Source organism: Schistocerca cancellata, chromosome 2 (genome assembly GCF_023864275.1).
Source record: "Schistocerca cancellata isolate TAMUIC-IGC-003103 chromosome 2, iqSchCanc2.1, whole genome shotgun sequence".
NCBI classification, from domain to species: domain Eukaryota; kingdom Metazoa; phylum Arthropoda; class Insecta; order Orthoptera; family Acrididae; genus Schistocerca; species Schistocerca cancellata.
Window position 1 is genome coordinate 542,134,284 of NC_064627.1, and position 72,089 is coordinate 542,206,372.

Genomic DNA, 72,089 nt, shown 5'->3' on the forward strand with positions numbered 1-72,089 from the left:
ATCTGCAGACCTTCATTCCTGTTTTGTTTCCATTTGGGAAGTTATTCATGGTCGTCTGTATGGCTCACGACGAATCGCAAAATAGTAAACAAATGAAACTGAACGTCTGGTTTAAGGTTACGACCCAAGAGGAAAACAAAACAGCTGTCTGTATAACAAGTAAGAACACGTTGGCCAAATAAAAAAACTAACTGTTAGTACTAACTATGCAGAGCGCAGTTTACGGACGTGCCTGTTCTCACCCCCCCCCCCCCCCCCCGCGAGAGCTGCGCCCCCTTCCTTTCTCTCCTGTACATTTCTATTAACACAGCCAATATTTTTGTGACATCTCTTTGATCAATAAAGTCAATAAAGCATTTGAAGACTGTAATACAAGGAGCATAATGTATACAATCGGACAAAAAATGAATGACAAAAATGCACTATCCTTTTTCCCTACGTGGTCTTCATACATAATACAGGTTATCGAAAATGGTAAGTTTAATAGATGCGTAACGGCACAAATTTCAGTGCCAGATATAAGGAAACGCTGAGCAGCACTGCACTAGTAGAACTACTGATGTCTTAAAAAAAGAAATTTTAAAAAGGGCAATTCACAAAAGGAAATGGAAACTTCTGAAGATGACTTTAAATATCAGAATATGCATTTCAGTGGAAATCCCTCGATGATAGGCGACTTACCTTCGAAGTAATGTTGAAGAAACCCAAACTATGTTTATAGCAAGTGCGGATTTGGAGAAAGATATCTGGTGATGTTGACACACACTTTGAAGTTCTGGAATAAACTATAGGCAGCAAAACTTTATTTACAACATTTACAGAAATCAGACAGCAATTCTAACAGTGGAGGAGTAGGAGGAGATCAGTGTGTAACGTCCCGTCGACATCGAGGTCATGAGAGACGGAGCACAAGCTCGGATTGGGGAAGGAAGTCGGCCGTGCCCTTTCAGAGGAACCATCCGGGCATTTTGGCTGGAGCGATTTAAGGAAATCACGGAAAAACTGAATCACGATGGCATGACGCGCGTTTGAACCGTCGTCCTCCCTAATGCGAGTCCAGCAATTCTAGCAGTGGATAATATATAAGGGAAGCTGTATTTGAGAAGGGAGTGAGACCGGGTTACTGCCCATCCGCAGTCAGTCTGTATACTGAGCAAGCTGCCAAGGAAACCAGAGAGAAATTTGGAAAGGGAAACAAAAATTCAAATGGCTCTGAGCACTATGGGACTCCAACGTCTGAGGTCATCAGTCCCCTAGAACTTAGAACTACTTAAACCTAACTAACCTAAGGACATCACACACATCCATGCCCGAGGCAGAATACGACCCTGCGACCGTAACGGTCGCGCGGTTCCATACTGGAGCGCCTAGAACCGCTCGGCCACAACTGCCGGCGAAAAGTAAACACTGAGTTTTGCCGATAACACCGTAATTCTGCCACAGAGAGCAAAGGGCTTGGAAGAGCAGTTGAGCGAGACGAGTACAGTCGTTGAAATATGTTATAAAGATCAGCAAAAGTACAACAAAGGTAATACAATGTAGTCGAATTAAATCAGGCGATACTGGCGGAATTGGACTGACAAGTGAGACACTAAAAGTAGCAAATGAGTTTCGCTGTAACTTCAGATGGCCGAAGTAGAAAGTTGTAAATTCGGGACTGGCAATAGCAAGAAAAAAATTTCTGAAGAAAATAAATTTGTTGACATGGCATGAAAATGTAGGTGTTAGGTAGCCTTCTCTGAAGGTGTTTGTCCGGAGTGTGGTCTTGTATGGAAATGAAACATGGACGGTAAGCTGCTGAGACAAGAAGAGAAAGAAAGCTTTTGAAATGTGGTGCTACAGAACAATGCTGGAAATTATATGGGTGGATCGCGCAACTAATGAAGAGGTACTGAACAGAATTCAGGAGAAAAAAAGTGTGAGCGCAATTTGACGAAAAGAAGGCGTGGGTTGATAGAACACTTTCTGGGACATCAAGACATCACCAAATGGAGCTGGAGGGTGTAGTACCGCAGATTATCGACACTGCCGGAGCCGGTGCCTCGAAGATTCTTGCGGAGGCCGCGAGCGGGCACCAGTTCTCAAGTCGAGGTTACTTTTAGTTGCTAGTTGGTGATGAAAGTTACACCGAGTTGTTGATAGACAGACGTACCAGCAAACATTGAGTGTACATAGATGCACGTCCGTGTCGGGCCTCTGCTGGTAGCTAGCCACTGCTGCCCCGAGTTGTCAACAGTGTAAGATTTCTTCAGCCACTAGCTGAGTACAATATAGGCTGATCCCAGCGGACGTTCGAGTCCTCCCTCGGGCATGGATGTGTGTGTTTGTCCTTAGGATAATTTAGGTTAAGTAGTGTGTAAGCTTAGTGACTGATGACCTTAGCAGTTAAGTCCCATTACATTTCACACACATTTGAACATTTTTAGCACAATATATTTATTTAATGTGCACTTGCATCAAATGGTTCAAATGGCTCTAGGCACTATGGGACTTAACTGCTGAGGTCATCGGTCTCCTAGAACTTAGAACTACTTAAACCTAACTAACCTAAGAACGTCACACACATCCATGCCCGAGGCAGGATTCGAACCTGCGACCGTAGCAGTCGCGCGGTTCCGAACTGTGGCGCCCATAACCGCTCGGCCACCGCGGCCGGTTGCACTTGTATCAATTAATCTTTTGCTTACCTGACCAAATTCGTACGGCAACAGATCCCTTTGGTATTCTTCCGTCTATTTGGTTCAAATGGCTCTGAGCACTATGGGACTTGACATCTGAGGTCATCAGTCCCCTAGACTTAGAACTACTTAAACCTAACTAACGTAAGGACATCACACACATCCATGCCCGAGCCAGGATTCGAACCTGCGACCGTAGCGGTCGCGCGGCTCCAGACTGAAGCGCCTAGAACCGCTCGGTCACTCCGGCCGGCTCCTGTCCATTTATCATTATCAGGGAGGATGTAACTTTTGGCTCCTCGCAACATAACGCTTACCGACATGCATTATAAGAGGGGGAAAGGAGGGGTAAAAAATCCACAGGAAGACCAAGACATGAGTACATAAGCAGGTTCAAATGGATGTAGATTGCAGAAGTTATTCGAAGATGAAGAGGCTTGCACAGGTTAGATAAGCGTAGTGAGGTGCATTAAAGTGCTCTTCGGACTAAAGACCACAACAATAGCGTAGTGAGTAGTGCTTGGCTAGGTCAGTAGATAAAACATTTGCCTGCGAAAAGTAAAGGTCCCAGGTTCGAGTCCCCGGTCAGGCACAGTTTTAATCTGCCTAGAAGTTTCAAAGCATACCAAAATTTGTCGATATACTTCGACTTTACCCTAGCATGTGACGATAAAGGCAAAGTGAGCCCGCCAAGTGTCGAGTACGGTGCGGGAGTGTGACGGCGACCCCAAACAGTGACGGCGTTTACGCGAAGTTCGCTGCTCCTGACAATCGGCCAATTGTGGCGAGTAGCTATGAGGGGTCTTTGGGTGGCGTTTAGCAGATTTCTGCCAAAAAGCGCTGGAAAAGCACGCCGCGCCTCTGGCGGCCGCGGTGAGTAAGCGACGCCCCCCCTAGCGGGGACGCGCCGGCGGCGGCAAGGACGCGCCGAGCGGCTCTTTTATGGCCGCCGACGCACGCCCCTGCCGCAGTTCGGCTCTGGGCTCTGTGGCGACGGCACCGCGGCGACCATGTCTCTCAACACCGCCTTCCGCGTACTCCATCAAGGTGATGCAGCTGGTGAGTACGCGACTAGTTCGTTCTCCCCGAATCCAACGCCGCCTGCTGAGAAGGGCGTTGCGCATCCGCGTAGCGCACTGGATCTCTTAACCACTGTGCAAAGAGCGAGCCGTCACCAAGGAAGTGTCACACGTCCTCATTCCCATGTCCTGACAGCCTCTTGCTAGTATAGGATGTGTATTTATTTATTCGTTTCGCACTAACCGACAAGAATCATAACCTAATTTCATTTCCCCATCTTCCTGTTTTCTGCTTTCCCAATATTATTTTACCCTCTTCTAGCTTTACCGTTTTCTTTCTGTTGTCATCTAATACTTGATTCTTGAAACATTATTTCTCAATTTCGATTTTAGAATGTCTTTTCTATTCGGTTACTTCTTTCTTTCTGCTCTTAACCAAGATACTATTTCATTTTTTTATAAATACAATCAACTATTTGTTTCGTTGCTGTCTCCTCACACAGTCTACAACGATAGCGAAAAATTGACCATCTTCATTTTGTCATTTAGTCCTATTTTTCTGTATACTTAACTAAATTTTCTGATTATTTATACTTTCCCCGCCGTCTTCCGTCTCTATTGCACCCATTACGTCTCTTGCAGCGCTTCTTTCTGATGTATCAATTTCTGGATACACTACGACTATAAACTGTACAGTGTAAAGTACTCACTGGCATATGAACATTCGGGTTTGACCGCTGTAGTGCAATGACTCAGTCTTGTGTTTCGAAATACGTATTTTAGTTACAATACATATACAAAATTACAGCGAATGTTCCAAATATTACCGATATTTCTATAACCCCTTTTTACTGCTGAAATCAGCAGCATTTATAAGAATTTTCTCCATCAGTTGTCACTGAGTGTCAAATCAACAATCTTGCGGGCTTCCATTATGTCTAGGAACGGTATTTTGGGTATTTGCACTGTACGTCACTGGGAGAAAATGATGGAATTTATTTTCTTCGTTATTGTCAAATTCGTTTCTAACCGCGTGTTGTAAGTTCAACACAGAAAAATTTATAGCTTACGGCAAGAGTGGAAGTGGCTACAACACCAAGAGGGGTTTTATTTGCCACGAATTTGAATCCCTCAATCCGCCTCGGAAAAATATTTTGGGCATTTGGTAGATGATTAAGTAATTCGTTGCGTCTCAGGATGTGGTATCTACTTGTCTCTCTACGCTTATTCTCTTTTCGTTGCCTTCTCCTGGAAGAAAAGTATCAACTCTCAAATTTTCGCGCTTAAAGGTTAATATTGAAACATATTTTTCGTTAAATTTAATTTTGTCGTTGGACTAGGTTATTGTGCCTTTATTACTTTTAGCCGGCCAAAATTCACTATGTCTCTTAGTGAATATATGCCCCTTTATAAAATTCAAGGCGGTTGAACGCGAGTCGTCTCTATAGTTACGTTTAATTTCTAATGACGACAAGCTTGCCGCGACAACCAATGTAAGTTTTTTAACAATCCGTGTAAAGTTACAGTGCATTTAAGTTTCTTTGATCTCCGCCTTCAAAAAATTTGGCCTGTCTCATAAAATGAATCATCTTGGAATTCATTCGATTGATGGCCAGCCACTAGTAGATTTGAACCTTGGTCCTCCTGAACGCAATACTTGTCCCTTGACTCGCACTTACCCGTCAGCCATACTGCTTTCCCAATAGTTAAAAAGCGGTGATGTTAACTTTGTGACACATCTTCGCGCACTTCTCAGGTATCTTTTGAAGCAGTTTTCTATTTCGCAACTGCTCACATGTACGGGTACCCCTATGTTGGTAAGAGCCTAACCTAGGCTAACAACTTAGGCTTCAGAGTCCAGCACAACACTGCCCTTAGGAGTGAACGTGTACATCTCCTCTACTGGCTTGGCGGGGGGACATGAGCTCGGGAGCAAGAGCGTTTGTTTTCACAGTTTTACGAGTATGAGTCACACTGCCGCTGGAGCGACAGCTGCTGTGTGTTCTGGAATTTCTTGATCACCGCGGCTCCAGCTCACTCCACACAGTTCGTGATGCACGGCAGGCTACAGACGACGTAGCTCCTACCACAACCGTTGTATTCAGCTTCTAAGTTGAACGGCTCTGACTTCTGGCCTAGAATCTAACCCATCTAGTTATACACACCTAACTGGAACTTGCTCCGGACCACATAGAAACTGCAGCTTATTCTGCTGCTGTTCCTTTTTAGTTAAGCAAGTTCGGAAAATTACTGATGTAACTTGGTTCAGAAACAACGATGGAATTATCCATTTCTTGGTGCAAATTTCTGTATCTGTGAAGCTAGCTTAGAAGCACGAGGACTCGAAAAGTATAAAGATTTCGCTACTTGCTTCTATTTTCTGTAATAGCGACAAATACGGAGTTTTCTTTTACTTAGCCACTACAGTTTAGAATGTCATCTAGCGATTAGAGTGCAGCCTTTCTCTACCATAGGACTAGGAGGGCGAGGCTGGCGGTCCCGTCCCCGCAGCCGCTTTTTACATCGGGGAAACAACACCAGTGTCATTTGATACACTGAGTGAGCCTACGTAAGTCCGTCTGGAACGGTTCAAAAGAGGAAAAATCCACGCTCGTATTCGGAACTTAATTTGCAGTTCCAGAGCCGGATTCTACTGCTCCACCCACTATACCATCACGACCACACTTCCCTCGGTGTAGTGAGCTAAACATGTACCTATCTCGTTTGCACCACATGGTGGCTTCTCGGGCATAACAGTCCTTGCTGTGTTTTCGTTGTTATGAAAGGGAAGAAGGAAATCAAGGTTGAAATGGCTCTACGTACTATGGGACTTAACATTTGAGGTCATCAGTCCACTACACTTAGAACTACTTAAGCCTAACTAACCTAAGGACATCACACACATCCATGCCCAAGTCAGGATTCGATACTGCGACCGTAACAGAAGGAAGTCTAGGTTTTACGGTCCCGTCGATGATTATGTAACTGGAGGACAAGCACTGAAGGGGCAAGGCTGCGAAAGGAAGTCAGTAGTGGCCTATTAAAAATAACAAACTTAATAATTTCTTTAAGTAAATAAATCACGAAAAGCCTAAATCTGGGTGACTGAACTGGGATTTTTAACCCAGTCAAACGTATTAAGCACCTCACTCGATTTTCTTGTTATGTATAATAGTGGAAAGACAAGAGAGTGGAGCCCAGTCACAGCCTAATTTCTAGGAAGGGACACCTGAGTTAAACCTACATTTCGAATTAACGGAAAGCAGAAAGATTGGCGCCGAAAGTTCCGTCGGCGACTAAGACAGTCGAAGCGAAAATACGCATTGCGTAAGGATCGAGCACGAAATCAGTTGCAGCCTGAAAATATACAGTGATTTGGCTTCAGTCAGTTGGTAAAGTCCGAAATGTGGACGGCTGAACGAGGATTAGAACGCCCACACTGCCGAATGCGAACTCAGTATCTTTACTGTCCTGTCGCGTTGCTCAGTCTCGGTAAATGGATAACCGACAGCAGTGCCAAGTTCTCTCACTCGACATTACTTTGCGGAAAAGTTTGGGTTTTAATTTGCACGATTCAGCACAATCTGAAAATCAGGAACAGTACAATAGCAGCGCTTCAGCTCTTGAAGACCAAAATGCTGGTAGAGAAAATTTCTTCTATCATCCGGATTCGAAATGACTCCCTCCAGGTCTGGTGCCGGCGTTTCATAGGCAGTCAGGCTGCGTAGAAGTTTAGTCGGCAACCGAGGGATTCAGAAGCTGTTTGTATTCAACGGCACCCCTTAAGAAAGGGAAAACAGTCAGCTCAAATAGTGTTCGTGCTCAATGAACGTGCAGGGTTAAGGAGTCCTCTTTTTTTAACGTCCCGGCGCCTAGTTTCTTAAATGTTCGGTTCATCATCTGTGTCCGCGTCTTAATTTTTGAAAGACAAACAATTGAAACGTCCCCTTAGAAAAATTAATGAATTACTGTGCTGATAAACCCCTACGTTATTTGATTTTCAAACAGCTGAGCAAAACTGAACGTACTCAGACATTTCGCTCTTTACTTATTCTGATCAACACTAAACTGACACACAATATTTTTACAGCAACGCAATCTGACTTTTAATAATCCCTACAAAAGAATGGCACTGACTAACAATAACCTATACCTTTCATGAATCACTTACCTCACAAAAATCTTCGTCACTCAACTACTGCAATACAGCGAGCGCCACTACTGCCAGCTAAATAAAAGATTCAAACTACTGAAGACACTAATCACTGATAGACATAGTTAGCAAATGAAAGATTTTGATAAAGAACAAACAATGTATTTACCTTAATAGTGTTCAAAAGTCATCATATATATATATCAGTTCATGACATCCAGTCTTACAAATTTACTGTCTCTGATGGACACACGTCCAGATCATCCGCTCTCAAAACTCCGCCATTTCTCTCCCCACATCCACCACTGCTGATGGCTCACTTCCAACCGCGCAACGCTACGCGCTGTTTAACAGCCATCTGCCCAACACTACAATAGCGATTATTGCAACAATGCCGAGCGGCCTCAGGTTGCACACAGCACGGTCAGTGATTTTCATATAGAGCGCCACGTGGCGTTACCAATAAAAAAAAACCTAAACAGCCCACTTACACAATGTACGCGTCTGACCCGGGCTTGTGGGCCATGGTGGTGGCGTACAGGAAGTGGGTGTATTTTGCAGCTGCGGCCTAACACGCCGTAAAACGCTGCTCACGCTAGCGACTGAATGGACCACCCGAGAAACTGGGTCGGGTCTGACCGTGACAGAACACTCTAGCCACACGCCCACAGACGCCTGGACATGTAGGTGAAGCGAACAAAAACACTTACGTGCCGCGGCTCCGCAGATTACTGTGAATTATTTTGAAACACTTAACGCAGTTCTTCTAAAGATTGTTGTAGGCCACAATTCACGGAGATCTTTATTTACCTAAGACTCACTGAACAACAGAATTATTGCTACAATAATAATAATAATGTAAGGTTATTCTCAAATACCTCTGCGGTTTCAGAAGACGGCTGCACTAAAACAGCACGACGTAAAACAAATAGACACACATACCAGTGGTCAGAGCATGTCTCCGGGTTTCGATTCGTACTATGCGCCGATGCACAGTACACTACTTTCAGATCATGGTGTATAATGGAGAGATGCTTGCATTTTGTGTCATTGAATTGCTGAAAGTGAGTCAGTTCTGACGGCATGTCGTTCCAAATATCAGGTGAAAGCAGCAACAGATAAAGTTATCCATGGGTGGTACAACAAATTTCGTAAGACTCGCTGGTTATGTGGTGCGAAGAAAGCAGACTATCCAGAACCGTTCGCAGAGGAGGAGGACGGTGTGCGGGAATATTTCTCCAGGAACCCGAAGAAATCGACGAAACTTGGCAGCGGGGCGAGGTCGGTCTGTCGTCCTTTCCTCTCCTTACTCTGTCTCTCACTCACTTTCATCGAACAGTTTACCTAGCTCTATATTTCTTCCTTCCGACGTCCCTTCACTCTGCAGTATTAGATACACGCTAGGCAGAGTAATGCAGCGTTGATAAAATCATTACCTAATACCTACCATACGGAGCCCGCGTAACTCAAGTTGCAAATCATTTCCTGTAAGTTCATTTTCACAAATTTCGGGCGATAGGAGAATGCAGTTTAATTGCAGTAAGCATTTGAAAATTCTATTAACGTCTTTTTATTTATAAGGAAGCGCATGAAATGGCTATCAAGTCCGTGTTTAATGATGCAAATGCTCTATCATTCCAAGTTCACTGTTTATCCCACATATTTCACATGTAAAAGCAGCGAGAATTCCTGCAAGTCCGACCTGATTAATTACGCGATCTTCAGTCACTGACCCATCATTATTAGCGAGTTGAACATTCGGTCGTTTCAGTTGTTTTCTATGTCAGAAGTGCTCGCCAAAGTATTCCATAAAGAACACGGAATATGCCACGCGGAATTGTCTCTACGACCAAAAGATCACACGCTTATAAAACTTCAACTAATTTTTTCAGAAACATCAAACTTTCCTCAAAATGTTCGTAAATTAAGCCGCCTTAGTCAAGACACGTTTTAAACGCAATTAACTCACTAGTTCATTTTACATATTACTTTCACGGAGATATCTAGCATGGTGTTACCCCGAAGCAGGTTAGCGAGCAACTCTCTCGATGTTCCTCTCCTCTCTGCCTATCCACTTCTCTGCGTGTGGGAACCGCTTAGTTCTGATTGGCTATTGATCTGAATGACCCATCATAATGATTCTCCAAGATCATTCTTGCGACAAAACTTGCCTTAGCCAATCACTAATCAAATAGTCATTTACGTCATTACAATTTCAATTTCTAATATATTGTTTAATAAAATAGAACGAAATGCAAAATATTCTTTAAATTAATATATAAACTTTTTCCGCTTTAGACTTTTATTCTGGCTACTCACTTACAAAAGCAAGCACACATCTACATACGTCATCAGCATCGTGGCTGCAACACAATTTCAGTTTTATAAGGTTTTCCATAAAATGACATTAAGTTTTAACGTATCTCCCACATACATTCTCTGATTCTTTCCCACGTACTCACACAACAAAAAATAATAAACAAATAATGATTTCGAATGATTTTTATACTACGTAACGTAGAGTGATTAAAGTTTTGAAAAGAAAATTCCAGTTAAGTGATTTTAGATACTGTGAGATTTGTTATGACTTCAGATGATGATAAAAGACATTTGGTTATTGTTCCTAACTGAGTTTTGAAACATACGAGTCGGTTTTAGGATATTTAAGTGATTTTCCCGATCTCTATAACTATGATAGATAAAATCTGAGATTCTGACAGGATCCTTTCCTTAATAACAAAAGATTGTGTACCAAGTTTGAACAAGATCGGATGATATTTACTATGGTTTATTTAGATTCGTAGGGGGTATGAATTTGCATACCGCCAATGTTAGTTGAGACCGTTCTCACGGCTGGTAGCGTCAGCCGCGCTGTGAGTCAGAGAGAAGAGAAAACGTAGCCATCCTGAAGCCATCCTGCTACACGGCTACGCGCCTTACTGCATCGAATGTTATTTCGTAATAACTTGCTACGTTACACACTTGCGAACAGAAACTGTAGATACCGCAGTCAAGCGTCTGGTGCATTGTACACAGACGGCTGCATGTAAACCATATTGGCTGGCGTTGTTAGATGCGCTGACTAAAAAAATGGTTCAAATGACTCTGAGCACTATGGGACTTAACTTCTGAGGTCATCAGTCCCCTAGAACTTAGAACTACTTAAACCTAACTAACCTAAGGACATCACACACACCCATGCCCAAGGCAGGATTCGAACCTGCGACCGTAGCGGTCGCGCGGTTCCAGACTGTAGCGCCTAGAACCGCTCTTCCTCTCCGGCCGTCGATGCGCTGACTGCTTGGGACACTAGCATGAGTTTTTGCAATGACCTGCGGCAGTTACTGCAAGGAGACGGTTCTTCACAAAAGCTGGTTTTTAGTTGTGAAGCCATGTATCGCGTGTCTGGAAAGGTTAATTGTCATAATCTGCGTATTTGGGTCATAGGACATCCACACCAGATTGTGAAACGCATTCGTGGTTCACCTAAAGTTAACATCTTTCACGCCAATGCTCTTCAAAAGTACGGACCAATTTTCTTTACGCATAAATCTGCGGTTGATTTCGTGTAGCTGGACATATTTTAGCAATCCTTTATGCTATAATTACAGCAAGACAGTAGAAATTTCATTTTGCAACAAGACGGCGATCGACCACATTTACTTTTAGACATTCGTGATTGCCTCAGTGCCAAACTGCCTCAGCGTTGGTTCCCATCACGACTCAGCTATTCGGCCGGCCGCTGTTATCGAGCGGTTCTAGGTGTTTCAATTCGAAACCACGCGGCTGCTACGGTCGCAGGTTCGAATCCTGCCTCGGGCAAGGATGTGTGTGACGTTTTTAGGTTAGCTAGGTTTCAGTAGTCCTAAGTTCAGGGGACTGATGACCTCAGATGTAAGTCCCATAGTGCTCAGAGCCATTTTAACCATTTGATTTTGTAAACGTCTCTACGGCAGCGCCTCATCAAAGCTCTATAGAGGGCTATTGTTCCAGCCTACATCCGTTTACGCTTCGCAGTTGAAAGCTGTCAAAAAGCCCTGCAAGGCATCAGGGATTTCCTGAAGTTGACTCTAATGTAGGAGTGTGTTAGTTGCAAAGAACAAATGTATTAGAATTTCATGCATGATGCATTTTCTCACGTATCTCATTTTTTTATAACGTTATATCTCCTGAACTACGATAGGTAGGTGGTTTTTACCCTTACAGCGATTGTTATCTGACGGTAGGAGATGTGAGTGCCAAGTCTGGCACATACGTACACCCATTTTTCTAATATGTGTGGATTCGCAGCCACATCAATCTGACATGAGAGCTAAACTTCGAATCAGCACAGGACTCGACATAAAGATGACATTTACAAATCTGCAGAGCATCAAAAGTCGAATAAAAGCCAGCACGACAAATGGAAAAATCAGTAAATAACGATGTAAGGTGATAATATTGTATAACTGCTCTTCAACAACGATCGTCAGTATTTAGAGAAGAAGATCAATTGAAAATACATAGCCGGCCGCGGTGGTCTAGCGGTTCTAGGCACTCAGTCCGGAACCGCGTGACTATTACGGTCGCAGGTTCGAATCCTGCCTCGGGCATGGATATGTGTGATGTCCTTAGGTTAGTTAGGTTCAAGTAGTTCTAAGTTTTAAGGAACTGATGACCACAGATGTTAAGCCCCATAGTGCTCAGACCCATTTGAACCATTTTTGAAAATACATAGCAGTCATATTAAGTACGTTTCTTTTGCTTAGCAGGTAAATATAGCCGGATAATATGGTTACAGTACTCGACTTACTCAGTTAGCATTAATATACAGGTAATCGCATGAAGAATGGTCAATACTCAGGGACATGACAGGAACGAAGATTCAAAGCAAAATAGTCTGGTCAATATGGATTCTACATTGCATACCTTAAGAGCTGTCAGCAATCTTTTCGTCTTCGATACTGTAGATTAGAGCTCTTCTGCTGGAAGCGCTTTGCTTTCCACATTTTGAGAGGTAGCGGTATGGAAACAGGAAAAAAGTCCAGTAAACATGAGTTCTAAAAGGCATACCGTCAGCACTATGAGCACTTGCTCATCTTCGCTACTGTGAAACACATGTTCTCCATTGAACAATGAGCTCATATCTCTTAAGGAATGCATTTTGTAGCCCATACTTACTAGACTTTTTTGCTTAGAAGCAGCATTCCTGTGAGACCCCTGAAAACTGACCATTCCTCTTGGCACACCATGCATGCGAGGTTGCAAGATGAAGCTTGTAACGCGTATTAACATTCGTCTCCCGTGCAGCATCTTTCCGCAAAATAAAATTTCACCGGCATGACTACAATTGCCGATGACGTTTGAACCGTACCGATTCATTATTAGTTTGCCGCGTCAGAGGTTGCAGGAGAGAGTCACCTGAAAACGTCAAGAAAGCGGAGCACGTGAGGCTGTTGTGGAACAATGAGCTAAGTGAGCAGGGCCTTGTTTTCAGTTAGAGCAATTAGCGAAGGGACAAAACAGGTTGCACAAAGCGTCGGCGGTGGAGCACTGCCCGCCCCAGCACGGGTTCCCGCCAAGTTGAATCACCTGTATTACACCGCGCCAGCCAACGCCACTCCACCGATGACGCACTCATATTTCTATTCCTCGCGTGCTCGCATCTAATGGCACATGTTCCGGTCGACTCAGCAGCTATTTGCAGTGCTTATCCAGCAACGACGAAGCTTTCTGACGGTCCCTGATATCTCACGAATCGACTTCAAATTCCAATTCGCTTCCGAATCTCTCTCCCCCCCCCCCTTTTCCTTCTTCCTAGCGCTGATGTATGCCTACACTTCCCACCGATAATGCGATAATGTGATTATTTCATTTGCTGTCGTAGAAGACGTAATTTCCAGCATTCCGCTAGGTGTCATATTCGCGCCAAAGAAACTGGTATAGGCATGCGTATTCAAATACCGAGATATGTAAACAGGCAGAATACGGCGCTGTGGTCGGCAAAGCGTATGTAAGACAACAAGTGTCTCGCGCAGTTGTTAGATCGGTTACTGCTGCTACAATTGCAGGTTACCGAGATTTAAGTGAGTTTGAACGTGGTGCAGTTGGTGCGCGAGCGATGGGACACCACCTCTGAGGTAGCGATGAAGTGGGTATTTTCCCGTACGACCATTTCACGAGTGTACCGTGAATATCAGGAATCCGGTGAAACCTCATACCTCCGACATCGCTGCGGCCAGAAAAAGATCCTGCGGGAACGGGACCAACGACGACTGAAGAGAATCGTTCAACGTGACGGAAGTGCAACCCTTCCGCAAATTGATGTACATTTCAATGCTGGGCCATCAACAAGTAGCAACGTGCGAACCATTGAACGAAACATCATCGATGTGGGCTTTCGAGCCGAAGATCCACTCGTGTACCCTTGATGACTGCACGACACAAAGCTTTACGCCTCGCCTGGGCCCGTCGACACCGACATTGGACTGTTGATGACTCGCAACATGCTGCCTGGTCGGACGAGCCTCGTTTCAAATTGTATCGAGCGGAGAGGCGTTTACGGGCATGGAGACAATCTCATAAAACCACGGAGCCTGCATGTCAGCAGGGGACTGTTCAATGTGGTGGATGCTCTGTAATGGTGTGGGGCGTGTGTAGTTGGAGTGGTGTGGGACCCCCGATATGTCTAGATATGGCTCTGACCAGTGACACGCACGTAAGCATTCTGCCTGATCACCTGCACCTATTCATGACCATTGTGCATTCCGACAGACTTGGGCATTTCCAGTAGGAAAATTGGACACCCCAAACGTGCAGAATTTCTGCAGAGTGGCTCCAGGAACAATCTTATGAGTTTAAACTGCCGGCCGGAGTGGCCGAGCGGTTCTAGGCGCTACAGTCCGGAACCGCGCGACCGCTGCGGTCGCAGGTTTGAATCCTGCCTCGGGCATGGATGTGTGCGATGTCCTTAGGTTAGTTAGGTTTAAGTAGTTCTAAGTTCTAGGGGACTGACGACCTCAGCAGTTAAGTCTCATAGTGCTCAGAGCCATTTGAACCATTTTTGAGTTTAAACACTTCCGCTGGCCAACAAACACCCAGACGTGATCATCATCGAGCATATCTAGGATGCCTTGCAACACACTGTTCACAAGAGATCTCCACCCCGTCGTACTCTTACGGATTTATGGACAGCCCTGAGGATTTACAGAGTCAGTTCTCTTCATCACTACTTCAGACATTTGTCGAGTCCATGCCACGTCGTGTTGCGGAACTTCTGCGTGCTCGCGGGAGCCCTACACGATATTAGGCAGGTGTACCAGTCTGTTTGGCACTCAGTGTATACGTCCCATGTAATTCCATTGATTCCGAAACTCCAACGCATTTTAAATATGTAAACAAGTCGCATTTTCAAAACCAACGGATCACTTGCGAATGCAGCTACTCAAGCCAAATACTAGATATTTTGTTCCTTGTATTTATCAGTCCCCCAAATTTTCCCTTCCTATACTATCTGAGTTCTTCTTCAAGATCAGAACATCATGATCTATGGTAAATAAGCGCCATACGACACTCGCATCTCATGCTCAGACAGATGGCAACATTTCGTATTGCCTCATTCGGAAGGAACACCTACAGGGACACGAAATTTGCAGATAAATATCGTACAGCGTATAAAGGAAACTAATGACGGAATATATTTAAAATCTCATCTTCTAAATATCGTATCTGCGTAGCCGTGATGGTTGGTTGGCAGTGGTGTCCAGTAGGTGGTGTACAGTTCCAGAGCATCAGACTATTCCATAATGTTGCTGCATAAATCCAAATCCCGAACATCACCCCAGTAAGCCTGTATATGAAATACTTGGTGAGGATCCGTCAGTGGGATGGAGTGGCACACCTTGGCAAGGGGATAGCTTAGGATGTCGGGCAGCGTCAACATGCGCACTTGTAAGTACAAAACCGCATTCTGTCGTACAGAAATGTCGCTCTACGCGATACTATATTGTGAGCAGGCATTTATAAACAATATTACTCATTCCTAGGTAAATGATCGCAAGCTGGTGAGATGCTTCCCTTATTCTTGTGTTTCACTCAGCGTTATTTGAATTTAGTTCTTTCTTCTATAATAATTTTGCTGCTGAAGAAGAGAATCAGTCAGGTTCATCCTCTGTCACGTTTACCGTTATTCACTAACTTTTAACTTCCATTTCTCTCGCTTAAGACTGTGCGTGTAGGAGACAATGGTGTCAAGCTTTGTGGGCGTGAACTACGTCAGGTTCCAATGTTAACAACATTTCAAGTAAAATCGTGCAGCTTGTAAGAGCCCGAGTCAGCTGGTCTCTGATCGGACGCGGACAGGACCACAGCGTATCCAACAGGAGTATACCCAGCAAAGAACGCTCGTGTTCATCCGCCCTGTGAGTTCGTGCTACTGTTTCCTCTCTTACCAAACAGACCTTCGTGGCGCAGTGGTTGAACCCTTAACCTACGATTTAAGTTCCAACGGCCTTGGTAAAAAATGTGCACTCGACTGCCCGGCCTCCGAATCATCCCACGGTACGGTAAACCAGTCTGATGTTGCGCCAATCGCGCAAGACTCACGAAATAAGTACATGTGTAATATCCAACTGGTTTAATTTTGTGAAATATTTGATAAGTAATTACAGCCTCAAATAATAATTGTGTTAGAGATACAACAAAGGATTTATTATCAATCAGTACAGTACAATATAAACCAAGACCATTTATCTTCATTTCCTGAGTACATTCATAGTTCAAGTAATTACACTTTTGCAAAAAGTAAAACACAAATCAGTGGTCTTCAAGGGAGTGGTATCGTTCGAAACATGCGGGTAAATCTAATGGAACTTTGCATCTCTTGCACTATCACGTTGTTACAATAAGGTTTTCTTTTTTATTTCTCGTGAAAACTTTGCAGAGCTTTCATGGTCTTGATTCTGATGCTGTTGGGTCAATATGCCCAGGAAAATAGAGCCAATGCTCCGCTTGTAGTCTCTCTGATAAATCTCCGCACGATACTCGTCCCCGTCCTTTACATGTAATCTGGTTTTGTTGTATTCATCAGTAATGATTCGACTATTTCAATCCTATAATCAATGTAACTCTGTTTTTCTCGTTTGTTATTTTACTGCAATATGTACAAGTTCGATATCGAACAGATAAATTTTTCGATATCCTTTCATGTATTTTCTCAAGTTTGGGAAGCATACTAGTACTTGGTCTTGTCGATCAATAACAATCATTCCCTTGTTGTACCCAATAACACAACTTACATCCTTGTGTAACCATTTATATGAACATCACGCTATTTTTCCATTTTACAGCGAGTATTCGATCGCAGCTCCACATTCTGTAGTCCCTCTTCTTTAATTTTATTTTACAGAAGTCTTTTGGCGTATTGTTTCTAATCGAATGTTTTATAGCTGTGCGAAAGTGTAATTTTGGTGAAGATTACTAATTATCTAGGTATAAGGTTTGTCCTGTGCATAACAACGACTGTGATAGCTTTTTTGTGTCACCACACTTTATCTTATCATAGCTGCATATGTTATAAGGACACAGCAATAACCTGAATCTGACTCTCACAATTTGTAAAATGTATGTAATACCGAATCGTGCTCTTTTAGGTGGATTGAGTTGTTTGTAAGATATGCATTCCTTCAATTTCACGAGCGATTCATCGATATTAATGTCCTGTTTCATTCTATGCACTTCTTTAAATTTCTAATTCAAATATACAACTTGGTCACAGGTCTTATTTTTTCTCAGTTTGTCTGTATTGGCAACCAGATTGGCAGAGTGCAGACATCTTATAATGCCGCCGAAGTGCAAATATCTTGTAATTTGTAGATATATTTTAGCGGCATTGTTTTGCTAAATATGGGCGTTTCTATAACAACTCTCTTCGACCAGTTCAGTTGAATTTTGGTTTTTTCACCTGCGCCATTATTACTGATAATGCTAAGAAGTATCTTTTAATTTCATTACAATCCACAGGAAACCTATTGTCGATTGTTCATATTCTGTTTGGATTGGTTTGTATTTGTTCTGCGTACCGGTTAGTCTCGTTTACAATATTTTCCCAGAACATGTTATCAAATATTATGTTAAATATATCTAGGTCTCTTTTATTTACTCCTACCTGACGTACGGTTGCCCCTTTCTCGTCAGTAAAGACTGTACAGTTCCAGATCTTTTGACTGCTACTTATTTCTTTTCATATCCAGGCTCTCCGTAGTTGATCTCCGTCAGCTGTATCATCCTCAATAACTAATCGCTTGCATTTTTGTCGTACAGGACGTATGATGTCATTATTGTCACTGTCGGCAGCAGAAGTATCAACATAGCGCTCAATGTAACCACTTCATTTGCGTTTTGAAACATTTTGTGGGGAAACGCCCCTAATATATAAGAACATATATTTCGACGTGCGAACGTGACCAAGAATAACGTGTAACTGAATGTGACACAAAGAGATAATAATCTATCACCACGAGCCTGGTCTGTGCTGTGCGTGTTGGACACACCACAAGTCGCGACCGATTTCGCCCGACCAACTTACCACAAGCCGCGCTCGTGATAATCACGTTTGGGCCGAATACCGGACCACGAACCTCGCACATGGTTGCAGGTTAAGGGATTAAGGCAGGGCTTAACAACTCGCCGGTTTTGAGCGCGAGTACTCGCGTCTGCTCAGGCACGTGCTCGCGAGCAGGTGGAAGGTCGCGGAGTAGGGAGGGAGGGAAAATGCGCGCGCACGTTTGAATGTGATCTCGCGTTCGTAGCAGATTTAACTAGCCATCTGAATGCTTTGAACATTTTACTACAAGGTAAAGATCTGCTAATTACTCATTTCATAGATCAAATACGAGCTTTTAAAATGAAATTGACACTTTGGGTGAGTCAGCTGGAAACAGGAAACCTAGCTCATTTTCCTAAATTATCATCCATGCAAGATGTTCACAAAGACTGCGAACATTATTCACATAGTTTAGTTAATCAGCGCTTTCAAGACCTGACAGCACTAGACAGTGATTTTGATCTGTTCTCTCCATATTCAGCGAATATTTAAGAGATTGGTCCTGAGCTGCAGCAAGAAATTATTGACTTGCAGTGTGACAGAGAATACAGAGACAACTTTCAGAACAAGAAAAACATTTTGGAATTCTACAGACACTTCCCTCAGGATAGATTTCCTCGTTTGCACAAACTGGCGGCTACAATAATTTCAATGTTCGGTTCCACGTATGTTTGTGAACAACTGTTCTCTGCAATGAAATGTAACAAGACGCGCCTGAGAAACGCATTGTCTGATCGAAATTTAAACTGCACGCTGCGCCTAAAATGCACAAGAACAATTACTCCGAACATAGACGCAATTGTAAAGGTACAAGATAACCGAGAATCCCACACTTCAGTGACACCTTTTATTGTGTAACAGTTCACATGTTAATGTGAATGTAGAGGCATACACTAGGCTAATAAAATTATGTGGCACGTGTACATTCTCCTTTATTTGTTTCATTTGTCGCAGTAATAATTCGTGAGTGATATCCCTGCAGGTGGCCGCGGATTTACATTGACTGGCGGCAGCTGTAGTGTGCCCCACGTGACTCTCCCCACTCTCAGCTCTGGTCCGGTAAGGGGGGGAGGGGGGGGGGGGGGGGTAGCGTGCTCGCGCTGCTCCGTGCTCGCGCCTTGCTGCTCACAACTTGCTCCGCGAGCAAGCCCTGGATTAAGGCACTGAGATCGCATTCGGAAAGAGCAGGGTTTAAACCACTGTCTGCCATTTCACGTTACGTTTACTGTAGTTGGGCTAAATCATTATTGATCAATGCCAGGACGTTCTTGTGGAAAGGATGAAACCGATTTCTTTTTACATCCCTGCCCGTTATGGCCTCCTAATCCGTCTCCAATAGCCTCGTCGTCGAAGGAACACTCCTGTCTTTTTTCCTTACTACGGCGCCGTTTAGACTATAGGTATATTACGTACGTAGATTGTGGGCAGTTGGGAATGTGGGTCTCACGGGAAGCGTGCAAGGGATAAGTCTCTACAGTCGCGCTATTCATATGTGTCCTCGGTGGCTCGGATGGATAGAGCGTCTGCCATGAAAGCAGGAGATCCCTGGTTCGAGTCCCGGTCGGGGCACACAGTTTCAGCTGTCCCCATCGAGGTATATCAACAACACCTGTCGGCAGGTGAGGGTTTCAATTAATTATCGTTTATACACCAGAAGTAATACAATGCCTTGCTACAGCGATTTTAGAAGTAAAAATAGCTTTTCATTCGCTTGTCCTCAGAATACGGCATAGGCGTCTGCATCTGCATAGGCACATGCTTAAAAGAATAAATTACTTTTGAGAAAGCTTAGTTTTGATCACACAAACAAATGAGCACGTTTGCTTTGTAGAGAATCCTAATCACAGCCGACAGTTCAAAAAAAAAAAAAAAAAAAAAAAAAAACCGTTGCTATGCTAAATTTGCAATTCTTATACTAGTAGTTTTGGAATTATTAACTGGGCCCCACTGCATGAACGGAAATTTCGCGGAAGACGCAGGCACAACTATCTGAGTAAATTAAAGCAGATATATGTAGTATGAGCTGCTCAAAGCAGCTGGTACAATACTTTTCCAGAAAAACAGAGACCGTCGCTTGGTCCCAGCTGTTGGCGAGTGCCTTCCTTAAGGCGCACTAGCCAACCGAGAATTCCAGAACGGCAGCGGTGTGTAGGCGCTGTCGTAACTCGTGCCATTTCCTGATTCCGCAATATAACTGATGTCACATCCAACGCCCAAGCGCAGTCACAACGGACTTCACTCAGAAGCCGACATCACGATGTCCTCTAGGGGCGTTTATAGCCACCGCTTACGACCACCGCGAGGGAAACGAACAGCGGGGCTCTGTCCTCCCTCTCCCCCCCCCCCCTCCCTTCTCTTCCCTGTTCCAGCTTTGCGTTGATCTGAAAAGAAACAGGCAGGAGATTAAGATTTTAACCCTTTCATGGTGAAAATTTCTTTTGCTTAGATTTGGAAAATAAAAGGTCAGAAATTGTTTCGTTTTGTGATTAATACACATTCACTACCAATAAACTTTTAAATTGGTCGATTCTGAAGATCGAAGTGGTACGCATGTGTCTCACGAACCTAACTACAGTCATGTTTTCACATGAATCTAGGATTTTCAGAGTTGATTTATTAATTTTGGACAGATTTCATCAGGAAGGCAAATAATGGAAAAAAGTATAACAAATCAGTACCAAAACACATTTATTCTTCTGACAATGAAAAACATGAAATAGTGCATACAGTTTTTCAACATAACATTTGAAGATAGCTTTTAAATATCACACACCAACGTTTTCTATATTCAATTACGTTTTCTGGGACATACATGTCCTACTACATCCTAATTAAGTAAACCGACGTGTGTAGTAACATTTCAAAACAATGTCTACGATGTATACTTATTTTTATTTCTCGTGGACCTGCAGCGTTGTATATGCTCTGTAAGGACATTATACCAGGTGATCAAAAAGTCAGTATAAATTTGAAAACTGAAGAAATCACGGAATAATGTAGATAGAGAGGTACAAAATTTTTAAAGGTGCTGAGGAAGATAGAAAGAGACATCTGGTACCCCAGATTTCCTATCTTTTAAAGCTGGTGCATACTTGCCTTTTCTACTCCGATAGGAGAAATTTCCTGATTACCTTCGTTTCCCTGCTACAGCAAGGCATTTCACTCGTAGGAAAATAACTTTATGGGTCACTAAAATTTTGATAGTTTACTTATCTGCAACTAAGCCATTGCAAAACTAATTTTACATTGCAGACCGGTTTTGACGTGCACAAAAATTTTGCATCTGCTTCAGTGCTACAAAATGGGACTTCCAGAACCCTTCTTATAACAGAGACACTTTGCAGCATATTTTTCCGGGTTACGTCACTTTATAAACTTTGTTTTCGCCTCACACCAATTATTACGTGTATATTTTACGTGTACAAGTAGGATGAATTTGAAACACAGTATCCCGAAAACGGAAAAAGAAATCAAGAAAATGTTCAAGATTGTCCAACATCTAGATCTTAGGAATAGAAAAAAATTACAGCCATTTGTTGTGTATGGCAGTCTTTGAATCAGTGGTTCGGTTTTGTTACCCAAAAACCATGGGTGTTTCTCGATAACGAATAAATATTTCTGTAAATGTGAAGATGGCATTTCTAGATAAAAGCCTAGAGAATATACAGTTAACATTTGAGCAGTTTGCTGCTGTTACATACACGCATCAAAAAAAGTTGTGCATCACCTCGGTTCCGAGAGTTCCGAAACCTGTACAGAAAATTGGAATAGAGATCAACATAAACATGATTTTCGCCCTTTTTATTGCTCATAAAAACCACACATTGCATGTTGTACTACCACACAGCGAGACCTTCAGAGGAATTGGTCCAGATTGCTGTACACACCGGTACCTCTAATACCCAGTAGCACGTCCTCTTGCATTGATGCATGCCTGTATTTGTCGTGACACTATCCAAAAGTCCATCGAGGAACTGTTGGCCCAGATTGTCCCACTCCTCAATGACGATTCCGCGTAGATCTCTCAGAGTGGTTGGTGACTCACGTCGTCCATAAACAGCCCTTTTCAATCTATCCCAGGCATGTTCGATAGGGTTCATGTCTGGATAACATGCTGGCCACTCTAGCCGAGCGATGTCGTTATCCTGAAGGAAGCCATTCACAAGATGTGCACCATGGGGGCGCGAACTGTCATCCATGAAGAATTCCTCGTCAATATGCTGCCGATATGGTTGCACTATCAGTCGGAGGATAGCATTCACGTATCGTACAGCCGTTATGGCGCCTTCCATGACCACCAGCGGCGTACGTCGGCCCCACATAATGCCACCCCAAAACAGAAGGGAACCTCCGCCTTGCTGCACTTGCTGGACAGTGTGTCTAAGACGTTCAGACTGACCGGGTTGCCTCCAAACATGTCTCCGAAGATCGTCTGGTTGAAGGCATTTGCGACAATCATCGGTGAAGAGAACGCGATGCCAATCCTGAGCGATCCATTCGACATGTTATTGGGCCCAGCTGTACCGCGCTGCATGGTGTCGTGGTTGCAAAGATGGACCTTGCCATGGACGTCGGGAGTGACGTTGCGCTTGCGCACAGTTTGAGTAGTAACACGACGTCCTGTGGCTGCACGAAAAGCATTATTCAACGTGGTGGCGTTGCTGTCATGGTTCCTCTGAGACATAATCCGTAGGTAGCGGTTATCCATTGCAGTAGTAGCTCTTAGGCGGCCTGAACGAGGCGTGTCATCGACAGTTCCTGTCTCCCTGTATCTCCTCCATGTCCGAACAACATCGCTTCGGTTCACTCCGAGACGTGTGGACACTTCCCTTGTTGAGAGCCCTTACTGGCACAAAGTAACAACGCGGACGCGATCAAACCGCGGTATTGACCGTCTAGGCATGGTTGAACTACAGAGAACACGAGCCGTGTACCTACTTCCTGGTGAAATGACTGGAACTGATCGGCTGTCGGACCCCCTCCGTCTAATAGGCACTGCTCATGCATGGTTGTTTACATCTTTGGGCGGGTTAGTGACATCTCTGAACAGTCAAAGGGACTGTGTCTGTGATATAACATCCACAGTCAACGTCTACCTTCTGGAATTCTGGGAACCGGGGTGATGCAAAACTTTATTTGATGCGTGTATTATGTAGATTTCGCCTTACACCGGATTAAGTGTACAAGTAGGGTAACTTTGAATCCCTGTATCTCGTAAACGGGCGAAGGTATGAAGAAAATTTTCAAGGCTGTTGGAGGTCGGAATCCTAGAAATATATAGTAAAAATTTCAGCTTTTTGCTGTGCAGAACCATCTTGGAATCTGCGGCTCGCTTTTTGTACCCAAAAACCATTTTTCGATTTTTCTCAAGAACCGCCCATGAACTAAATAACGCCTACACAAGTCCCTTGAGGCGTACTATCGACGTCATATACAGCAAAAAGAACCAACGGATTTGCTGCATTTGCCTAAGCTGAAAGAACTGTGTAATATGCAAAGTTTGACGATATACTGTAGGATAGTGAGACGATCCTTCTGTTGAGCATACAAATGGACCCCATTCCAAGGACTATCCGAAACACTTGACACTACCTTTCTATCACCAATAGAACTGCAAGGAATGAGCCAAAGGAAAATCCCTTTTTTATACGCGGTGTTTTAGAACATATTAGGTAGCGCATGCATACCTACCTATAGGAATCAGTGTACCGTAACGTCATCCAAAGATGGTACAGAACCTTGGAGTTAGAGGGACCGTGGCCTGCCACCACGAGAAAACCCCTTCAGCAGAGAACATGACTTCGCCCGTTATCTCCTCTGCCTCCAGCGCGTTTAGCGTCCTCTATATTGTTGTTGTGACAACCGTGGACGCAACCGACGTCAGCTAATATCCACAGCGCCGTCAGGCTCACTGCGAAAAGTTGCTCTGGCGGTGCGTCGGTGTACAAACATAAGTTTGCTGCCGAAAGAGGTGTGCCCTAAAAATTTTGCCACTCTCTATCGATGGGTTTCTGCCCTCTACAATGTCTGTAAGTTTGTCGGTGTCGTTACGTCACAGCCTTTGCATTATCGTATTCGAAAACTTCTCTCATATTAATCATCACCTAGTCTCATGCTGACGGCATCTAGAGAATCTCTGACTGTAGTTTGGCTGCTCCTCGAGATACATTCATCGCGACACATTTGTGCCAGATGGCTCAAAGGCTCGCTAAGTATAAATGTGGATATAACAAAACTCGGGAGAAAACAGACAGTCTGGTAAACAGTGGGTAAGTTTATAAAAACTAAAAGCGCGCCTACTCATTCGGACAACCAGGCGAGTGCGTCACAAGGATTACGTGCGTTACGCTCGCCATGTGTGACTTCAAGTCGCCGCCTCTTTGATAACACAAACCCAGCCCAGTCGCCGTTTTTGCTACCATTTCTGGTGACAACTGTCGAGAAACACAATGTGTTTTGACAGAGTCCATACCGGAATATCGCCCTTGCCCAAAGCGGTAAAGAAAAAAAGGCTGTTGATACTGTTATCTCCCGAGCCTTTTTCCAGCACTGGCGACCTGTTGACAGATGTTCGTCCACATCTTTTTTGCAAATATAAACAGCACGTCGTACTGCTACGGTCCAAAAATTCACTCAAACGAATATAAAACGAGTACACTCCTCGCAGTTAACAACATGGCACTTGGCCACTTCCATTTTCCCAACAAATTTTCGGAGTATGCCATTCTTGTTCATCAACAACTATATTTATCTGTTTTTAATCATACACTTGCTTCAAGTAAGTTTAAGTATGAAACAATTCGAAAAAAAGCTAAATGTTGTGTGGCACTGTTGCGTGGGATATCCCACGCGGTGGGTTCAGCGGCTGTCAGAAAGTGTGTTCTTCGGCCGCGCGTCAGCCCTTTTCGTAGCGGATATGTGGAAGTTGTGTGGCATGTGTATTTCAGAGTGTGGGTAAGTGTAATGGATGCTTATATAGTGTAGTGCTATATCTGTGTTGCATGATTAGGATGAGACAAAGGAGAGGGTGAAATCCGGTGCCGGCACGTATCCTAGTCCTCTCGGACAGGACCCAGGGGACCGCCGAGTTTCATGTCCCCATCCGACGGACAGATCACCATCAACAGTGTAACGTGTCCTCAGTCATAAGTCAGTGCGGAGAGATTTGGAATTTAATCCAAGGCAAAGGTGCAAAGACCGGTGATGAAATTTTATACTACCTCCTCTCCTTCCCCTTGCTGGTTGGGTTGTTTTGGGGAGGAGACCAAACAGCGAGGTCATCGGTCTCATCGGATTAGGGAAGGTTGGTTGGTTGGTTTGGGGAAGGGGACCAGACAGCGTGGTCATCGGTCTCATCGGATTAGGGAAGGACGGGAAAGGAAGTCTGCCGTGTCCTTTCAAAGGAACCACCCCGGAATTTGCCTGGAGCGATGTAGGGATATCATGGGAAACCTAAATCAGGATGGCGGCGCGGGATTGAACCGTCGTCCTCCCGAATGCTAGTCCAGTGTGCTAACCACTGCGCTACCCCGCTCGGTTTTCCCCTTGCTGGCCAAACACTGACAACGAAAATTTTTGACACCAAGAGCATTCGAATCGACTTACGTCAAAGTCCAGCGCCTCCACACAGGCAATGCGTTAGCAACCTCGGCTACGGTGGCGCGTTAACAATTCGATTAAGCGAATGTACAGCCAAACTATTGTGAATTTTTGTACGATATCTAGCAGTCACTCTCACACTTGAGCAAAAAAAAAAAAAAAAACTAAATGAAGTTGTAATTACGGTTTGACTAAGTGCATGGTTGTTGCAACTGCCCTTCGGTTTTTATCAAAATCGGAAATATCTACCGCTGTTTTTCAACATTTATCCATTTCTTTCAAGTGTCAGGATGTGTAATCAAAAGTCTGTTATATTTTAGTGCAGACTGATGAAACAACATTGAACAATAAGTACCGACTAATAAAAACGATCTTCATAATTTATCGTGTGTTTTTACACGAACGCAGACGGAAAAAATTACTCTTACAGTCCTCTGAATGTGGTTAACCCTTGTAGAAACTGCACAAATTCTTCTACTGAGTACTCGAAATACGCAAATCAGAGTACTCAAAATGGTTTAAATGGCTCTAAGCACTATGGGACATCTGAGGTCATCAGTCCCCTAGAAGTTAGAACTACTTAAACCTAACTGAGATAAGGACATCACACATATCCATGCCCGAGGCAGGATTCGAATCTGCGACCGTAGCAGCAGCGCGGTTGCGGACTGAAGCTCCTAGAGCCGCTCGGCCACAGCGGCCGGCGGTGGAGTACTAACACCTAGTGTAATTACGTCCTTCCTCCTCGCTAAACCGAGCCAGATGGCGTTGTTAGCAAACTGGACTCGCGTTCGAGTGAGGGACGGTTAAAATCCCCGTCCGTTCATGCAGTTTTCGGTTTGCCGTGATTGCCCTAAATCCCTCGAGGCCAATGCCGGGATGTTTCCTTTGAAAATAGACGGCGGATTTCCTTCCCCATCCTTTCGTAATCCGAGCCTGTGCTCCGTCTCTAATTATCGCGCTGTCGAAGGGACGATCTCTTAATTCTCATTTGCACAGGTGAACGGCGTTGACATTTCGTCGCACTCTATTCCAAGTTTTCCTACACTCGACTAATGTTTACTGGCGTTCGAACTATTTTCAGATGGTTACGGTTTTTCCTAGCTACGGAACCCGCTTCGCGCCTTTTCTGCCACTAAGTTTTACAACGGAGACTTTGCTGGAGCTTTAGCTGAACACTCCCAGACATAAACTAATGCGGAAATCAGTGTGTTGGTTAGAAACAGACCAGCTGACAGCTTGCAAAAAAGCTGTCCGCGTGCTAGACGCTCTGGACCTATACCTGGAGTTACGGTCTGGGGTGCGATTTCGTGTGGCAGCAGGAGCACTCACGTGGTTATCCCACGCACCCTAACCGCAAATTTGTACGTCAGTCCGGTTATTCGACTATTGTGCTTCCATTCAGGAACAGCATTGTAGGGGGTGTTTTCCAACAGGAAAACGCTCGCTCACATCCCGCTGTTGTAGCCCAACAAGCTCTACAGAGCGTCGGCATGTTGCCTTGGCCCGCTCCATCACCACGTCTGTCTGCAATCGTGCACACACGCAACTTAATCGGACGCCAACTCCAGCGTCATCCACAACCAGCATTAACCGTCCCTGATTGACCGACCAAGTGCAGCAAGCATAGTGTTCCATCCCACAAACTGATATCAGGCACCTGTTCAACACAATGCATGCATTTTCGCCTGCTTGCGTTCAGCACTCTGGTGGTCACACCAGTTATTAATTTATCACCATTTGCAATGGCTTATCTCACGCATACACTATTAACCTTTGATCTTGCAATGTTAATCACTTACATATGTTACCAAGACAAATATGTTCCCGAAATTTCACTAATCTACATTAATTATTTCTTGGTGTTCCAATTTCCTTTTCCGTCAATGTATTTATGAAAAAATACCAGTTCCACGACAACAATCAGCTTGCTTTTTGATCCCCCACCAGAAAGATGCATTTTATCACGAACATACTGGATCTGTTGCCATACAAAACAGCAGAGGATAACAGTAGTGGTACTGAAAGTCACTTTACGTGAGAGCAGTAGCTGGTCCAAAATACATCCTCCTGTTTCCTTATTTTTCCACACGTCACGGAAATCCTTCTACGCCTGAGTGAGCGCTGCTCCGCTGTTCCAGATGCTCTGCTGCGTCTGCATCGCGCTGGTGGTCTACACGATCCCGGGCAACTTCTCCGAGTCGGTGCTACAATACATCACGTACGGCGGCTACATCATTATCGTCATCGGTGCCATCGTCGGCCTGGCCACCAGGGACCCCATACCAAAGAAAGTGGTGAGTGCTTCCGCCCGACGCCAAGTGTCTGAGCAATGCTGTACCTCCCTGCAGCAGTCACTCTGCTGTAACAATAATGCTTCCACGCGGCACGCCGCTACATCTGTGTGTTCCGTAACTCATATTTCTTCTTTGAGTGGCCGGAGGGGCGGGGGGGGGGGGTTAAGTTAAGGTACTAGATAAGGCTTTTGTTACTGGATACTCTTAGGTGGCATGTCTGCATGAAATATTTCGGGGACTTTAACACCAATGCTGGTCCAGCTGGTAACATTTTTGATGGCTGTCTAAAAAATGCATGGAGCACTGGAAATAATTTTTAAGTAATTTATCCTTCATTTTTCGGTAATCATTAACCGCAATTACCGGCAACTGTTTTTAAGGAATGTTGTCTCCCGACTAACAAAGCATTACATTTCTCTCACTATTATCGCACGATTCGATAGCCTGAGGGTAGGGACAGTCTCGACATTCACTGCAAAATTCGTGTGTGACATTTCACACGTACCACATAGTACGAATTGTCTTTTCGGTTACCTTACTAGCATACTAATACTGCATTGATTAGAGAGTGAGCTACAACCCTCCGTTAATTTTTATACTTACAATAATGGCCTACAACGGGGCAACTTGAGTTTGATTTGTGCATAATGGACGATGACTCATGGTAACATCGAGCTGCGAGCCTTTCCGTTCCACTGAACTAAGCATCACGTACCTAATCGAAGAACAACAGTCCGCTAATTTATTTTCACAGCTTCCAACATACTGTTCGGCATAATGGGTGCAGCGGAGTGTTCGCCTTACCGGCAGCATCAAGAGAGAGAGGAGGCATTGTAAATTTGAATTTATTCAGTCAACGACACGTGCTCGGGAGCGGCAATGAGAAGGGCTATATAGTTTCTCTTGTTGATGTGTCTGACATAGTTACAACGGCAGTAACAGCGGAAGCTTGGGCGCGAACAACAGAACTCCTCTGAACCCCTACCATCTCACACGGAATGTCCGTCAAGTGAAGGAGTCCCTGATTTCAAGATTTAGTGTCTCGAAAACTCCGACCAACAGACGAGTGCAACAAAAGGTATGTTTATTGTGAAAGCTGTAAGAATTTTACACATATACGATACAGAAGTTTCAAAATTGTTCGAAAAGCTGCTAAGAGATGCCGCTGTGCGCTGCGCAGCTCTTACAGTATCTGTGTCCATAATTAAACTTGTCCTCTGCAAACAGTCTTTCCAGTCGCATCACAGTCTTTTGATAATGTCCACCACTCACAGTACCTAGGTGGCGCTAATGAACAATGAAATTTGCCAACAGTGTCTCAATGGAAATGGGTTCAGATGCTACACAGACCGCCGATTCAAGCTCGTCCAGCATGGTGGCACGGATCAGGTAGGCAGTGTCTTTCCATATGTCCCACCAAAAGGTGGTAAAACCAAGTTAAATCGGATGAGTATGGAGGACAATCCATCCCTGCGCCATTAAATTTGCTACAATTCAATACAATGACTCTATTCCCGAAGTATTCATCAAGAAAGCCAAACACCTGTTCTGTGTGATGTGGTATGGACCCATCTTGCACGAACCAGTCAGTGCCTGGCCTATCATCCAGTGCTCGCTCTGTAGCGACAAACTGATCCAAAATTGCAACGTGACATTCACTAGTGATCGTTTCTCGCATGCCAAAGGGCCAGTAATACCTCTTTTGCATACCGCAGCCCAAACAGTAATTTAGGGAGAGCACAGTGAGTGCGCTTCACACAAACGGGGATTTTCGGAACACCAGAATCGCCAGTTTTGTTTACTCACGACTCCATTCAGATGGAAGTGTGCTTCATCCGTGAACCAAACGCAGCCAACATCAAATTCTTCACGGTGAGAATCTAGTCCCCAAAGTCTGCCCACACCTGCAAAGCTCTGCATTTTGAATGGAAAAGTGTAGGCTCTTTCTCAGTGTATTCTGCGTGCTGAAACGCTTCAAATCAGTCTCTGTTGTAATTCTTCGGACCGATTACCTTCGATTTCGATTCAAAATTCCTATAAAACGTGGCGACATTTTCACGATTAATTGTAGTTTCCCTGGAGCTAACATTCACCGCTAGATCCTCGGCCACGCTGCCTGTCCGTTGGAATTTGGCGTAGAGCTCGTGAATGATTTTCGCACCCGTCCTTTTGGAACATTAAATTGTGTTTTACAGCCGCGCCTTGTTGCCGTAGGACTGTAATCTAACCTGTAGAGTTCCAGTACCATAAAAACATGTTGTTCAGTCGAATACATGATTTCAACCTCTTCCTTCGATACGGTGACCTCTTACGTTTCAACGATGGAGCTGATCGCTCTTAACTGTGGCGCACTGTTTATAGGCACTACGTATTGCGATTACAGCGCCATCTGTTAGCAGCTTTTCGAATTATTTCGAAACTTCTGTATAAAATTCTTACAACTTTCACGACAAACATACCGTTCGTTGTACTCTTCTATCCATCTTAGTTTTCGACATATTTCATCTTGAAATCAAGGACTCCTTCGCTGGACACCCTCTACATCCACTGCCGCCACGAGAATAAGGAATACGTAAATGTCGCCATCATCCTCATTTTTCTCTTACATTACAGTTGAAAGTAATGTAACCAAAGGAAATTTATATTATGGTAAAATATAGTTGCCATTACTTTCCCGTACAGAGAGCTTCGGGTTAGATGTGGAATGTTACAGATTAAAAACAGTATATCTGAAATTGCTCTACTTGTAATTGCGTAAAAACTAAGCGTAAATGGCACATATGTTATCAGACGGAGAGAACGAAGAATATACACACATGTTAGCTGGGCTATTTTTATAGTTGTACACACTCCAGGCGGTGTCACAAGTAAATTATAAGTCCCACTAATAATCAAGGGTACTATAATTTACGAAAAGAACTGCGTCATGCGCAACATGTTGGATAGCTAGCAAAAAACAGACATGAATAAAATTTTCTAGGTTTTCAAGTCGCACCAATTCGAATAAAATTCGAGCTTTCGACGGCTATCTCCGTCTTCGTTGTCAGGAGTAAATGTTGAAGTACAGCGTCACCGGTGGATGTCTGTAGATTCGTTCTATCCTACAATGATGTCATTCCAATGACATCACTGGAGTGCACGTTGAAGGTGTGGCTGTGGGGCTTGAAGTCCCATACCACCCTCCGATGGTGTAAGTTCAAGGTAGCAGGCTACAGGTACCACAACTACATAGGTACTGACATTGGTGGTCGTATGCAGGGGATGACACGATTTTCCGGCTCATATAGCCACGATTAAGGCCGCTTTTATCAGAGAGGTCGAAACGACGCGTGCGCAAAAGGTGAGCTGGGCAGCTCCGCTCCACCGCAGGACCGAGTGACGTCAGGTGACGCGAGTTGCCGGCGCCACGTATGAAACTGCCGCTCCCGTCTAACTAAGAGGCTTAAGCATCTGTCGTTGCTTCCTTTCGACATCAAAAGGTCGCCCCCACGACCTACTCAGTATGTACCCCTGGTCTCTGTTAAAATTGCTGTTGCTCATTCTAACCTCAGCCGTCTCCTTTATAAAGGAATCCCAATCTATTAATGCATGAGCGAAGACTCTCGTGTTTTCAAACTGTACTTTGTGTCCTTTTTCCAGGCAATGCTCAACCATGGCCGTCTTGTCATCCTTCCTTTGTTTAATGTGTCTCTTGTGTACGGCACAACGTTCTGCAATTGTGCGAATTGTCTGACCTATAGAGAAGCTGCCGCACTCGCAAGGGACATCATACACACGGGGCACACGAAGAGTTACGTCGTCTTTAACAGGACGCAGCATATCTCGTATCTTGAGGGCGGGCCGAAACACTGATTTTACTCTATGTCTCTGCAGTACAAGTCCTAACTTGCTATAACCATTCTCTCTGAGCACCTGTCTCGACTGCGGCAATTCAGACTGTAGGTTGTAGTCGTCAGAAATAACTTCTGCTCTGTGTATTAACGTGTTCAGGACCGCTGTCTTGTGGACAGGTGGTGAAACCCAGCGGCGTTCAAGTATCGGTCAATATGCGTGCTCAACTAAGACATCCAAGAACGGTAGCTTGCCATTCTTCTCCATCTCGATGATAAATTTAATGTTGGGATGGGCACCGCTCAAATGATCGACGAAGTGTTGCGGTCTATTTACGAATTGACGCGACTTGAAAACCAAGAAGATTTTATTCAGACATGCCGCCGCGAAAGACTCCGAGGAAATACACAGATCTCTGCTCGGTTGTGAAGTTTCTCTCGTGTTACACGTTTCCCTGCTGTTCACGCAGAACCGTCACATCTGTGTTTACACACACGTCTTACACTTGACAAACAATTCATTCACCCTAAACGCCATTCTTTCATAGGACCTAAGCAAAACTGATGTTGAAGATACGATTATTTAAAGGATGAGTACAGTATGCTTCATAGGATAATGGTACATGACTGAAATATGCTGTGCGTGAATAATAACTGAGGTGAGTGAAGACGCCTGATTCCACTGAACCGCTGCAGCATTAGTAACACATTTTTTGTCATTCTGTAAATAACTAAACTATCGTTCTGTCAATTAACGACACTCGCCCAGATACACCGAACCTAAGTCCTCAGAGTTTTCCAGAAATAGTTCTCAGCTGACTCTCTTGTCACTTCATATATCCGTCTGAGCTAACTGCCTTCTCAGATCGTACCATTGTCCACGTTATTCGATACCCGCCGAGTTCTCGATAAACGAAGAAGACACGACAATTATTCTTCTAAATACGAGGATAGTAAATAAACAAGTAAGTACCACTTACTTCTGAACCACGTGTTGCCTCTCACCTTGCATTCCACAATAGCCCTTAATTAACCTTTTTCCTTTAAGATGCATGTACCTGACGGTCGCCGTTCAACGTCTGAAGTCCAGTACTGACACATTACCTCTTTCATCCAAATTCAAGCACGTACAGCTCCATCTTGAAGGACTGTCCAACGAATTCCTGACAACGCTGCTCACAAAGGAAACTCCCCATCACATACCCCTCAGATTTAATGGTAGGATGGCCCAGTGGAAACTCCATCAAAAACAGAATACATATCAAGCATGAAAACAGGAAGATGTTGTACTGGACTGTTAAAAAAAAAGCAAAATAGAAAATAGAAGATCAACAAATGTAAGATTGAGTGAAGCGGCAGAGCCACAGCGTGGAGGTTAAGTAGTCACGGTGTTGGACGGGAAAGCGGACGAGCCGTGTTCAAAACTCCTTCGTGGCATTTATTTTATTTTATTTTTCACAAAATTATAAACTGTCCATCCGGTCATTGAAATGCTTGTTGTCTTCCGGTCACTTGTTGGCATACTATCACTGATTACAGAACATGAGTCATGTGGTAAGAATACATTACCATCGCAAGGAAATGTCATGAACAGCGAGAACAGGCGAGATACCACATAGTCGTCTCACAGAAATGAAAAAAGCAAATAAGCGGGTGTGAACTATGTTACAAGAAAGGAATTCAAGAGTAAAAACTTCCAAAACGGAACGCAACGTCAAAAACGTTAAAACATATATTTTGATAGAGCACAGGGAAAACTGTGAGATTGTGAAAGTGTTGCATTCATTTTCTGTAGCTTATGTGACAAACTATTACGTTTTCATTATTGCTTCGGGAGTGATCACATTCATACAAACATCTAAATTGGGCAAGGAGGCATATCCCATTCACTTACCAGGCGAACAAGTTAAGTGCTTCGACAAGAGATTCGTATCATATGACACACGTATTGTCTGTCACTAATGCCTGCCTGACACAACTGACGTGTTTTCCGGTGGAGGACTCGGTTGAATTGTCGCCAAATCATCAAATGTTTGCGGTTCCCATTCGAAAGCCACTTACTTTCGGCTGCTAATAGAGTAGTTGTACGGAATCAAGTTTCATTATAGGTCCATTCCTTACACCTCGCTGTTGCAAACGAAAGTTATACCACGACACTGACACAAAACTGAATACAGCGTGGAAAAAAGAAAAAAAAAAGAATACAGCGTGGAAAAAAAAAACATTGGTACAAGGGAGCTTTGAACGCAGCTCGCCTGCTGTGCAGTCCAACACCGGAACCACTTTTTTTTCTCTCTCTCTCTCTTTATTATGTTCCGTGTTGTTCGTTGCGTTTGGTCTGTGCGGACATCACGTGACATCCGTTCAAGTTGATCGTTGATTCCTTTACTCAGTTTTTTTAATTAAAGATGGCCACCGCCTCTCTGACCGAACACGCTGAGCTACCGTGCCGGCGAAATCACTGAACCACGTCGATGTGTCTCTTGTGCATGCCCTATGTTGCACTTCTTGTGATTGGACCGTTCACTGTTTTATTTCGCTTTCCTTTCACAGTCCAGTAATTTTCATCCTGTTTTCACGCTTCATCTGTGTTCAATTTTTGACGGGCTGTCCACTGGGCCCTCTTACCACTACATCTGAGGGGGAGGGGGTGTGATGGGGAGTTCACCTGGTCAGCATGCGAATGCCTGAATGACCTCTTGCTTCGTATTACGCTTCCAGCAGAAACATTATACTCTGCGCATCAAATACGCATGTAAGACCTAAATTACAAGAAATTAATTTGAGACACTCAAGGAATTGTTAACAACTGTAATGCACAAGCTATTGCATGAATGCATGACTAACAAAACATTTATTAAACTGCATGTTGTTGAAAACCTTTATTACTTTGCACATGTTTTACCATTGTGGATAAAAAACGCATCTGACTGGTGCGAAAGACTATAAATCTGTTCAAATGAATAATGTAGCAACAATTATTGCAAATTAAAATGATGTACTTTTTTTGTCTATCAATGTTGGCGGTCACGACACGGCAAAGAGCATGCACACAAATTCAGCTATAGAATGTTGTGGACTCTCCAGTATTTAAATACAGCAAATACAGCAACCAAAACTTTGTTAACTTCCTTGCAGAAGCAGCTGATAATTCTCCAATGAACGTCACGGCGACTTCCTGAACTGTCCAGGTAATGTTTGCAAACGATAGTGGATGCCACGTACACTGCTGCAAACAGGTTCCGCATTGTAGAAGTTTATTCGGGTCCAAATTAGGTAGCACAAATGACGATGTTGACGGAATTCTAAGCCACGCTCTTAACACGCTGGTACGTCGTAAGCAGAAGTGTAACTTTTGTAAACACTCGTCGCCAGTTTTGTAATGGTCTCTTCGCTACTGCTGTGGAGGCCGAGTGTCAGGTAACAGGATAGGGGAACGAAGGTACTACAACATTCCAACAAAATAGTATCAAAGTCACAAAAATGAGTTAAAATTGTTTACTTACCTCTGTGACTTGTTGAATAATGAAGTCTGCAACATTGCTTGTAATATAACACAAAAAGGCCCTCAACGGCTAAGTGCAAATAATCGTACGTAAACTTCACAGTAGATAGCAAATACATTTTACAGTAGCTGTCTGTTCACTTCTAAGAGTTCACTAAACGACGTTCCCTGTCTAAGTCAGCCCTGGACGACGATCTATAACCATGTGGGCGAGAGCTTCTCTTCTGAGTAGGCTTCTGTCCGTTGTCGTCTGGTCATTGGCGGATTCTACACGGGCGACAATCGGCCGAGGCAAAGTCAATATCTTCATCCTCAACGCCGCCCGTGGGCGAGCAGCTCGCATCTTTGCAGCTGTGGCGCTTTTGCTCTGGTTGTGTCTTGTTCGGACGACACAGCAGTAACAGAGACGTTCAAGCAACTCGAACTGGGATCCTTCAAAAAAAAAAAAAAAAAAAAAAAAAAAAAAAGGCGACGTTGGACTCGTGAAACGCTATTGGGTAAATTTATAGAATCCATATCCGAGAGAAAATAGGAGAGGTGTTCAAAAGAAAAGGCACGAAACTGTAGGTATTTATTCAAAAAGTCTTCATTCAAACGTAATCACCAGAGGCCTGAGCACAACTGTCCAACTGCTCCACGAGCCGAAGGATGCCCTGTTCCCACAATTGCTGAAGCTGTGACAGGAGCCAGTCCTCCACTACGTCCTTCAGTTCGTCATCTGAGTGGAAGCGCTTCCCTTTGAGACTTTTTTTTTTTTTTTTTTTTTTTTTTTTTTTTGCGACCCAAACACATGGAAGTTGCAGAGCGACGAGTCCGCGCTGCAGGGCGGAAGCTCAAGCTGGCCCCTGCTGCACGTGGCCATTACACTTGGTGTGCCTACAGCCAAGTGCGCACGCACGTTACCGTGGAGCAGAATCAGTCCCACCGCGAGCAGCCCACACTCTCTGGTCTTGACGGACTACCTCGGGCTTCGGAGTGTCTCACACCACACGTCAATGTTATTGGTTTTCACGCGCGAAGAATTCGATGAGTGTCGGACATCGGACGCCGAAAAATAAGATGATCACCAACTTGCCTGCTGAGGGCACAGCTTCGAATTTTTTTGGGGAAGGTAACGACACTACATTCGCGTCCCTAGCAGCAACAATTCGTTATCCCAAAGCGGCAAATACAATTTTCAACCGGTCTGGTTGTTACGACAGTTCGTACCTTATCATCTGAACACTCCTTACAGAACAGTTCTACAGCCTCCATCATACATGTCGAGAACGGGATTATGAAGATAACGTGAGAGAGATTAGAACTCGTACTGAGACATACATACAACCATTTTTTTCTGGCTTGTTACGATAATGGAATAAGACAAGCTTCAGCTAACATTCGCACCAATGTACCCCTCCGCCAAGCACTTTTCAGTGGTTTGAAGAACATGTCTGCAGATAAACATCGAACAGGCGAGTAATGAACTGCAACATTTCATTGCAGGTTTATCTGATTCTGCTACTTAAGAATATTACGTTACGAACAGTGCTGCCACGCTGTCATGAGTACTACACTGCTCATTAGTAATGATAATAATAATAAAATAATATAGTATCAGAAGAGCGCGGAAAATTATTTACGGAAATTATTTATCTAAATAAGATAAAATAATGAAGTTCTATGCTGGTAAACTCAAATTACTAGCGTAAAATTATCACCAACTTTCCGAGCATCATCACGACCTATAGAAAATTCTGAACGTCATGATATTGAAGCATGTGAGGTGCTGAATATGATCCGGGATTTCGTTCAGCACACAGATTCCATGGAAGTCTACACATCGTTGAGGTTCGCTGCTATAGGACACTATGGGTTTATTTTCCGAACAAACACATACCTTGCGAATGGTCATGGCAGGGAGGGCGTGATATCTAATAGTACCATGTGGCATCTGCCTCAATAATCCGCACACCGAGTGGCATACGGCTGTTGTGTAGCAATGAAGCACCTACTTTTTTTTAACAATGTGTGCACCGAAGAAAGACCGCTATATGCGCGTCTACCGCTATAGTGAGGAGAAGGGGTTGGCGTCAGCTGTGACCGCAATTCTTCACAGCATAAATCTTCCGTGATACAATTATTTCGCTCTTTACTAGCATACTTATTTCGCTCTTTACTAGCATACCCTGGATCAGCCCAGTAAAATCCTGTAAATCCTATGTTGGAAAATAACGACGGACCGTCCAGTCTAACTAGCATATGAATGCATATGGTCTGCAGAAACTCCTTTTAAGAACATTGTGCAACACATGAAAACAAACCACTTTCACAAAAATGGTAAGAGTTGTATACTACAACTTCTTTTATGTAGTGACCTAAATGTGAAAGTCGTAGCAAATGTTAACAGTAACAATATCTGTTAAATTTTTAACACTTTTCAAATCTGACACGCTGTTACAACAGTAATGACACTATTTACTAAACAGAAAGGGTACCTGTTGAGAAGGGAGTTTCAGATTGACTACTCCTGCCATTTAGCTGATGATACTGAAAACAGATGACGTGCTATATACGACATCTTTAGCTATCTCCACATGTTTGGAATACTCCTAGTTCTACACCTGGACCCACAACCTTTGTTGAGGAATCAGGTGCTTTCGATAGCATAATTTCCAACATCTATGACGCCCACAGAAATAACTAAGCGTTCCCGATCCACGCATTTTATATAAGTAGTTTGTTTTCGTCTATTGTATCATGTTTTTCGGCATCCTGTAGACAGTGGCACGTGGTTAGCGCCATGTTGTATACAGACAGTATCACGTTCCAGAACGTGTTTTGGACACAAAGATTAACACGGCAGGGACGATGATACGAGTTGTCATTGGTTACCGTTGGCGACCACAGCTGTTAAGAACTGGGGATGTTGCCAACACTAGTCGCTATCTGGGGATAGGTTTACAAGCTTAAATTGCACACCTCCTGCGGTATATTCTGGTTGCGTGATCCACAACGAGGCAGTGCCCTCACATTTTGCTACAAATATTGTAAGTAATGTCAGTAGGACTGGTAGATAAAGCCCTATCCTTGACTTTTTCTTAAGCCAAAGACGTCCTCAAATGAAAACATCTCACATAAGGGGCAGCCGGTAACCTTTACGTGAACGCCAGAATAGACTACAAAATAAATGGGACATTTATTGCAGTGTGTATATCGGGAACAGGCGCAGTGTTTATGTAATTCTGTGCCGCAGTTCGAAAGTTTTCAGTGCAGGTTGTAGTGCTTACGCAAAATGCTCATTTATGCCAATGTACTGTTCTGCAGTGAATCCATTACTTGATTAACCAGACTTCATCTTGGTCAATAGTACAATTTGTTGGAATATTTCTACCAAAACTGTACCATCAAAGGTAAAGAATAACATTAATGAATAAAGGCGAGATTCGTTTGACTGCTGACTGTATTCCAGCAGGCACAGCAGCACGTCTGTCGTAGGTGGCTTTTCCTTTGTAGCTTTTCTTCTTGACAACACTGGCTCAGTTTTGACGAAGGTGGAAAAAAGATAGCTTCTTACAGCGCTAACGAAACTGCCACCTATGATCTCAGTAAATTACCAAAGAACTGAAAACGGAACAGCTGGATCGGGGCATGAATCTGGCATCTCTGGATTACGATTCCAGCATTTACGACCGTGCGGACTAGTACGGAGTTTGACGCGGATACGACAAACGAAAATAGAGTTCATAAAAAGCAATAACAATCTTTCAAGGCCTTTTGACATTCGATATTGAAATCGGCAGAGCTGTTTCCTATTGCATGGGGCGTGATACCGCGGAGAGCGACCTGTATTGCTTCATGTGTCACGTAGTAAAATATATTTTGTCCAGGTAGATCTAGACGACATGTTTCCTGACAGTTCACTTTTTCTATGCCCATTTGGCTCAAGCACATATTTACCAGCATGATTAAGTGGGTAAGTGGCGAACTACAGACTGAAATGTTTGGGGAACAATTTTCCCTTGTCCTACGATTTATATTGTCACTTAATGTGTGGTTAACCCCTAAGAATGATGTAAATACGTGAAAAATGCCAAATTGCAATCCAGAATACACATAAAACCGTAGGTCCCCCTAGAATTAGCCAGGTTAATCAGTTCAAATTTCAGAGGAAGAAGAGGGTATACGACCTACAATACGACCACTTTTCTCTTCCTCAACCTTGCTTTCCCTTGTCCTTCAACCTCCAGCTCCATTCCTTCCCCTTAAACCCCCACCCCACTCCACCTCAACCTCTTCATCACTTTCTCTTCTTCTCTGACAACCTCCCAGTCCTCCCCTCTTCCTCTCCCTTAACCTCTCCAGCTCCTTCCCTGTTCTCTCTCTCTCCTCAAACTTCCCTGTCCCTGTCCGTCTCTCCCTCTCCCACAACCTCCCTACCCATCTTTCTTCATCTTCCTCATTTTGCCTCTCTCTTTCTTGACTTCCCTTTGCCTCGAAACATTGTTCCCAATCTCTTTCTAAATCAACTTTTCTCTCTGGTCGCCTTTCTCTGTACTCAATGTAGCTCCTGCTGTTCATCACATTCCATTCTAATTCTTCACCCTTTACCCTCTCTCTTTTCTCACCCCACACACATTTCCTTCAAATAAAAACCCGACCCCCTTAACGCTGTGTCACATCGTGTTGTCGGATAGCCTCACCAGTACTTAGCTATAAGTAGGTACGAGACGTAAAGCCGTCACAAACATACACCCCTCGGGAAGATTATGCTGTACGGAGAGCAAGTGATGCCTTTGCCGTGTCGTGGCCGCCTTGTATTGTGGTGTGGTGTGGTGTGGTGTGCTATGGTGTGGCGGCCGCAGGAGCTGGTGTTCCTGCTGACGGCGGTGGTGCTGCAAGTGGCGGCGGGCAGCTGCTGCATCCACCACGCGCGCCGCCGCACCTCGTGGCCGGCGCACTACTCCAACGGGCGCGACGTCAGCTACGCGTGCGGCTCGCTCGCCATCATCAACGCCGGCTTCTTCCTGCTGGACGCTGTGCTCGCCGTCTTCGAGGACGAGGAGTACCGCGTCGCCTCGCAGCGCGGCTAGGCCGGCCCGCCGCACTCCGGAGCTTGCTTCACTACTCTATCTTACGAAGCCAGTCAGCTTCTTGTCTCTTTGTCTCTTCTTTCCCGTGACAATGACTGCATCAGACATTTGCATGTTCCTTGAAGACCAGGCGTACAAGTACTCTGTATCACAGTTGTGAACTGGACCGGAAATCGAATGCGAGGAAATTTATTGTTCGCGACAAATCCGAGTTCTCTTCGTGGCACTTTCGCGACGTCATATTTACTTCGACAGATCTTGCTTCGATTTCCGATCTGGTGTAGAATATATTGTGCCAGCAACAGAAGAAATTTCAAGGTGCTGAAGCTACCTCACTGAATACTGCTGAGTATTAATGTGAAAATAAAAATCGTTGTTATACGACGTTTTGATTCAGTAAAAGTTTCATGTTACTGGTCACTAAAATTATGTGTTCGCTTGTACACGTCATTTCCTACCAAATAATTACTAGTGTATTGTCATTCCTTATCACCTACTAACAACAGTATTATACTTCATTTTTAAAATAAATTAAATTTTGTTGTACTATAAAATAAACCTCGATGTGTAAGACTGTACAAGTAAATCCCTATTTTTTGCTGAAAATATTCCACAGAAGGGACATTCCTAAGGTAAGCTCTCGTGAAACTCACGATCCAGTCACGATTGTCAAATACACTGAGGTGAAAAAGACATGGGATAGTCATATGCATAAATACAGATGGCGGTAGTATCGCGTACACAAGGCATAAAAGGGCAGTGCACTGGCGGAGCTGTCATTTCCACTCAAGTGATTCGTGTGAAAAAGTTTTCGATGGTGTTGGCGCCGCACGATGGGAATTAACATACTCTGAACGCGGAATGGTCGTTGAGCTATACGCATGGGAAATTCCATTCCGGAAATCGTTAGGGAATTCAGTATTAAAATCGTTAGGGAATTCAGTATTCCGAAATACACAGTGTCAAGAGTGTACCGAGAATACCAAATTTCAGGCATTACCTCTACACACGGACAGGGCAGTGGCCGATGGCCTTCATTCAACGACCAACGACCGAGAACAGCAACGTTTGCGTAGAGCTGCCAGTGCTAACAGACAAACAACACTGCGTGAATTAACCGCAGGAATCAATGTGGGACGTACGACGAACCTACCTCTGGGCCAGAGCAGCGAAATTTACAGTTAATGCGCTATGGCAGCAGACGACCGACGCGAATGCCTTTGCTAACTGCACGACATCGTCCGTAGCGCCTCTTCTGCACCATATCGATGGACCCTAGACGTGGCTTCGTCAGATTGGTCCCGATTTCAGTTGGTAACAGCTGATGGCAAGGTTCAAGTGTGGCGCTCACCCAACGATGTCGTGAACCCAAGTTGTCAACAAGGCACTGTGAAAGCTGGTGGTTGCTCCATAATGGCGTGGGCTATGTTTACGTGAAATGAACTGAGTCCTCCCGTTATGTTCGACTACTTTGAGACAATTTGTAGCCTTTCATGGACTTTATGTTCCAGAAACGACGGAATTTTTATGGATGACAATGCACCATGTCAACAGGCTACAATTGTTCGCAACAGGTTTCAAAAACGTCCTGGACAATTCGAGAGAATGATTTGGCCACCTTGATCACCAGACATGAATCCCATCGAACATTTAAGGGACATAATAGAGAGATCAGTTCGTGCTCAAAACCTGCACCGGCAACATTTTCACAATTACTGACGCTTATAGAGGCAGCGTGGCTCAATATGTCTGCACTTGTTCGGTCCATGCCACGTCGATTTGCTGCACTAAGCCGGGCAAAAGCAGGTCCGACACGATATTACGAGGTATCCCGTGACTTTTGTCACTTACGTGTAGTTTATACGCCGTTCAAACCATCTCTATAGAAAGCACGTCATTTGATTAAATCCAAGTAAGTTATCGTCCATCAATTCCCTACCATCCCCTCCTTGCTCCTCATTCGGACGTAAACTTGCTGGCACCTAAGGAGTAATATTTTTAGTTTATCAGGTCGCAGATCTCCATCACCTCCCCATTAAGGGTATTCCTACTCCAGAAATGAGGCAACACGTCGGTGGTTTATTTACATACATTCCTAAATTTTTTAATCCCACATCAAAATGTGCAGTGTAAACTTGAAAGGTGAACATTAATTTCTGTAACCAAATTAAATTTTATGTTCGAAAAATGATTGGATTACAGTAAAATAACAAAATCACGGAGTAAAATACTGCACAAGTAGTCCACACACCTGTTTAGGATATTTTAATGACATGGGACATGACAGTGGTCGCAGTTCACCTTGCCACGTCCCCTCCGGTAACTGATGCAGACGAATGCGAATGTCTTCCTCTGTAACCGGAGGTGTAGCGGTGTCTGCTGCGGCTGTTCCCCTCAGACATATTATCATTTTAAATACCAGCGGCTCCAATATCTTCCGCGGCAACATGTGCTGTGGTAGACATGTTTTAGCCAAAGAATTACAATATCAACACTGTTAACTTTCCCAGTTGAGAAAACCATTACTCATGCAAACTTGATAAGAATGTAAAGCTAATTTTTCTCCGTATTATAAGGGGCAGCACCCGGACAACTAAGGCACCATTTGTCTCTCATGATGTAAATGTAGTGAAGATGGGTATAACTCATCTGACTGTGCACGCTAGGGGTCTGAAGTACACTTACTTTCAGAATGCTGTCCACTCTCGTTAAAACACCAGCGTAAATGTAGTTTTGATGTAAATCACTTGCAGGAACGCTTGACTTACAAGTAATGATGGGGATGCACAGTCAAAGTCTGCGGTAACTGGAAATATTGTAGTAAGTACTGATTCTGATAGGCCAAGTCGACTCCTGGCTGTACCTACCACACTGTTTGTTACTTCTACTTTGTCTTACATTTTATCACTCATGCTGTTAGTAACACTTGTGACCATCGGTAAGGTTTCGTTAAACATCGATAAATATGTAACCACTATCGCATTATCATTGTCCTATTTGTTATTAGTTAAGTTAGCAACAGTTGTACTTATGTGGCCAAAGCCATGGCTAAAGAGCTCACCAAAACCCCTGGAACTATTTCAGTCAAATTTGGTACACATATTAATTACATTCTGGAAAGAAACACTGTCGGGGTAAGAGCCACCAGCCTCCTGTTGATTGGAACGTGTTACACTGGAGCGACAAGGGGAAGAGGAGATGGACGGACAGTGTGGGGGAAGGAGGCAATAGGCACAGATAGGAGGAGAAGGAGATGGACAGAAATAGGGGAAGGGGAAATGGGCAGAATAAGGAAAGCGAGAAATGGACGGGGAGAGAGAAAGAGAAAGAGAGAGAGAGAGAGAGAGAGAGAGAGAGAGAGAGAGAGAGAGGAGTTGCCCAAAGAAAGGAAAGAAGAGGAGATGAACAGGGACAAGGAGACAAGGTGATCAACAGACAGAGGCGGAGGAGGAAATGAACAGAGAAAGGAAAGAGGAGGACATGGACAGAGAGACGGTAGAAGAGGAGATAGGAACAGAGAGGAAAGGAGTGAAGATGAACAGGCAGAGGAGGAGAACAAGATGGACAGAGAGAGAGGGAGGAGGAGATGGACAGAGGGAGAGAAGGAGTGGGAGACTGACAAAGAGAGGAGATACGGAAGTGGAATTAGAGGGGTAGGAGCAGATTGACAGAGATAGCGGGAGAGGAGGAGATGGGCAGAGAGAAGGGGATGGAGGAGGTGGACAAAGAGAGGATGACGGACAAGATGAACAGAGAGAAGGTGAAGGAGGTGATGGAGAGTGAGAGTGAGAGAGAAGAACAGAGAAGATGGTCTAATAGATGAATGGAAGAATGTGATAAATACATACGTAGGCAATGCCAGGTACTCAAGCAAGTAAAGTATAAAATTAAGCCATACTGCTGTCATATATCGTTAATATAAACTTAAGTTACGATTTTCTAATAATGATTTCAATTTATTTAAAACTATAAAAATCTCACAGCATGCTAGATCTTCCACACAAGCTAGTAAATTATAAAATTACACTATGTCGCCGTTATATATCGTTAATACAAATATAAGTTACGATTTTCGAATAATTATCTTAATTAATTTAAAACTGTAGAAGTCTCACAGCAAGGTAGATCTTCCACACCAGAAAAACGTAACGGAGTTATATAAGATGGGACGATGCCGAATCAGGGAAGCCGCTAACGCTGCAACTTGCACAACACGTTGCAGACGACACATGGGAAAGAAAATATCTTATAGTTACAAGGAAGTTTTTATGAATGTACAGAAAGTGTAGTAAGATAACCGGTGTTCCACAATGATACTATGCGCTGGAAATTGCTGGTTTTTTCCTACATTAAATAACTGAAATTAGGCCCGATGTAACTGGAGGAACGCAGTTTTGTGCGGATGAGGTAAAACATGAATACGTCAATCGGTGAACACGTGGCTACCCTTACTTTAATCGAAGTACAAGCAAATGTACAACTGATAAAAGTTCATACGATTCCACAGCCAGTATCATTTTGGATAAAATAATTTCCGCTTTAGGGCCACGGCATCGTAACTACTAAAACAGCTAAACTGTCGTCGTTTCAATCGACTTCCTGCGGTCCTCTTCAGGGCGGTGCACTCAAAAATCTACAAGTGGCTGACGTGGGATCCTTCGTGATCTCGCCACTTTTATTCGCTACAAAGCACAGTAAATTACCATTTCACTGCCACACGATTATTCACTTTGTTTCCTTAAGTGACAAACATGTCGTTTAACAGTTGCGCACTCTTTCAGGGATTCTGCTAACCACAATGTTCCTAAGCTGGCCACTCACAAGCCATAAAATGAAAGGTTTTAGAGCCCTTCCTTCCATGGTAAAGAAATTCCACTATTCTTCATTAAAGCACGTCTGTTACAGAAAGCCAGTAGTTTGACCCTCAACTTCAGACTGTATTCTTTACTTTTACATTGTGTACTTCCGATATGCTACACACTTCTACTAAATTGATAGCTCTTCTTTTAGTCTATTCACTTTTAAATTAAGATTTTTTTTTCATAATACTGCCGTAACAAAGACATTTCCAAACCACCCCGCTGCCTACGTTTTTCTTCCAGCTCGAAGCCATTGTAAGAGAACTCGTTTTCCATCGTTTTCACTATAACACAACTGATTTGGCCCCACGGCTTCGAGAAGTCAGTTCTTTTGCATTCAAATTCTCATGATATAGGATTTGAAAGTCGTTTTCCTGATAACGGTAAGTAAGCAGTAGTAATCTTTTGTTACACTATACGCGCCGTATTTGACGCCTGAGGCTTATACAGTTTCTACATCTTTACGGAATGAAGAAGCTACTCATACGTACTCTTGATAGGCATCAATTGTCATCCATTTTCTGATTAAAAATTTTAGCTAAATGCTTCAAAAGCATGATTGGTTGACGAGATATATGCAGCTTGTAAACGAGTCTCACAGCACAACCCACGCCATTCTGCTTCAGTGATAACGCACCCGTGTATGTTTTTGTTTTTCCCGACTTCATCCAGATCATTCAAGAATAACCGTTGAGGCGATATGAAACAATCTGGAATTTTATGTGCAGCTACTTGATATCTTTAACACCAAGGCACAAACACTTCCCTTATTATTACGAGGCTGATGTAGAAAGTAACAAAACACGACGTCCTAGGCAAATGTACACCGTAGTATCGTATTGGCACTAATTAATAATCGATATATAAGCATGTTTGTCTAAACGTGGGATTAGGAATTGTTGTTAAGTGTCGAACATCTAGAGATTATAAGAAAATACTGTAGAATACAGAAACCAAGTACATAGGGCATCAAAATAAAGACTATAACAAGGAATACTCAGTTACCAACTAGGAGAAATCAGAAATTATGTCAGACTAAACTGGTGGTGGGTCAGACTGAAGCAGAACTGAAACTGCATAAGTTTAATTACTGATAAACGTAAGGATGAGGAGGAAGAGCAGAAGTCTTTGGAGCCACGTTATACCTCCCTGCGGAAAGTTTTCAGGCGTTAAGTGCCGTTTGGTAATTATGTTGAACGTAAACATAATACTGTCATAGAATAAAAAGCCACTATAATTACAGAAGCCTAGCTATTAATTTGAAAGAGAATGATGTGATCCATTTTCTTAGCTGTTTTTGGAATAAAATTGACTAACGAAGGAACTTCCTCTCATTTCCTAAACAACGTACGTCATATGTGTATACCTGTTGTGTGATAAGTTCTTGTGCAGTAAATTATTATTTAAGAAGCGATCAAAAAGTTTCCGTCTGATGATGTTGAGGCAACTTACATGCAACCAAGCGCGACTCCGATGCGGTATGTACAAACCAGTATTTAGGAAAGGAGTTCGTGTGGCCTCCGAATGCAAACTTTTTGATCGTCTCTTGTATTTGTGTTATTGTACCGTAGTGTCTTCGATAATCTGAGTACAATTCAATCCATCCGCAGCAAGTGCCGAGGGGTTAAACACGTCAAGACCATCGAGGATTCCCTCCTCCGCTACAAAAACTAGGGAAAGAGGTGTTTTGTTGAGTAGCGGCGAACGCTGTAATTGTGGGGCAACATACTGGCAGAGGGCAAAGAGTTTAATGATGTAGCTGTAGACGTTCTCTCCCAGTTGTGGCACATGGTCATGTGTCGGCGGGGGAACGAGGGGCTGGGAGTGATGGACAACTGCTGTCGATGAAATCTACTACTCAGACATGACGACAATTATTGCAACCTATGAGCCGAGCGAGATATTGTTATGAGACTTATGACTGGGGAGCTGTCCGTTGACACAGTGCTTTCCTTCTCTGGAAATAGGAATCTGTTCGCGTAGCTCATAGTGAAGAGGTATTTTCTGTGGCGGAGCAGCACATGGTTTGGCTTCAGCCATGTATGTTACTGTTCGTGTTTACATGGAACGAATGACATAAATCATAAATTTTTCCGAGACTTCTCCAAGACAACATTACCTAAGCGGGTGGAATGGGTACTTGTTTTGAAAGGCTAGTCGGAACTCCCAAAAATATTTTTAAAAATTCATTTTGGAGGTCTCTTCAAATTTCTGTACTAGTTTTTAATGTAATTTCTATTCTGAATTTACTCTCTGACTCGTTATTTCTTCCAGATTCTTTATTTGCTTATACACAGCTGTTAATGACAACGCTCATGTATGCTCTTGACCAAAACAATGGAGTATCCAAATTAAAACGGTGCCAGTTGCGAGCACAAGACTTGCTCCTCTCGAACAGCCCCACCGGGGCCAAGCTTAGTCATCTGACTGACGGGCAGGTCACATGCCCTCACTCCATGAGACGCTACATATTATGTCTGGGATTTAAATCAGGAGGCTTGCGCACAGTCTGATGAAGAAATGTAAGTCAGCACTTTCCCAACATTCCTGGCCATGTACTGAACATGCTTTTACTCCATAAGAGACTGCAGATGTATGCAATGTAATCAAAGGCAGTGGGAGTTAGTCTGCTAGGGACTTGACATTAACACTTCTCCATACTTTGCTGGCCAAACAGTGGTATTTAAAATGTATTCGGTAATCAGGATGCGAACTGGCAACATTCGTGTCGAGAACCCGGCAAGAGCATTCGTTAGTATCATCAACAATAAAAGCCAGCGGTCAGTGCATCAACCACTGAAACCCTGTCTCCATTGTTGAAGTCGCTAATGTAAACTGGTGCAATGGCACTCGAGCCTGAGTAAGCCAATTCGAATACCGAAGACGGGGCAAACGTTCTTCATCAACACGACCTATTTGGCTTTCATGGGGAAGGAAAGAGGTAGCTTAAAGTTCTTAATTGGTAGACCTTGCTGGTCCAGTGCTGGTCTAAATTGCAAATAGCTCTGTAATTTCTTATGAAGATCTGTGCATCACATTGGGGCGGTAAGGCCAGCGTTGTCTATCGTGCTACGCCACAGAATCACGCTGTGTGACGCCGTTACATTTTAATCTCTTCTGTCCTTTCATGTTATGTTCATTAGGGTGGTCCGTATGTTTTCAGATGTCGCGTTCCTTCCGGATTACCCGCAATTTTTTTTTTCTTTTGTTTTAAGAAGAGTGTTAAGAACTATTTTGTTGAAAGTGAAGACGAGGAAGCCATGTCGCAGCAGGCGGAAAGTTGCGTCACATCACTACGCGTTGTTTTTTATTATCGCTTATAAGCGCGCTCAACTGCTTTCGGCTGTCAATACTATATTGAAATCCCTCAGTAACTCCACGTTCCGCCGAACAGTATGCCACCTTAAGATTTTTCGTAGCCTCTTTGGCACTAACGCAAAAAGTGTTTGAATCCAAAGAAAAAAGAATCTTGTTTAAGAAATCTAAATCTATGCTTAACTTCTTCAGCATGTCCAAACTCCTGACTGAAGTGAACTTATCAATCCACTGCAGAGTGAAAATTGTATCCCTCAGGTTATGTCCGAAAGAACAGATACAATCTTCATGTAGTTAAGGTTAACTGGCCATTGACCTCCTTCTTCTGTGCTGGATGTACACGCATTGCCCGAACTCTTACGGGACTCGGTAAGATTGTCTGCCGCGAGTAATGAGTGTAATGGGCAGGGGCACTATGAATGTAGTGTGTGGACATTAAGTCGGGAATGTGGGTCTTACGGGAAGCGTGCAAGGGATAAATCCCTGCAGTCGCACTATTGTCTGTGCCCTCGGTGGCTCAGATGGATAGAGCGTCTGCCATGTAAGCAGGAGATCCCGGGTTCGAGTCCCGGTCGGGGCACACATTTTCACCTGTACTCGTTGATACACATCAACGCCCGTCAGCTCCTGAAGGTATTAAATTCATTCTAATTTTGAATCCTTTCTGGTTATTCTGACAAAGTTTCATAAATTTATTTGTAAAAGTATGGACAGTGGAAATTAAAATGTCCTGTGGTGCCTCTCCTGCTCCAAGTCGGCCCGTTTGACGTCCTACCCCCTTAAGCGACTTAGGGAAATGACTATACGGGGATCTGAACCGTCGTCCTCCGCAGAAACAATGTCTAAATGTGGTGTTTACCCCAACATTTCCAATTATCACTGTAGTCAACGGATAGTGTACGGTGTGGGGACAAAGGAGAGAGCACGTTGTAGACGCCTGTACCTCTCGCGCACAGTGGATGACGCACCCGCCTTGTTGCTTGCACACCCCTGTAGTTGATACAACAGCTGTGTTGACTATCAGCCGAGACCGCAGCGCGGGCCCCTTACAGAGTGGGCGTGCCGTAGGACATGCTGTTCTGCGGGATGGGCGCCGTGCTGCAGCTGGCCGCGGGCAGCGCGCTCATCAACTCGACGCGGCTGCGAGGCGTGTGGCCCGCCGCCTTTTACAACGGCCGCCAGTGCGGACTCGCCTGCGGCTCCCTCGCCATCTTCAGCGCCTTCTTCTTCCTGCTCGACTTTGTCATCGGCTTCTGCAGCCTCAACGACTACGACGACGAGGACGAGTGAGCGGGTGCCGCTGTCTGCTGTGCACTTCCGGGCAGCCAGAAACTCCTCGCCGAGTCTCCGACATGGCGGCGTTACTCACTGTTCTTCAGTGCCTAGAAATATAACAGCTTGTTCTTTGTATGTCTCGCACCTGTCGGTCAGACACTATTTCATGTTCTAACGACAAATGACATCACTTGCCAAAGAGAATATGGAAATGAAATCTCTTAGTCACCACATTTTTTTTTTTTTAGATTTGTTTATTTATTCGCGTCCTAAATTGAGGATCTTTTTCACAAAAATCAACAACTACAAAATACCAAATTTTCAGGAATCATTTTCATTGAGTTACTTTAACAGTATGTAGCGTATTGCTGATGCCTTACAAAATTACATTTCGCAGATAAACTCTAGATACATAATACAGTATTACCTCAGCTTTCAGTTGCAAATATGCACTGACCGGCCAGAACATTATGATCACCTAGCTAATAGCCGGTTTGTCCACCTATGGCACGGATAACAACGGCAATGCGTCGTGACACCGAAGCAATGATGCCCTATTAGGTCGCTAGAGCTAGCTGGCACCTCATCTGCACACTCAAGTCACCGAATTCCCGTGAATTCCGGGAACGGGGCGATGAGATCTGACGCCACGTTCAATCCCATTCCAGATATGTTCGATCGGGTTCAGACCTAACGAGTTGGGGGAAGCACATCAATTGAAACTCGCCACTGTGTTCCTCGAACCACTCCATCACACTCTTGGCCCTGGAACATGGCGCACTATCTTATTGCAAAATGTCAAAGCCGTCGAGAAACATCTTCATCATGAAGGGGAGTGTGCGGTCTACAACCAGTGAACGATACTCCTTGGCCGTTATGGTGACGTGCACGAGCTTCACTGGGCCCACCAGCTTGTGTCCGTCCCGCAGTACATGTGTCAGTGAGCTGCTCGCCTCAATACGACCGATTCGCGCCCTCCCGTCGGCATGTTGAAGAAGGCATCTCGATTCATCACACCCATGCAACGCTCTGTCTCTGGGCCAACATGCAGTGCCGATAGTCACGTTCTCTCTTCAGTCGTAACTGCCGAAGTCGTAGTGTTAACATTGTGACATGCATGTGTCGTCGACAGAGAATCCCCATGGTTAGGAGTTTTCGGTGCACTGTGTCTTCAGGTACACTTGTACTCTGCCCAGCATTGAAGTCTGATGTTAGTTCCGCCACAGTTCCAATCCTGTCCTGTTTTGCCAGTCTCCCCAGCCTACGACGTACGTCGACTGTACTGAGGGGCTGCCACCCAACCCCACAACCTGGACGTGGTTTCTCCTTGGTTTCGCCAAGTGTCGAAGACGCCCACCACAGCACTCCTCGAACACCCGACACATCGTGTAGTTTCCGAAATGTTCGTGCCCTGCCTCCGGGCGATCACAATCTGCCATTGGTCAAACTACGATAAATTGCTTACCTTCCCAAGTCTACACACTGGCAGCACGCTCACTGATATTACATGCACCGTGCGTGTGTCTGACCAGCAGCCATTCCTTCTTATCTGGTGACGCTGCTGTCGGCTGGAGAGGTTTTATCGGCGGTATGTCGGGGGTCATAACGTTCTCGCTGATCAATGTGTATGTATCATTTGAAGAAGAAAAAAAAAAGAGAGAGAAGAAGAAGTGTTTCCGGTTCAGCGAACTTCCGGAGTTTTTTTTTTTAATTTAGACTAGTAAAACATTATTTTAGCCCTTTTTTCGTCAGAGGTACCGGTAAGGCGTACCGGCGAGTACCGTCACAAATCAAATTATATATAATGTTCTAGTTTATTTTGACCTTTTAGCTCCTTTAAATCGTCAGATTTTTTTGACACTCACATGGTTATAGATTTTACTACAGACGATTCATACCTGTCTTTGAAACTACGTTAATTTCACTTCAACCATGATCGGAGAAGATAAGTATGCTGTTTCGACTTTGCAGATGGGACTACATTTTTTTTAAGTAAGTAACAACTATGACTTGAGACATTTTGAATGGTAGCTTCTCTTTTATTGATCTTTGAGCAATAGTCTCATAATCGAACACGTTCCAGTCCATGCCAAGAACCGTATAGGTAACATGGTGACTGAGAACCTCATGATAGTATGATGGTAAGGTTATGGTTTCACGCTTTCATCAATTCCTTTTTAATGCTATCAAATACCCCATCAGAGGGGTAGGAACCGGTGGCCGCTTACTGGTAAGTAGGGAGCTACTTTGTCGAAAATTAATAACAAATGTCTATAACAAGCAGTAGATATTCACATCTTTTGTAGATGTCGAGTCTAGAAAAATTTCACAGTTTTGTGTGCAAGATTGAAGAGGCCAATAGTAAGTTTTCACAAAATCTGTGTACTGCGATGGAAGTGTTTCATTTACAAGTACATGAATACCAATGTAACTCTTTTTGCAAACTCTGTAGATGCTGAGTAGTGTGAAAACGGTGTTCAGTTGTTAAGCTCATAATCCTGTACCAACAATTTTAGATCACACGAATATTACAGAATTCCAACTCAGGCTGTAGTTATTTATGCAAAACAGAGGTGTGTCTATTCACTACTTGTCTGTGTCTGTTCACTACTTGTTTGCCATCCCGCCTAAAACTTCCAGAATTTTGTCGCATCTCTTAGGAACAAAACACAGAGCTCACTACAGTGATTCTTATTTCTGCCTCCTGTTCCTCATTGGTGTGGTGTTAAACACGTTAAATTAAGTAAATGTTACTCTATAATTCCATCAAAGTTACTTCAATCAAAATGAAAAAAGCGAAGAAAACTAAGTGCATCAAGCTTAGTGTTTCAACTGGATACATTTTTGTAACATCCAACCAGGAACAGTTGCTCTCTTCGCACTTAAAAACACTGTAAGTACGTGCCTATATACGCTGTCTCCCGTAAGAGTCGTCAGGTTCATTTGCTCTGGTGTTTCAGCAGATATTTGCAATTTCGTTTTTGCATCGTATAACTGGAGTCAGCCCACATAAATAGCGCTCGTCACGTGTTTCGCGAGACGCCTAGTGTCTGTCTCCCCTTACAAGCAAAATTATTTTCAAAGCGGAATATTACGTGCCGATTCGATACAGCGGTCCCAGTTTAGCCTAGTGCGATCCTCGTCGTATCGATATGTATCGACAGGGACAGTAAAACACGAAGAAAGACCAGTACTCCGGCAGAGACAGCACTGCCCTGGCCCATGCTGACAGCTACCGCCAAGCATGCAGCGCTACTGAGTCGCTACTGGATTTGTGCTTTTTCTTCGCGTTTCACTGTCCCTGTCAATACATATCGATTAGACGAGTATCGCACTAGACTAATATGTGATCGCTCTATCGAGTTGGCACGTAAGATTCACTTTAAAGATCATTTTGTCTGTAATGGGAAAGAAACTGCCGCTTTCCGTCAACACAGCGCCTCGCATGTAACACGTGGGCTGACTCCAGCTACACGATGCAAAACCGAAATTGTAAGTACCTGATGAAACACCAGAGAAAATGCGCCTCATGACTCTTCGTTAGGAGAGACACTCCGTATGGCGCAGTTAGTTACACCTTGTGGTTTTACTCAGGGACACACTACAGAACACACGTCGCGTATTTAGCACTATTGCAGACATCTGACTCTTTGTTTCTTGTATTCCACGCGCACGCGCCTACACTCGTTGAGAATACTGCTGCACCTTCCAGCCTTGGTACACGTAACTGTATACTATGGCTACGCAACAAGCAGCCGCAGTGGTATTTAAATGTGATGGCTCTTCTATTCTGTTAACGTTCCTATTCATCTCCCTAAAAATATTTAAGAATATACTAACTTACAAACACAGCTTCAGTATTTTGTACGACACAGACGGTAATTTTAGCATCATACAGTACAACAGTTGCACATTTATCATGGTACAATATTTATCAAGGTTGATTTTATCAATTTCGTAAGTATTTTTACACATTTCTTCTCACTTGTAAAGTTTCGTATTTCATTTTCTCGAGTTTCATGTGAATTCTTACGACCACAAAAATTTTGTAAAAAATGTCCATAACTTAAATTTACAATTTTTGCTTTCTGACCGGAATTACATAATGTTCGACACAATGAATTACTGTTTCGGTAAGGACGAAGAGACGAAGCTTTTTCGAAGAAGGTAAGTAGGAAAACAAATACGAGGGTTGGAACTTATAAATAGTGGCAACTATTTATTCACAACCGATACAAAAGAGTTACATATTTGCACCTGTTACTGTCCTTCAAAGTAGTCACCAGCGTTGTGTAGAACCCGTTGCCAACGATGTGGAAGGCGTATTATATCGTTAGCAGAGCTTGTTCTGTTGATGGTGCGAATGTAGCGGTGTACTGCCTGTCGAATCAATGGAACAGTTCTGAAGCGAATGCCACGAAGTGATTCCACCTTCGGAATCAAATCAAGGTCACAAGGACTTAAGTCCGGGGAGTATGGTGGATGGTACGATACTTCCCAATCCCATCGACCGAACAGAGCAGCCACAGCTTACACTGTAGGCACCCACGCATTGTCGTGCAAAATGATGGGTGGGTTGCGCAGAAAGTGTCGCCGCTTCTTTCGCAAAGCTGGTCGCAGGTGATGCTCCAAAAACGAACAGTAATACTGTGCATTGACGGTCTACCGTGGAGGAATGTAATGCGTTAGGACAACACCATCACAGTCGTACACGAGAGTCGCCATAACTTTAGACCGTTCCATTTGCACCATCAGCAGAACAGGCTTTGCTAACGGTATACTACGCCTTGAACATCGCTGTCAACTTGTTCTACACAACGCTGGTGACTACTCTGAAGGACAGTAACAGGTGCAAACATGTAACTCATTTGTATCGATTGTGAATAAGCAGTTGCCACTATTTAAGTTCCAACCCACGTACTTACGGTTTTAAGATTACGGAGAAAAGACTACGGAGAAAAGACACGTACGCACTGCTGAAAGCTGAAGTAAGATGCCTACTAATTAATATCAATTATGTATACATCTTTATTTATTTCTTCTTCTTCTTCTTCTTCTTCTTCTTTTCCGGCACTACAGCCCAGGAAGGGTCCCGGCCTTGTCGATCACCTGTCTCCTCGAATCACTTAACACCTTCCTTGACACTCGCTGTTCTTCCATTCTCTGCACATGCCCGAACTACTGTAATCTTTCTGCCTTTGCACCCATGGTGATTGGCTGATTTTTATAGAGTTCATACAATTCACCGAGCACCATTTTCACAGAGTGCCCCAAATATCTTGCTCAGTACTTTGCGTTCCCATGCGTCCAAGGCATGTCTAACCTGCTCTGTTATCGTGCACGTTTACAGGCCATACACAATAACTGGTTTTATAATCATTTTGTAAACTGTCGTCTTCTGCTATCTCGGAATGTTGCAGGATCTTTCCTATCGGCTTCCCTTTGCCGATTCTTGTTTTTTTGTTTCCCCCAACCCCAATGGAATTAGGTTTTAAGGCCCTAGGGTGAGTCTCATTTCTCCCCTTCCTGTCTCGACGGGGCACCTAAGTACCGAGGGTAGTAGTACGAACCTGCTGCCTTGTAGGAAGAGAAGGGATCCTCAAGGACTGAGGGACCATCTCTGACAGCATAGGCATCCACCAACACCTTTATTTTTGCGAGACATCATTTCATGGTTATTTTGCTGTTATCTTAAAGTAACACATTTCCGTAGAGAGGACACATCTCTACCGAAGGTAGCATTCCTTACTTCCAGAGACGGCCCTAGCCTATCCGTCGCTCAGGTGTGAGCACTACCTTGACGATGACGACACTAGTTGATGCTGAGGTTATTTTACTAAAAATTCAGCCCTAGCATTTAACACTGTATTGGTATATTAATTATGTTTCTTTTTAAACACAAGATCGCACAGTGCAGAATCTTCATTTATTATCACACGAACAACACTAACGCCTATAATAAGTCATTAAATTTTGAAAATAACAAAATTTACAAAAATCTATCTTCCAAACAACCTTCCTGGCAATGTCATTAATTTCAGTTCACCCGATAGGGGAGTCCTATCAAACAGGTGAGTCACAAGCGTTTAGAATCCTGTCTCTCATATAAGACGCATCTGTTGCCTGTATTTACACTTTTATAAACAAGCAGTATAGCAGCTTTGAGTAAAAATTAATAACTAGCCTGCTGATGGATGGAGCGCTCAGCCTTAGCGAGCGGATGCGCTGCACCCTCCGGTGCGGCTTTCTGTTACGAGTTTGCTCCTAGCACTTTGCAGTGACACTCTCAACGAAAAAGGGCTTACGTCTCATAAAACATTTAACTGGTGTTGTTTACGGAAACTGGTCCATAACAACACACTGAAACTGGCTCTCGCCGCCACCCGAGGGCGATATTGTATGTGCACTACATTGATTGACCTCGTCAGGCAGCCTACCAGGTGTGAAACAACAGCGTGGACAACTCAGAACACGGCTGCGGAATTCCTTTTATATCCTGAGTCTAAAGCAGACAAGAGGTAAGTTTTCTCTGAAACTAACATGTTATCCATACGTCCAGCTTCTGCGAGAAACCTACTGGAGTTCACCAAATGCAATCTGTTTTATAATTTTCGAAGCACAGGTAATGCCTACGCTGGTTTAATTGCGGCTGGATGCTTATCATCAGCGCCAGTTTATTGTGGCCGCTTTCAGGAGGCACATTTCTTTTGACGGATAGTTAGTCTTTCCTCATAATTGTCGAGCTCAAAAGACAGTACTTATAATTTCTAAAGTCAACGACAGCTTTACTTGCTATTCTCTGTTCCTCTATGTTGCTGTGTCAAAATGTAGACTACAGATTTGTGCAAGTTTCATACTTCAGCTCCCTCCCCTTTCCTACCACTATTAAAGCACGAATAGGAGAACTCGGGGCGGGATAGGATACTTAATGTTTAACAATTTTTGTAAAATAAGGGAACACAAGAAACCACCTTGTAGTATAAAGTAATGTAATTTACTTGAAAATTACTTAGAACTGTATGTTATGTACTTTTTTATATTTTTTCAAAGAAATGCGTGCATATTTCCCGTTTTACCCCACCCTCAGAGCAGAATGGGATAAGGTAATTTTCTGTGAAATTACCGCATAAACTTTGAAATTGTTAGGAATATCATCTTAAAACAAAGATATAAAGTTGTTTAATGGACAGTTTAGACTAAGGAATGGGGAATCATCAAAAAAAAATCGTCGACAGCACGTAAAAATTTCTGAAAAATGCACGATTATTTTCAATGCTTAATAGCAAGTTACCTTTACTGTTACTGTCAGTATCTCAGTTTACTGAATACCACTGCTCGTGCAACAGATGTATTTTCTGGTTTGCGAACAGACTTATCTAGTAAAAAATTCTATAACGCATTCCTTTCCAATTAGGCACGTTTCTTTGTAAAGTCTGCGTGGTAAGACAACTCTGTTATCCTTTCTCACAACGACTGTTACTGTTCAACGCTACTTTATCTATTTTAACCGCAGACGACCATAATTCCTACAAATACATCTGCTCACGCCTAGGATTGTTGATGTTTTAAAAATATCGGGAGTCCAATACATCGATATTTAAAAAATATCGTTATCGGCACTCGATATATCTAAAAGGGCATCGATACACCGCCGTATATAATATCGATATACCGACCTATAACAATATCCGCTGCGCATTGTAAATATACTGCCAGTCTTAAAGCTGTGTATGTAAAGTATTGATTTATTATTAGAAGTTCTTTATATGAATAAGATACCAGCCTGCCTATCCCCCCTTAGAGCAAAAATTAAAGGAAAACAATGCACGGTCACGCTTTGCGATAACCACTTTGCTAACAATGGTAAATGCTTGTAAGTGGCACAATAAAAGGTGTCCGATGGTTTGTTGTTCGGCTTCGTCACAAAACGGATTTGTCCGGAATGCTTCATGTCGACTTCTCCGTTTTTGTTTTTTTTTTTTTTTGTTTTTTTTTTTTTTCATTTCTGCAAACGTCAGCCACCTAGCAATTGTAGTGTCAAAATTGCGTGGTGAAGTTAAACGTTGCCAAGCGCCAATTACGTCAACATTTCCCTTAGCATGTGTCTGCCCACCGCAAAGACGAGTCTTACCATTTAGATTTTTGTTCATGATTTTCAGCTTCAAGATTTCCCACGTGAAGAAATAGCACAGGACGTGCGTTAAAAAAAAAATTTTTAACGCACCTGATTTGCGATTTCTTCACATCGGAAATCGTGCTATTCCATTCACACCGCCGCTCCCCAGTGCACTCTTTGTGCCACCTATACTTGCTTCGCACAGTCAAAGAGAAGGAATGGACTTGATGAAAGCCGAAGAAGAAGTGAGACTCCTTCACATGGTTAAAGCAAAATTATGTTCCACTACAATTTCAAATATTTACAGAAAAAATATAATATGAAATAAAATAACGGCACCCGGTATTGCCATATCGAGAATAAAGTTAACGTCTACAAATATCGATATATTTTGGAGAAAATATCGATATATTATCAACAGCCCTAGCCTCACGCACAGCTTAGCAACGCACTTGGGCGCGCACTTAGAAAGTGTGGATTCACGAACGTGGGCAGTAGGAGCTAAGAACATACTGAACGCAAACACCGGACTCGTAGGCGGACTGCGTCAGTGGCCAGAGCACCGTACGGATCACCATTTTAAAGAATTTGCATGCCACACACAGATCACTGATAGTGAACAGAAAGAAAAACCAGACGAACAGTCGAGTCGATGTAACATCTAGACTGCTGTAGCTCGCAGACGTTACCGGTATCAATTGTACCGACCGGCGGGGATACGAGAGACAGTATTAAGAAATCAACCCATGCTGTCCTAAGTCTACCCTACAGAGAAAACAATGAAATCTGGAGAAGTAGGAAACAGCACAGAAGGAATAAGAGATTTAACATCACACAGCCAATGAGGTGTCAATAGGCATACAGTGCGCACTCTTACAAAAGGGTAGGTTCAAATGGTTCAAATGGCTCTGAGCACTATGCGACTTAACTTCTGAGGTCATCAGTCACCTAGAACTTAAAACTAATTAAACCTAACTAACCTAAGGACACCACACACATCCATGCCCGAGGCAGGATTCGAAACTGCGACCGTAGCGGTCGCTCGGTTCCACACTGTAGCGCCTAGAATCGCACGGCCACTCCGGCCGGCTACAAAAGGGTAGAGGAGACATTGTTTTCTATAGGAAACCACCATTTATGCGCAGTAATTTACAGTAATCAGGATAGATACATAGATACATTCCTTAATAGCCGGCCGCGGTGGTCTAGCGGTTCTGGCGCTGCAGTCCGGAACCGCGGGACTGCTCCGGTCGCAGGTTCGAATCCTGCCTCGGGCATGGGTGTGTGTGATGTCCTTAGGTTAGTTAGGTTTAAGTAGTTCTAAGTTCTAGGGGACTTATGACCTAAGATGTTGAGTCCCATAGTGCTCAGAGCCATTCCTTAATAAGTCCGGATTATCGCTCTCTCTCCTCGCTATGTTACATGAAAACAGTATTTCAAGGTACAGTATCATCTTCACATTGGACACATTATCTTTGCAGCTACCCATTTCTAAACATCCATGCAAGAGAAAAAGATTAAAAATGCTGTAGACGAAATTCTTATAAACTAAAACCGAGGGACGGGGAAAAATTGTTGAAAAAACTGTTGTCTTACATGGCACCCAGACCACCTGCTTCCTGCTACTAGATATTTTCCTCTAGCATGTGAAGCCAATGGAGAACGTTTAGACTCAGCGTTTGAAGAAACAAATTCGGTAGGTGACGTTGCTATTCTATCATATCAGTTTTAAATGAAAGATAATAGTTATTATATTATATGTATTGTTTGAAGCCAAATATGAGAAGCGCATTATGCAAGGAACTACTTGGGAGAGTTCTACGATGGCATTGGGTATGGTTGCTGTGGTGTCGCTACAACATAATTCAAAAGATAAAACCGCATTAGATGGGTCAGTGGTAAAGACACTGAAACCATGTTCGCGAAAAAGGAACGTTCAAACCTTGGAGTGGCCATCAAGATTCTGGGCCCCATGGTTTCCCTACATTCCGTCGTAAGAAAGGCTCGATAGATCCTTCAACCAAGTCATAATCTATTTCTTGCCTGATCTTTATCCACTTTGAGGCAGTTACCGTTCTTCAGTAACCTCTGTGTCGATGAGACGTTGAATTCCAGAGTGCCTTCAACAGCTGCTGTTTCACAGCGCATTGCAACACTGATTACTCCTGAAGTAATACGAAGTAGGCAGTTGATTCCATTCGACGAACTATTCCCATATTTAGCTGAGCCACGCACGCAGCTTGATACGAGGGATTAGTGTTATCCAAGACCAGAAGATACTTGATAAGAACTTTCACGACAAGAAGTTTGGCAAACACGCTCTCCGTTCCAGTACCATTACTACGTATAGGGAACTGAAAGAAACTGGGAGTGTCATCCTTAAATGGAATCTAAACGCTCTGGCTGAATGGGTCTACGAGTTGATAACACTTTGGAATCATGCTCAGTGAAACTGTGTTGCAAATTTCTTTTGGCTATTGTTTCGACGCAACAGAACGGTGACGATACAGCGGTGGATATATATCAAATTATCTAGACATGATAATTCCGCAGAGTTATGTACATTATGTTTTCCTGGTCTTTTCTGAATTTGATTTCAAACTTGAACCTTTTTTCACCGAGGCCACGTGATGAGCTCTTTTAGAGGACCTGCGGGTTCGATCGGGGGTAATACACTCTCAGGGCGCGTCGTAAGCCTGCTGCGTCAATACGAGGGGCGTTTGAAAAGTCCGTGCAAAAATAAAAACTACTTACCTGTTTGGGGTAAACCTTTTTTATTTTTCGACATAGTCTCCTGTTAGACTTATACACTTCGTCCAACGCTGTTCTAATGTGTTGATCCCTTCCGAATAATAATAATTGTCCAAGTCTGCAAAATAGCTATTAGCTATCTGAGGTCATTAGTCCCCTAGAGCCGGCTGATGTGGCCGAGCGGTTCTAGGCGCTTGTCTGGACCCGCGCGACCGCTACGGTCGCAGGTTCGAATCCTGCCTCGGGCATGGATGTGTGTGAGATCCTTAGGTTAGATGGCTCTGAGCACTATGGGACTTAACACTGGAGATCATCAGTCCCCTAGAACTTAGAACTACTTAAACCTAACTAACCTAAGGATCTCACACACATCCATGCCCGTGGCAGGATTCAAACCTGCGACCGAAGCGGTCGCGCGGTTCCAGACTGAAGCGCCTAGAACCGCCCGGCCACAACGGCCTGCTTCAAATTGCGGAACAAATAGTAGTCCGAGGAAGCCAAGTCTGGAGAATAGGGGTGTGTGAAACGAGTTGGAATCCTATTTCCATTAATTTTGCGACCACAACTGCTGAGGTGTGTGCTGGTGCATTATCGTGAAGGAAAAGAACTTTTTTGCGGTCCAATCGCCAGCGTTTTTCTTGTTCTTGCAGCTCGGTTTTCAAACGGTCCAATAACGATGATTAATATGCACCTGTAATAGTTTTACTCTTTTCCAGATAGTCGATGAGGATTATCCCTTGCGAATCCCAAAAGACAGTCGCCATAACCTATCTGGCCGAAGGAATGGTCTCCGCCTTTTTTGGTGCAGATTCTCCGTTCGTAACCCATTGTTTAGATTGTTGTTTGGTCTCAGGAGTATAATAATGGTTCAAATGGCTCTGAGCATTATGGGACTTAACTGCTGAAGTCATCAGTCCCCTAGACCCTAGAACTACTTAAACCTAACTAAACTAAGGACATCACACACATCCATGCCCGAGGGATAATAATGTATCCATGTTTCATCCACAGTGACGTTTCTTCCTGAATCCTGTGGATTCTTTCTGAACAGCAGAAAACAATCCTTGCAACACTTCACACGATTCCGTTATTTGGTCAAGCGTGAGCAATCGCGGAACCCATCTTGCGAATAGCTTTCTCATGTCCAAATGTTATGTACCCCCGCATTCGAAATGCCCACAGCACTAGCAATCTCACGCACCTTAACTCTTCTGTTATCCATCACCATATCATAGATTTCATCAATGATGTCTCGAGACGTAACCTCCACAGGGCGTCCAGAACGTTCAGCATCACTTGTGCCCATATGACCACTCTGAAAATTTTTAAACCACTTATAAACTGTTCTAATCGAAGGTGCAGAGTCACCGTAATGTTTATCAAGCATCTCTTTCATCTCCTAGGCGATTTTGCCTTTCATAAAGTAATGTTTAATCACCACACGAAATTCTTTTTCATCCATTTTTTGACAATTACTCGACTTCAAATGGCTCTCAGCACTATGCGACTTAACTTCTGAGGTCATCAGTCGCCTAGAACTTAGAACTAATGAAACCTAACTAACCTAAGGACATCACACACACCCATGCCCGAGGTAGGATTAGAAACTGCGACTGTAGCGGTAGCCCGGTTCCAGACTGTAGCGCCTAGAACCGCACGGCCACTCCGGCCGGCACACTCGACTTCCTTGACCCACATGAATGCCAAATACAAATAGACCAATATGGCTGAAACTTGGTGAGCGTTCTTTCCAAAGATGTTACTAACTAAACATTACCTCGATACGCGCCAGTGGTGCCATCTCTCGGACTTTGCACGGACTTCTCAAACGCCCCTCGTATGAGCCGTCTTCTATTCCGCGCAGGCGAATTTTTACGTCCTTTGACTCCGTTCACCCTCTTTATCAGTAAGAAGACCATTCTCAGTCTACGTGCAGGCTCACAACTGGCGTGGGCGTACAGGGTGACGTGATGGCCACCCAACAGCGTGTCGCCTCCAGGCGTTTACATGCCGGAGCCGCGTGTGGCGGGGCCAGGCAGTGCAAAGAACTTTTGTGGCGGTGTAAAGCAGAGCTTTTATATTGTGTGTAGTTTGTTTTTATCTCGAAAACTTACACCACTCTCGACAAGCATCTACTTTCTCTGAGTAGTAACGCTTCTCATCGTGTAATCTTTAGTTTAACACCGTTTTTTACTTAATGTAGTCCGTAATACTCAATTTTATTGTATTTTATGTAGCTTTCTTAGATTAACGCCTACTGCAAGAAGCAGCCAGTTACTCAATTTTTTTAAAAAAAAAAGAGCAAACCGCCATTTGACCGTGTATTACTACATTTATCTTCTGTTCTATCTCGGTTTCGGCTTTTACGCCATTACAAGTAAAATGCTAAAACTCGTTACACCATTATTACGTCATATCCGTTAAGGCAGTTCAAAGCAATTATACAAGGCTAACACACGAATGAAATTTTCGCTCTGCAGGAAAGTGTGCCCTGTTCTGAAACTTCCTGGCAGATTAAAACTGTGTGCCGGACCAAGACTCTAACTCGGTACCTTTGCCTTTCGCAAGCACGTGCTCTACAGACTGTTTTTCTTTTTTTTTTTTTTGTTTTTTTTTTTCCTTCGGGTTATCCACTTCCTAGACAGTTACCTTGGCCGTTGCGCTTTTTTTTTCGTTATCGTTCATTGTAATTGGTCGTAGCGGACGTCGCATGAAATCCGTTGAAGTTCCTTGCTGATCCCTTCGCTCGTTGAAGTTCCTTGCTGATCCCTTCGCTCAGTTTTCTTTTATTACAGAGACCAGCTACCTCTCTGACTGAACACGCTGAGCTACCGTGCCGGCATAACTTCCGATAAGAACAACACAGACACCCTGCCCCAGCCCGAATGAGTTGCCCAAGGACGACTCACGACCCGTCCTCACAGCTTTAATTCCGCGGGTACCTCGTCTCTTACTTTCCAATCTTCACAGAAGCTCTCCTTCTTCCAGGAGTGCTAGTTCTGGAAGTCTCGCACGAGAGCTTCTGTCAAGTCTGAAAGGTAGGAGACGAGGTACGGGCGGAATTAAAGCTGTGAGGACGGGTAGCTCATTCGGTGGAGCACTTCCCCGCGAAAGGCTTAGGATCGAGTTCGAGTCTCGGTCCGCAACACCGTTTTAATCTGCCAGGAATTTTCAAGGCTAACACATGTCTTCAAGATGCAACTGTCAGAGACATGTCTTAAAGACATACGATAGCCTTGTTTACCAGCTTTGGACTGCCTTAACAGATATGACTTAATAATGGCCTAACAACATTTAATATTGTACTTGGTACTGGCAGAAAAGCCCAAATCCAGATAGTAGAGAAGATAAATGTAGTAATACCCAGTGAACTGATGGTTTACTCTTTTAAAAAGTATTGCATGACTGTGGCTCAACACCATCGAAATCTTTTTACTCAGCCGGCCGCGGTGGTCTCGCGGTTCTAGGCGCTCAGTCCGGAGCCGCGCGACTGCTACGGTCGCAGGTTCGAATCCTGCCTCGGGCATGGATGTGTGTGATGTCCTTAGGTTAGTTAGGTTTAAGTAGTTCTAAGTTCTAGGGGACCGATGACCACAGATGTTAAGTCCCATAGTGCTCAGAGCCATTTTGAACCATCTTTTTACTCAATATGTTGACGGGTCCCAGTAATGCTCAAAGCAACATGACGTGAAAAGGCTACAGGCTATTTGTATTCCAACGAGGAACCATTACTATCCGAGGGAAAAAGTAACATCGCTAAAACATGACTTAATTAAACCGAGGATTCATTACAATCACGCTCATTTCAAAGAAATATCCTCCGCGTTGTCATTAATCTTGACAAGGCCCAACTTGCTCTTTTATTTAATGTCCATTTACTGTTCCATTATATCAGCTTCCGACGAGTGTAGGTGAGAAAATTACCATTGAAGGTTTCCCCGTTCTGCACCAAATAGCCAAACAAGAAAAATTTGTCTGTCGGTCTGGGCGCTCTTCTTCTGTCCCAAAGGAAAAAGGTGCTATTTCACAACTATTCCCGAGTATGCCTGCGGCCTAGTCGCGAATTGAGGGTTATACCATACTCCAGGACCATCAGTCGCTTATTTTTGTCTTTATCGAAATCCTTTATGATTCACAGTTATGAAATTTGGACTCCAGCAAACACTTGGTAGGTAATGCCTCTCACTGTTCCCACATTTCACGTAAAAAGTCTAGTGTACCGGTCCAGATGCCACAAAGATTGAAATCGCCGCTACGTCTTCCAAAATAGGAGCAACTTCTCAGCGCCTAGTTACAGCAGACAGAGCGTGAAATGTTCGCTTGGAGGATCCCTTCCAGATGGTGGGAATCTGTCTCCTGGACGTCTACAAGACAAAAGGTTCTATCACAATCCGCATCACAATGTGGTAGTGACTAGAAAGCAGCTTCTAATTAGGGTGCTATTCACTGTTGAACTGTAAAACCAGTTACACGACTATAACTATGGATACTGTAAAAATGAAAACGGCGACGTATGAAAGTTCACTCTGGCGTCTAAACACTCCTAAGAGTCATTCGCGTCACTAAGTCATTAGTACATGCTGATGTCATTCTCGCAGTCTATGGACTAATCATCAGTCCTACGAGGTATGAATGTAAATATACGAATTTTGCGTCTCTAACGACGTAAGCAGGCTTTTGATTCTTTAACGCAAAAGGAGTAGTAGAAAATACTATAACAACAACCTTTTGCATCTCTAATCAATTTATTAGCTGCTTAGAAATACCTGTTTTTGTCTCTAGACACAGATACAAGGATCTGGATCACTATCCACGTAATCATATATGCCACCGGATCTTATTATTACCCATGGTTGTAATCTTATCAGTAACAACCGAAAACTGCACAGCGCGACAACTGTGACTACGTTGGTCAAAATGGACAGTCTACGTCAGCAAATGCTGAAAAAAAAAGACTGAATCACTGTTATCTATAGAGCCCATAGAAAAAAGACCGTTAATGCTATACGGCCTTCGGCTCTGGATAATGATACTCATACGATGTGGTTAGGATTATCCAGGAGTATAGTATAATTTATGTAAGAAGTCTAACTGCTTTTACAGCAGAGGAGATCGTTTGACGTTAAAGTGCGCAGGTAGCTTGGTTCCACTGGCGAACTGTAAGTGATGATGCAAAATATCCGATGAGGTGATCGTGGAATTAATTTCTACAAACGATACTAATAAAGGAAAATGAATAATGAGTCATCGTTGTCCTCACTTTACAGTGCTTGTTGTGATACGCTTCCGCCAACTCAGCATATTTGCTGCCGCGTTCTTCCCCTCAAATGCAGAAAACGAATTACGGCTCGATATTGCACTTTAGCGCCATTCTGTTTTGGGCCCTCTCGCGGCGTGCTACAGCAATGTGGCGCGCGGGGTTTGAAAGTTTATCAGGACAACAGACATGTACCACTAAGCAACCTACAAATTAATTAGGTAATTTTGTCTTTCGAGGCGATAGTTGAAACTCTGTGTCACTCGTCAACGCTCATGCATGAAGAGGCAAGCGAACTATTCACTGCACATAGCGAATTTCGTGAGGACTTTTATAGGCCCATTTAAGTTGTTTTACTCGGACTGCTGGGATAAAAACATACTCCAAGATTTACGGTAGCCTTACATGGATTAATAATCAATGTCAGTAATGTAATGACTTCAATACAACTGGGAATAAAACGATGTCGACAAACCTATTTAGATTCGTGGTAAGATGAAAACTGTAATATAAAACCCACTGTCATCACGTTGACTACGAAGATATACCATAGAAAAATATGGCTTTAGGTCAAAGTGAACAGGAAACTAATTAGAAGAAAACTACACACATATGCAGAAAGCCTAGTGTAGCACCAAGAAACTTATTTTAAATGTAGATACATGTAAAGCAGTGGACTTCGCTAAAAGCTTGACTAGTGACAGCCTAAGTGGACGACAAGTAGGGTATAGGGCTACTTGACATCGTCTAAGAATGGGCTAGCTGTAAGAGATCAATGAGACCATCAAAGAAGTATTAATCCAAAAAGTCTTCTCTTTTAGATTTGGCTCACACGGATATCAAACGCGTACAAAGAAGGAATCGTTTGGCCGGCCGCGGTGGCCAAGCGGTTCTAGGCGCTTCAGTCCGGAACCGCGCGACTGCTACGGTTGCAGGTTCGAAGCTTGCTTGGGGCATGGACGTGTGTGATGTCTGTAGGTTAGTTAGAACTACTTAAACCTAAGTTCTAGGGGACTGATGACCTCAGATGTTAAGTCCCATAGTGCTCAGAGCCAAGGAATCGTTTGATTTGGAAAGTATGTCCACTGGACCCTGTTTCGATAGACATTCATGTTGATACTTCAGGAAAACCTGCTACTATTATTTCGATAGTACAAATCCGCACGTATCACGCGACTACATACCAATGATCCCGCAGGAACTATACTTAAACTACAGCTAGCAAGGAACTCTGCAGTCATTACTTGCGCATTTCATCTGTAAATACAACACGAAGACCATTTAACCCTCTAACGGTAAGGCTGGGGTTAGATCCGACCCCAGCGAGTCTGTTTTGTTTATAACTCCCCACTCCCTTTTCTGAGAGCGCTGTGGTTCCCGCTACCCTACCAGCCAGTCGTCCGGAGAACGCCGAGGAGGCAACGTCAGTCTGGTGAGTGACCTGCAGCTACTCTCTCTATTCGAAACCTACATTACCCGCTCTCGGGTTGGATCCGAGCCCACCTTACTGTTTACGTCACACTTATTAGTTTCTTTTGTGGGAAGGATTCAACCCCATATTGATGTTTATAAGTTTTGTTTTCTCTTCTAGTATCTTACTAAAATGGAACATCAACTCCTTAGAACTCCTGAGGAGATATACAACGAGTTTCTCCGACAGGAGGCTGAGTCAGAGGATGGCGACAATATCGATGCAGAAAACTGTTCAGAAACCGATGATGATGTATTCACTAATACTGATGACGAGGAAGATGTATTTCATTGTGCGGCAGAAGCAGTCGAGTTTGATAATTCTCAGTCAGATGTAGATGATGAGAGAAATTTTGTAAAGACTTAAGAGACAATATGAACCAACAAACCCATCCATTCAAAATTTTCTAGGACACCAGCGTCAAATATTATTACTCATCTCCCTGGTCCACGTGGGGAAGCAATAGGGGTCACTAGTGAATTGGAAATATTTTTTACATTTATAGATTCGAAAATTATAAAAGAAACTGTTTTGTACACAAATCTTGAAATCGAGAAATCTAGGCAAAAGTACAATATGGTCCAGTGGTTTCATTCACCAACAGAGAGCGTTGAAATAAAAGGGTTGATGGGCCTTCTCTTCATGAGTGGTGTCCTAAAAAATTCTATGCTCAGTGTAGATGAGATGTTCTCAGCAACCTATGGACTTCCGGTATTCCGTTGCACTATGTGCAAGAAAAGGGTTGCATTTCTTCTAGAAAATATCCGCTTCGATGATAAAGCCACCAGAGAGGCCAGAAAAATCAACGACAAATTTGCGGCTTTCAGAGAAGTGTGGGACATGTTTGAATCTAACAGTGCAAAAAATTATTGTCCATCTGAATATGTTACAGTAGATGAGACCCTACTGTGTTTCCGGGGTGCCTGTCCGTTCAAAACGTATATCCCATCGAAACCCGACAAAAATGGGTTGAAGATATGTCACTATGCGACGCAAGGACATTCTGTTTTTTGCGTGGCATTCCATACACTGGCGAGGACAACAGAATAAAGAGGGAGACCTGGAGATTTGCCTTTACCTGCCCAGTATGTTGTGCGCATGGCAGAATCTATCAGGGGTTCTAATAGAAACATTACAGCGGACAAGTGGTTCTCCTCACTGGAGGTGACTGACGCCCTCCTCCAAAAGAAACTCACATTTGTAGGTACATTGAGGAGGAACAAACCGCAAATACCACCATCAATGCTGCTTTCCGCTCCAGTAGGCTCTTCAACATTTATGTATCAGGACGACAAAACTTTGGTGTCATTTACCCCTAAGAAAAATAAAAAAGTTTTACTGATATCGTCTATGCACTTCTCTGGAGAGATAAATGAAAAATCAAATAAGCCTGAAATTGTGGAGTTCTACAATGTAACTAAAGGAGGGGTCGATGTATTAGATATGCTTTGCCACAGCAGGACCACAAAAAGAAAATAGAGAAGATGGCCAGTGCGGTACTTTTATGCTATTTTAGACATCGCTGCTATAAATAGTTTTATCATTTACAAAAGCAATAGCAAAATGGACAGCTTTTCAAATGACGCGAGAATATCATTTCTCGAAAATCTTGTGCTCTCTTTGACAAAACCTCTTGTGGAAAAGAGGTTGAATAACACACATCTTCCCCGCGAGCTCCGTTCGTCTATTGGAAAACTTTTAGAAAAAGAACCAATCCAATTAGACAAGCCTACCCAAGCACAGTCACTAAAGAAAAGAAGATGTTATTTTTGTGACATATCAAAAGATAGGAAGGGGAATGCGTTTTGTAGTACGTGTAATCGTTCTATATGTGGGGAGCATACAGTTATTATATGCCCTGGCTGTAAAGAAACTGAGATGTGATAAATTATGCCAAATATGTATTTTCAGTGCTGTATGTGATCGTTTCCAGGATAACATTATACATTTATTATTTGTTCCTATTACATTATGTGTACAAATACATTTATTATTGAGAACTTTATATTTCGAAACTGCTGACACTGTAATTATTTTCTACAATTAGTAAGAGATGTTTCTCATTTAGTTCCTATCTTTAGAATTTCTAAAGCACTCAAGTTCCTAGTTGATGACAGAATCTATTGATTTTTACTATGCTTTCAATAATTTTATAGAGAATATTTCTATTAAGGTATTTTTTAATCAAGTTCCTATTTTTTCCAAAGTACTTTATATTGTTACTTATTGACCATAAAAATAAAAAAATTGCTGTTATAACAAATATTATGTGTGTTTAAATGATAATAAAACTTTTTCCCATTATTCATTTTTTTATTTTATCCCGAAAAATCGATATTTGGAGGGTGGGGTTTGATCCAACCCCACCTTACCGTTTATGTCAGGAAACTTCACCTTACCGTTAGAGGGTTAATATGACGTATGGCACAATCAGAATTACTCTCCATCACGCGTTTCACAGTGATCTGGGCAGTATACATAATCATAGATAATATACATAACATAGATGCTGCACTTCACAATTAAATGCTGCTCTCATTTTGACTAACGCGTTTCCAGGATTTGATCTTCAGCAGCGTTACGAAAGAGAGGCCCTCACGTGAGAAAACTGCAGCATTGCTTAAGACATTTTCGGCTACTCGCTGTCCATAAAAAATCACATAAACTTATATGCAAGATCATAAAAGGTCGTCAAACCATGTTAGTGCTGAAAAGCACTACTCTGCTAAAGCTTGCCTCCGTATGTTCAAATGATTACGATGCGTCGTTCTTAACTGGCAGCCACTTGATGATGTTACGGTGACGCGTGGAACTGAAGGTGGAGAAAAAAAGGTTTCGGCCGGTTATTGAAAATTTTCATTTGAAGAATTCCACAGCTGCATAGATTCCGACTCATTACATTAATGTGCTCTCTGTAATGGTTTTGACACAATTTATTTATGACTTAGTAAGCTCAAACGTCGCCACAGAAGTAGCCTACAGACCTTGAAGGATGTTCCCACAGGATACGCGAGCTCGTCACACAGCAGATTAATAAAAAAGCTCTTGGTAACTGAAGATCACACAATCTGCAAATGCGCGCTAGATTGTTCATACAATGTGTATATCATCAAATAAACTAGTAACCGTCACAAAAATGTGAACAAAACTTTTTCTCAAAATATGCGTCGCAATTAGTAATTTTTTTTAAAAAAGGGATATGGACAGACATTTTCAGGTCTGCAAATGTGTAGACACTATTCCCTGGAACTTTCGCGTTGATCTGAGATCAGGGATTCAATCAATAGAATGGATTATTTCGTAGAACGAAAAAGAATCTAATCCCCTGATACGTTGAAAAACTTGCACGCACACTAAATCAAATTTACGATTACCGAATTTTTGATAATTTAAGAATATTGTGGCTCAATTCCTTTTTTTAAAAAAATTCTTTTTTGTATTATTGTCGCTACGTCGCAATGATGTCGTCGTGTACTACGAAGATATTCGGTAACGCGGGATTCCCCGATCATACTTTACCCTACACATTACTGGAAAGAATTACGCGTTTGTTGCATGACGCAAACTCAGACTTCCCTCGTTGTTGTTGTTGTTGTTGTTGTTGTCTTCAGTCCTGAGACTGGTTTGATGCAGCTCCCCATGCTACTCTATCCTGTGCAAGATTCTTCATCTTCCAGTACTTACTGCAACCTACATCCTTCTGAATCTGCTTAGTGTATTCATCTCTTGGTCTCCCTCTACGATTTGTACCCTCCACGCTGCCCTCCAATGCTAAATTTGTGATCCCTTGATGCCTCAGAACATGTCTTACCAACCGGTCCCTTCTTCTTGTCAAGTTGTGCCACAAACTCCTCTTCTCCCCAATTCTATTCAATACCTCCTCATTAGTTATGTGATCTACCCATCTAATCTTCAGCATTCTTCTGTAGCACCACATTTCGAAAGCTTCTATTCTCTTCTTGTCCAAACTATTTATCGTCCATGTTTCACTTCCATACATGGCTACACTCCATACAAATACTTACAGAAACGACTTCTTACCACTTAAATCTATACTCGATATTAACAAATTTCTCTTCTTCAGAAACGCTTTCCTTGCCATTGCCAGTCTACATTTTATATCCTCCCTGCTTCGACCATCATCAGTTATTTTGCTTCCCAAATAGCAAAACTCCTTTACTACTTTAAGTGTCTCATTTCCTAATCTAATTCCCGCAGCATCACCCGATTTAATTCGACTACATTCCATTATCATCGTTTTGCTTTTGTTGATGCTCATCTTATATCCTCCTTTCAAGACACTGTCCATT

General features: G+C 43.4%; 1 protein-coding gene and 1 non-coding gene across 2 annotated transcripts; both read left to right on the plus strand.

The window, feature by feature from the left end:
• Window positions 1-3,632: 3,632 nt before the first annotated feature.
• LOC126162107 (uncharacterized) lies at window positions 3,633-41,299 on the plus strand. Its single transcript, XM_049918382.1, has 3 exons — window positions 3,633-3,737; window positions 28,173-28,328; window positions 40,508-41,299. Exons 1-3 carry the CDS (start codon window positions 3,729-3,731, stop codon window positions 40,733-40,735), a joined length of 393 nt encoding a protein of 130 aa, XP_049774339.1. The 5' UTR covers window positions 3,633-3,728; the 3' UTR covers window positions 40,736-41,299.
• Window positions 41,300-49,414: 8,115 nt separating this feature from the next.
• Trnat-ugu (transfer RNA threonine (anticodon UGU)) lies at window positions 49,415-49,489 on the plus strand. Its single transcript has one exon. It is a non-coding gene; the product is annotated as a tRNA-Thr (tRNA).
• The last annotated feature ends 22,600 nt before the right edge of the window (window positions 49,490-72,089 follow it).

What these genes read in the sequence shown, in the direction of transcription:
- LOC126162107 (XM_049918382.1), top strand. An exon ending in ACCCCATACCAAAGAAAGTG is followed by an intron (nt 28,329 to 40,507) that starts GTGAGTGCTTCC and finishes TGGCGGCCGCAG; the next exon opens with GAGCTGGTGTTCCTGCTGAC.